Source organism: Girardinichthys multiradiatus, chromosome 22 (assembly GCF_021462225.1).
Source record: "Girardinichthys multiradiatus isolate DD_20200921_A chromosome 22, DD_fGirMul_XY1, whole genome shotgun sequence".
In the NCBI taxonomy this organism is placed as follows: Eukaryota; Metazoa; Chordata; class Actinopteri; order Cyprinodontiformes; family Goodeidae; genus Girardinichthys; species Girardinichthys multiradiatus.
Genome location: NC_061814.1, coordinates 10,781,854 through 10,853,027, shown reverse-complemented (window position 1 = coordinate 10,853,027; position 71,174 = coordinate 10,781,854). Strand labels below are relative to the sequence as shown.

Sequence of the window (71,174 nt, the reverse complement as noted above, 5' to 3'; positions counted from 1 at the left end):
CATATGAAAACATTGGCAGGGATGAAAGAAAGCATAATGTAAGCAGGCCACATTACAATATTTCCCAATTAATCTAAGAGATTTACATATTTTTTCCCACTTTTGTCACCTTATTATTTGGTTTTCTGTCATCAGTCCATGTTGATGCTTGTTACTCTGCTGGGATTTATTTTTGTGAGTTGCCTTGAAGCAAACTCTGGTTTTCCCCGACTAACTAACAGCCATTTTATACAGGATGATAAATTCAGCGTTAAATCATGGCTGCATTCTTACTGAAAGCACAGTTTGTATGAAATCAAAGAATGCTTCAAGTGCTTCCAATTTTAGACATGGGAGCCAGAGCCTTGAAAAAGTAATGGCACCCCTTGAACTTTGTTGATATTTCGTCACATTAACACCTCAAACTGCAGTGTTTTTTATTGAGATTTTTATGAGACAGGCCAACATAATGTAGAGCATGGGTGTGAAAGGGAAGCAAAATGATGACATCTTTTTACAAATGAAAATCTGAAAAGTGTGGCAAGCCTTTGTATCCAGCCTCTCTGAGTGAATACTTTGCAGAACAACCTTTCATCTCAAGCGACTGTTGGTGGCAATTCTTATGTTTTGCCACAAATTCTCAGTTACTTTAGCTCTGGAGAAAATCAAACCAAAGAATGATGCTGCCACCACCATGGATCCCCCACGGGGATGGTGTGTTCAAAGCTTGCAGTATTGTTTTTTTAAACTAAACCTGCTTTAAACTTCTGCACAGCTTTATCCCTGACCTGCCAGCTGTGCTCCTTTGTCTTCATGATGCTTTTTGTTCAATTTTGGCTGCACTGGATTATTTTCATTCAGGAGTTTAAGAGTAGAGAGGTCCGAATACAATTGCATGCCAGAACTTTCCCATTTGAATTATCAAAAATAGTAAAATAAAAAACACATATAATTTTTCTTTGACTTCACAAGTATGCACTATCTTGTGTGAATCTATCACATACAATCCCAGCGGAATTTACCGAAATTTGTGCCTGTGATCAGGGTGTGAATACTTTCACAAGGACTGCATATATGCATTTTAAGAAGCCTGTTTGTATTAAGGCGAGCAAAGTCTTTGATTATGACCTACCTGCTACTATAATTTCCAATCATGTTATATACATATTTATTTACAACGCCATACTACAGATTGTTGTCACTGTAGCACTTGTGGATGGAAGACTTCTGCAGCGGAGTTCTGGTTATTTAAAACATTAGGGCCAAAGGCAGCGAAGTATTACAACACATCCTGGTCTCCCCATTTCTATATTATCTCCACAGTCTGTGAACAGGTGATGAGGGCAGCTGATGCTGAGCATCTTGGAGAACTGCGTTTCCTTAATCAGTGATAGCCTCTCCGCCTCTTGCCCCATCACAGGTGGGAAGTTAAAATACAAACAAAAAACAAAATATATATATATATATACACATATATAATAACATAAGATACTCAGCCTCCAGAGCCATCATTCATTCATACTCCTCCTCTCCCGGATCATTAGCTTCTTCATCTTCATCCGCCTGTTCTGGAACCAGATCTTCACTTGTCTCTCTGTCAGATTTAAGAGTCCTGCCACCTCCAGGCGCCGATCCCTCGTTAGGTACATGTTGTAGAGGAACTCCTTCTCCAGCTCCAGGGTTTGGTGTTTGGTGTATGGACACCGCTTTTTCCGAGTCGATTTGGCGTGGATCCAGCTGGCGGATGGATTTTCTGTGAAGAGAAGCACCAGAGAGGGCACACATTTTTAATTAGGCTGCACACTCTGCGGTCTGATTCAGTCTAGCTGGTGTGTGTCTGTGTGTGCTGTGAGAGGTAAAGAAACGCAGGGAAAAACTCTATGGGCCGGCAACTTTTGGCTCATTAAACATTAAGGAAGAAAGACCACCAAGCAGAGCTTAAATAAATCACTTTTTGCATCAAAGTTCCTGAAGTTCAAATAGTGTTAAATTGAATCAAGCGTGTAGTTACTTTTCATAAGGACCTGTTTTTAGGATTTTTGAAAAGGTGTAGCATTACACTGAGGTAAGCATAGAGAAAGGAATCCTGAATTCCTGACCTGAGTCTGGAAAACACCAAACACTCCATTACTCTTGGAAAAACAGCCTTTTAGCTCCTTTCATAACCACCCAGCAAAAATAGGCAACGAGTGAGTTGTTTTTACATTTTATTTCAGATGGACTTAGGTCAGTATAAAAGATGCAAATAAAATAAAACATTGCAATTTTGTCTTTTTTAACATAATTTTTAAGTTAATCCTAAGCGTTTAAATTTTCAAATGTTTTGTTCAAAAATGTCAAGTTGGTTTTCCTGCGGTATATTGCCTCCTCTTTTAGTTATTTCATACTTGTCCTTTTTAAATTATACACTTAGTCATGAACACAAAACTATAGTGAACTCGTGTCACCAGAATAAGCTTTTCTAATGGCAAGTTACACAAACAACAAGGCATATGGTTCTTATAATAATTTAAATAAATAAACCTGCATAAAAGCCTCAAAGAACAAAATACAAAACTAATTCTGCATAAATTCCCTGCTGAACTGACTAAAAGTAGTGATCTCAGATTTATTCTCAGATTTAAATAAAGTAGATAAGTTAGTGTTTATTCAATTCTATGTAACTTCTGAGTCATAATCAGATTCGCTGAATTAAAAATGAATTTGTTGCCTCTTTCATAAAGAGGTCCTAATACAAGCTTTAACCAAAGGCTTTGCATTTCTGGGAGAAAAACACATTCCGTCCTTTGAAGCACAAGTTGGTCAGAAAAAAACCCTCTCCAAGTCAACCTGCTAATCCTTTGGTGACAAGTTGCAAAATAACAAAAGCCCCTTAATTATTTTAATGGACAATAAAGTTTTATATTTTACCGTTTACAAGACATTTATAGGGCTATAAAAGTTGCTGGCACTCACCTACAGACAGTCCCCCCCTCAGAAACACTCTCACGCTCTGAGCCACACCTGTGTGTTGGCGCTTCTTACAGCTAATAAACATTCCTGCCTTTCGGGTTTACTGCGTCTTTACCCGCGTCGAGCTGCTGCCGTGTTTTTCTTTCCTCGTCCTCCTTTTTCGGCTCGGAGTTCCTCCCCAGCTCCTCCGCCGTCCCCAGCCTTTCAAGGACCACCTCTGCCGGGCTGGTGAAGCTAGAGTCCTCGGCGCTTTCGTGTGACGGTGGGGAGCTCTCTGGTTTAATCGCTTCATACGTGGGGCTGGGATTTAAGAGGTCCCCCTGCGTGGGGAGACATGCGGGGAAACTGGGTGTAACCTGCGACAGAGCGGCCTCTGAGGTCGGGGTCCCCCCCTCCCAGCAGCGGACAAACCTGCTGTCGGACGACGCGGTGGACGCGAGGTTCTCGGCGTGGCTCGGAGCCTGCGGGCCGTAGTAAGGGTGGTGGTGGTGGCTCAGGAGGGGATGTGGATGAAAGAGGCCAGGGAGGGAGGCACCGGAGGCGGACTGCAGCTGGGAAGACACCGCGGAGGAGGTAGACGTGTTTGTCCAAGGCGAAAAGACATTCAGGCTCGCTTTGTTGGAGAAATGGGAAAAATCCGGGATGTGTGGGCAAAGGGTCCCCCCCTCCTCCTGCTGCTCCGGCTCCGCTCCCCGGGAAGGCTTCGCGCACCCGGCCGTCGAACCCTGCAAGCCTCCCGGGATGAAATGCGCACCATACGTCTCCTCGGCTTGGACACCCATCATGGAATAATAATTCGTTAGCGACATGTTTATTTTATTATTTCAATAAAAAGACACTTAAGTGCGCCAGTAAAACGTTAGATGGGCTGGTATAGTGGTTTGCATCCTCCCCTAAAATGGTAGTATTTTTTTCTCCTGCCCTTACCATCTTCTCGGCTGCCAATTGGTTACACTGCGGATCACATGATTAGACAGCGTTCAGCCTGGCTGAAGAATAAATCACAGCATTCTTTTGTGCTCAGAAATGTAATATAAATGACTGAATGTAGCATTCACATGTATGCAAATGCAGCAGTTGTTTCACAGCCAAATAAAAAAATAAATAGACAAATAAATAACAAGTAAAAATAATATTTAAAAAAATAACTTAAAAGCCTAAATGACCTAAAGTTAGCGTGCTGTCGCTTCTGGCATGAGATTTCCTAAAAGCAAGAATAATGGAAAACGTTATTCCTTTGGTAGTAAATTCCTTCATGTGTTAAGTTTACAGTCAATATCCTTGGGTTAAACTGGGGTTCATGCAACTAGATATAAATTGGACCCATAGGTTTTATTTATAGTTCAATGAAACAACGTGTGTTATGATCTGGCGCTGTATAACAAAAACGGACCTAAATTTAAATTGAATATATGTGGAAATTCATGCTGGACATGTTGCTTTTCGCTTGCTGGTGGACACAATTTGTTATTAATAAAAGAAAATACCCGCTGAACCCATCTATGATATGACTGTGTTTGCTTTAATAGCAGGGTTCATTTAATTCTGCTGTTGTTTTTGTTTGTTTGTTTGTTTACACAGTTTACTGTGCAGAATCAGCAATGAGTTCCTATTTTTAATAAATACAAATGTTTGTGCCCTAATGCTTTGGAACCATTTGTGCTGTTATACAAATGTGCGCATGAGTAATAAAATTATTGCAAAAATAAACACGCTAAAAGTGAGTTTTGAACTAAATTTCAATTTGAAAGAGTTTTTACTAACACTCAGACTATGATTTAATGTTGTGAATAAGAAAGAATAATTTTTTTAAGGGAAAAACAATTCAGCGGAGAATGACGCTCGTCAAACGACTTGCGGCAAGGCACTGGTCTCTGCGTGTTTTCGCACGCGTCTCAATGTTTTTAAGGAAATTATTTTAAGCTCCATCACACACTATAGACCTGTTAGTTGAAAAAATAAAATCTGGTCATTAAGTCGAAAAAGCAGAACAGTACATTTCCAGTTTACCCTCTCTTTATAATTAAAATGAAGTGTCACAATTCAACAAATAAACATTTTGTAGACATTAATCAATATTTCTAAGAAGACATTTTGTTAGTTTAACGACTAAAAAAATTATATTTTTATTAATACTTACTCAACAATAACTGAGTTATAAATTTAAAAAACATTTCACTCACACTGAATAATACGTTTTTTGAGTTTATTTCTATCTATTCTGTTTTAAATTGACTTAAGGCAATATTTGTCAATTTATAATTGTAATATTCAAATAAATAATACCGGCACCATCAATCAACAGTTCATGAACAATAGAATAATATTACAAATTTCCTAATCCAGAATCATCTTAATAGATATACATTCAAAACCTGCAACCTCATCTTTCCCAAATACATTAGATTTATAGGATATTTGCTTTTAAAGCTCCAGTCATTAATGCACACAGACAAGTTTTATGGATGCAGGAAATCTGCTCTCTATGATCACCTCTACTCCTCTTTGGCATCATCACTACCGCAACTTCATTGTTTTTATTTTCATGAAGTTATCTGGTTAAATGTTTTCTAATAAGGTGGAATATAAACCTTCCTGACAACCAGCGAAGTTGGCCATTTATTGGCATCAGCTGCCTCAAGGTTCAGGAACTGGGCTAGCTAGCAAGTTTGATGTTAGCATTAGCACTGTCACTAAATTAGTAACGGCTTAAAACATTAAGTAAACACTGAAATTAAAAAAATGTGTTCTAAGACAGTGGGATTTAGTTTGTTTTTCCTCAATATTGACAGCTAAGATGTAATGTTCACAGAGGACTTCCTGGGTTAAGAACTTCCTCTTGCTAGCAAGTTTAGCATAAGCATTTAGACTAAGCTAGGCAAGGCACAAATACTAGTGAACTATTTAAAATCTTTACTAAGAAAGTGGCAAGCGTTGAGTCAGAGTTGAGAGGCTCAAACAGATAGCAACTTTAATTTTAGCATTAGTGCTGTTGCTAAACTAGCTAAATCTGGATTTAAGCCTACATTCCTGTTATCCAAACCAAAAATCTGATGACTGTTCCTAAATATTACTTTCTAGCCTAACCTTTAGCGATATATTCATTCATAAAACATCCCATATGAACATATCAGTCCTAGCTTCCCTGTTAGACACACAACACATAAGAATAGAGTTTAATTAAAAAAGAATCTTCAGCTTAATTCTAATGAAAATGCCTATGCAAAACTAATGTTAGAATGTAATCATTATTGAACATCACATTTACAAACTAATATGCAACAGTACAGTTTAAATAATTCTAATGTGTAATATTAGTAGCCTCCAAAATTCCCTTTTATACAGAATATTGGCAACCAAATTGTTGTTAAGGGCATTAGTTTTATATTTTATTAATAGAACATATAATTTTAAAGAAACAACTGATAACCTTGTTTTAGTTTTAGTATCTGTTTTGTCCTTCTTTAACCAGGAAGGTTCCACTGGAGCTGAGATTTCTTCTTCCATGGATTAGGATGGTAGTAAACTAACAGATTTAAATCAAGTATCATCCTGAATGTAAACAGTTTGGATAAAAACAAATTTACAGAAGGTCAGTCAGTCATTCTCTATACCGCTTCTTCCATAGTGGTTCGCCGGGAAGCTGGTTCCTATCTCCAGCAGTCTATGGGTGGGAGGCAGGGTACACCCTGGACAGGTCGCCAGTCCACCACAGGGCTTTACAGAAGGTATTATAGCTTAATATAGGGCATGTGTTGAAAGAACTGAGAAAGAATCTAACTAAACCTAAACTAAGAAAAACAGCTACAGTTTTTGTCAGTACAGTTCTTAGGAATCCATGAAAGTACAAATAGTGTCTAAAGATTAATTTTATTATGCAGCCTATTCAGAAGATATGATCAATAAAAAGAACACTTTATTAAATTCTGGATGCACACTAATAGTATTTTTTAAGGGCAAATTAGCAAATTAACACAAATAGCAACATTTGAATTATTGCTATTGTGAGACCATCAAAAGAACAGGTTTGCTCTTATGCTCATTAACTGAAAGCAGGTAAAGCAGCAGACAAGTCAGGCAAAAAAAGATTACAGCGGGTGGAAATATTAATCAGTATTACAAACTTTGTCTGTCGTCTGAAAATAGAAAAAGTATGGCACAACCGTAAGCCTACCATTGATATGGTCATCCACCTAAACTGACGGGCTGGGACAAGAGAGCATTAAGAGAAGCAGCCAAGAAACTTGTGGTCTCTCTAGAAAGGTTGCAGAATGTCTTCAGTCAGAGGCTACTTCAGATCTGCTGTAAGACAGACCACTACAGGAGATCCCTCCTGTTCACAGCCATCAGCATCTACTCTTTGAAGAAACCTGTATAAAATGAGCTACAACAACAATTAATTTCCCTTTGGGATGAATAAAGTATTTTTGAACTGAATTGAATTGAGATTCACAGTTCAGACAATAGAAACTGTTGGCAGGACAGCTATTGGTCGTGAACGCCACAAATCTGGCCTTTAAGGAAGAGTGGCAAGAAGAAGCCATTGTTGAAAGACAGTCATAAGAGGTCCTATTCCCTATTCATAGTTTGCCACAAGCCATGTAGGGGACAGAGCAAACATGTGAAAGAGATTGCCCTGGTCAGATGAGATCAGAACAGAACTTTCTGGCCTACAGACAAAACGCTGTGTAAGGTGGAAAACTAGCATCATACATCAACTTTAACATATCATCCTTAAAGTGAAATATAGTAGTGTCATGTTGTAAGATTCTTACTAAGCAGGGACACAGAAGCTGGTCCAAGCTGATGGGAACATTGATGGAGATAAATGCAGGGGAATGCAGGAAGCAAATTAGTGAGAGACTTAAGATTGGCACAAAGGCTTATCTTCCTGCAGGACAGTGAGCCTAAATGTACTGCGTGAGCAACAAAGGAATTATTCAGATCAAAGCATATTCATGTGTTAGAATGGTCCAGTCAAAGTCCAGATCTAAATCCAAATGAGAATCTGTGTTAAGAATTAAAAACACTGTTTACAACAGCTCTCCATTCAAACTGACCTAAGAATGGGAAATATTTCAGTCTTTAGATGTGCAGAGCTGTTAGAGATATACCCCAGAAGACTTGGAGCAGCAGTGAAAAGTGGTTCTACCAAGTACTGACTAAGGGTAGGCTGAGTTCAAACGCATAATTGTAAATTCCAAGGCATGCATCCTTTGTCTTGCACTCCACAATTACAGACTACTTTGTTTACCACAGTGACATGTGTGAAAAAGTTCAAGGGGTATAAATTCTTTTGCCTCCATAAGTGGTGAAATAAACTAAGGTTGAATATTTTGTACGTGATTAAGTCAGTAAAATTTAGTCACAGAGACAATGCTGTTGGAGCCACAACAGGTTGTGTCACTACTACTGCTCCTATTTACTGTCAGACAAACATATTGTTATTCCTGCAAAAACAACTGCTGATGCTTTGACCACTCCTTTGCATTATTGCCACTATGACCGAAGCTTTATACCGTCAAAACTGAGAAACGTAAAACATAACCATGCCTGACAGAAACTGAAACAACAAAAATACACAAATGTGAAAAAGCAGCAGCAGTGAAGAATGTCGTACGAGAGTTTACTGTCAGCCATTGAGTTGAATTCCCTCAGTTACAAGCAGACACAGCATTTCTCCTTTCATCTTGCTCTCTTTCCTTTACGTCACACATAAACACACCCTCAGCTGCATTCCTGCTTCTCACACAGAGCGACTCAATGGACAAAGAGAGCGGCAGCAGACTGCCGAGATTGCCCCCAATAAAAGTCATCAGGGGGAGGAAATGGAGGGCTATGATGGCAGGGTGTGCTGTGATTTGTTTGTGGTTCAAGGTTTATTAGCAGCCTTGGACTCATTGTGTGTTTTCTGCTGTCTGGAACCCCTGTTGTTCAAAGTCAGGAGCCAATGACTGCAAAAAAGCCCCACAAAAAGTGAGAACATAGAATGAAAGTTGCTCTTCACTTTTGTACAACTCTGGGTCTTTAGAAGTTTGATGGTTCAGCTCTTTGTGGTAGAAAGTTACTGCTCAGGTCATAAAGAGCTTCTTGATATCTTACCTTTTACTTTACAGCTCATTTTACCGTGCCTCTGGGCATACTTACCTTGTTGCAAAAGTGATTGTGCATAACCCCAACTTCACTTTAATGCTTTATAAAACCCTTTCGGTGTGTGACCCCAGGCTGCTGCACAAAAAACTTTCATTCAAAATAAATTGTGTCTTGTGTAACCCAACAACATAACTCTTCCTATCTTATTAAATGTCTCCACAGTTTCCTGTGTAGCTTCCACGGGTCACATTATACCTTCTATCTCACAATAATTTATTATGGTTTGAGAAAAATAGTAACCTTTTTTAAAACTTTAAGTTCATTACTAAAACTGCTGTAAGTGTGAAAGGAGAGAAAATAACAAAAGACTTAGATTAAAAATTGATTAAAAGAATGCATCATGCTAATATACAATGCTGAAAAATTATGAAAATTATCTTTTTGTTTTCCAATAATTTTTCATGTAGTTAGATGGGATGCCTCCTGTGTGTTTTTCTCCAGGTTATTTTACAGCTGACCACAATAGCATGATACCACACAGAAAGATCTCCAAAAATCCAACTTTTATTTTGAGTATATTTACTTAGTTTTGAAAAATAATTGTTGTTTTTTTTTAATCACTGGTGATGTAATAACTGGTACCTCTACTGTCAGTGTTTGCCACGGCCTTCTTTTGCCAACAGGACAGCATTGAATTATTTCCTATAACATTTCATAAAGATGACGCAGAGCGAAGGATCTTGACTGTTCCTCTTTAAATACTCTTTCTAGATTGTCCAAAATGCTGGGTTTCTCTGTTATGCTCTCACCTCTTCAGCACAGCCCACAGGTGTTCTATAGGATTTAGGTTTAGGGTCTGATATTGCCATGGAGGAAATTTGATTTTGTGTTTGGCGAGCCATTTCTGTGTTGACTTGGCTAAATGTTCTAGTGGATTATCCTATTGAAAGACCCATTAATGGCCAGTTTTCAGTTCACTAACGAAGACCACCATAACATTATTCAAAATGTCTTTATTTTAAAGAAGTCATTTTACCATGCCCTCTAACAAGGTTCCCAGAATATTTCAAACACAATCAGGTCCTCCACCAACCTTGAGCATAAGCTGCTATGACATAAATATCACTGTCCAATGTTTGTTGCTGAAAAGCTGAATTTTATATGACCAAAGCCCACAGTTCTAGTTAAAGTTCCAGTAGAGTTCAGCAAACCCCACACATTCAGTTTTGTGATGGTAGGACAGACAGGGCTTATTTTCTGGTGTCAGTTCCAAACAGAGTCTAATGCTTGCTATGGAAATTTTGTGAGCCTAAGATGCCACTTTTTGCTGCTGTTCTCTGAAGAGAAACAGTCTTATAATGCTGCTACCCTCACCAAGCTGCTCTCTGAGTGTGGAGGCAAAGTAAAAATGGGTCCTGGTTTAGCCTAGTGAACGGTGGCTAAAAGAAATGGGCCTCTGTATCACGCTGTATTTATACCCTACTTATACGTATACTTTGTTTAGTTCAAACATGTTTCACTTACATGTATTTTAAATGGAATAGTTGAGGTACCAGGATTGTGCAACAAGTGATTATGTTTTAAAAAAAAACTTTTTCTTAACTACTTCTTAACACAGAAGAGCCTGTCACTGTAATGATAATTTAAATCCCTTTAACACTATAAGTTCACATGTACCCATCTTCAGACTGATTAATAGGCAACTTTGTGTAAGGTGTATTGCCCAAAAACACTTCGACATGCAGTAGGAGAAGGTGGAGTTGAGCTTACAACCTTCCAATTGGTAAGCAACTACTCTTTGCATTTTGTTCTTTCTGAGACCAACTGATGTCTTCATTTGGGCCAGAAAGTCTAGTAAAACACAAATGTTAAACAAATGCAACGTCAGACTGGTGGGAAATCGCATTTTCCAGTAAATATACGTTCCATAAATATATGGCACAGATTCATTATGGGTACATCTTGTTCTGTCCTAGTACAGAAGCCACTAAAAGATGGGTCTTGTTTTAACGTCCCAATTAGATACACAACATAAAATGTGTCTGATTTGACATGCTTTTGACAACTGATTACTTGAAAGAAGTACAGAGAAAAGATGCCTCTGAACTAAGATGACCATAAAATAGAAAACAATGTGTCTTTGAGGCCCAAAGGAGACCACATTTTTCACGCATAGTTTCACGTTTCCCTTTTCAGTGAAACATAACAGCACTGGTCACAGAAAAAACAATTGTGAAATAGAGTGATACCAAAGTTTGCATTGCTTTCTCAGAGAAACTGTTTGGCACCACTGTATTTGTCTTTTCTGTCAAACACATTGACAATACATTAAACAGTATTGCAAATAATGTAGAAGAAGCTGGTTATCAGAGATCTCAAGATGGGAACCTTACACTAAACTTAACTGAACAATTAAGAGATAATTTCTCTTTTCTTTATCCTCTCTGTTCATCTCAGCCGTCGGACTTTATTGCAGAGTCACGTTTTGGACTCCTGGAAGGTGAGACAGAGGAGGCAATGAACAGATGGTGAGGGAATTGCATTGGAGAATTGTTCTACTGTGAGAGGCAGGGTTGGACAATGTGTTGCTGCTTGCAAAGGATTCGAATCACTGCCTTGAGGGGATTTTTGAAAAAAGTACATTAGATCACCAAGAAAATCTTAGCTTGCTGCTTATTAATAAGCAGTCATGGTGATTATAAGTATTAGTTCTTGTAGGCTGAAGAGAAATTGGATTATCATGTTATTATGATGACCTAAAAGGTTTGGCAGTCAATAAGCAAACATGTGAGCAAATGATGTAAATATGAGCTGATCTGGTCTGTGACCCAAATCAGATTAAAGGCAAATATACTGACAATTTTCTTTTGCTCTTGCTTTAAAAAAGTATTTTGTATCCAGTATTGATCAACACTTCTAAGATCTCTGAAAACATTTAGAGTTTTTCTTTGCAGTTTGGCTGGTTTTATTCCCAATGATATTCAGAGGAACAGTAGTTTGTTTAACAACTTAACTCTGACCCAGAGAAAGGTCATTCAGGCATAAAGAGGTTCCTAAACTCATGGATGAACCAGTGTTGTATCTAACAAATAACTTAGCAGGAAACCAGATCTAAATAGGTTCTGGTCATTAAGCTGACAACCCACCTTTGCCCATTTCATGCCTTTGGAGACACAGTGACAGATGTATGCAATGGGGATACAAATTATAGCGAAGGGACGAATTGATCCAGAGCCTACAATGGATGTTGTACTTCTCATCCTTTCAACATTTTATACCTTTGCAGTTTTGGTCATTTAGTACCTGACCATTTTGGGAAAGAAAGAAATGTGGTTTTATGTCTTTAATAAATAAAATCTACCAACAAGAGGATCCTGTTTTTTTAAAGTATGATAAGCAGTCCTAATCTGTCATTCACACATCAATATAAAATTGTACATGAGATTGGAGCCTTTTTACAATTTGTCCCTATAATTCATTAAAATACAACAGCTACTACAGAGAAAGGTGATATATTAAGCATGTGGTTAAAAAATGCTGTTATTTTCAGCCACGATGTGGTAGAACACGTATAAGCAAAGAGCAGAAGTAGATGCTGAAACATTGAGGATGCAGAGGTCACCAACTCTCTGCAAAGTCAACAGCTACAGAACTCCAAACTTTATGTTGCTTTCAGATTAGTGCACGGACAGTGGTTAAAAGTGCAGGTTTGGCAGTTGCCAGCATAACAGCACCTTCTTGACTGCAATGTTTGAAGTGTAAAGTTTGGTGCAGAGGGATGATGTTGGGCGTTTTTTTTTCTTCCTTTGAGTTTCATTGAAAGAAACTGTTAATGCCGTGGTTAGTCAAGACATTAAAATTTTTGTTCCTGACTTTGTGGGAACAGTTTGGGGACTGGCTGATTCCCTTCTGACTTGAATGCACACGAGAGTAAAAAATAAGATCCATAAAGACTTGAGCAAATTTCACAAGGACAAACTTGACTCGCTGAGTCTTTTCCTGAGCCCAGTAGAACAGTTCTAGAGTAGGTTGAGATAGAGAGCCAGACCCCACCAGGAAGCATGACGCTAGTTGATGCTTCCTACCATGACGTCAATGCCCATATGTGGTAGGGATGAATGTTTTCATTGGCTGGCTCACCAACCCATAAAAATGTGGAGAAAATATTTTTAAAATTCTCAAAACCCATCAGGTTTGTAGATATGTCTTTATTTTACATATTCTTGTTTGATGGTTTTGTTGTGACAAATTAAGCGGGGCCTTTAAATGGTTTGCCGCCACAAATGGTAAAAAAGAAGGGTTTTGGTCATTAGGCCTTTTCGCCTTTTTGAACCTCATTAGATTTGGTCTTTCTATAATCGACATTTCTGTAAGAAATGCAGAAGATTTCTATCTACAGACCGGGGACAAATGAATAAATAATGTTCTTTCTAACATTTTTGTTATTTAGCAGAGTGAATATTCTGAATCTCCTTTGCTCTCTCCTTTGTTGCTTGCGAATCAATTTATTTGTTTATTCATTTATTTGTAGCAATACCCACACTGGGGCGTGAACTAGTAACAGTGGAAGGTTTCCGAACAACCACGTCAGTTCGTATCCGCTGCAGGACATTTGTACCCCCTTTTATCAGCGAAGATTTTACCGACAAAAGATCAGTATTGTATAAATGTCACCTGGATTTATTTTGATTTCTATGAATTTACAGATATAAAAAAAAGTTTGCAACGTATAAGTGCTCCTATCCGATTTTCCTGTGTGTATTTATTGCATAGAATTAGATCTATGAATGTAATTAATGCAATCTACCAGGAGGAGTTAATCCGTTCAACTTTCTATCCGTCAAAGGGCCTAAACACGGATCAGCACCATAATAAATTGAAAGAGAGTGTGAAACAACAGTACTCTTTTAGATAATTTTCAGTTTAATTAAATCCAATGTTGGATATAAGTATATTAAAAAATGTAAAAACAAAATATTTTAAGCAATTAATAAAAATAACACTTAACTACAGGAACACACGGATATGCCATGTTTGGGCGACATGGAAATAGGATGGGACGAAATAAGAAAACGAATGGAAAAAGCAAACAAACATGTAAACATGAATATTCATTTTTAATATCAACACCAACATACATCTAATATCCTTCCCTGATAATAATAATAATTTCAATAGTAGGCCCTATCGAGCCTAGTTTTCTGCACAAAATATTTGCGGGTAGGCAATATTATATATATATATATATATATATATATATATATATATAAACACTTAGATCCACTTTTGATATAAAGCCAGAGTAATAAATGTATGTATTTATTTGTGGACATTTGATCATAATGCTGTCAGCTCTGTATTTATCTATTTATTGAGAAAATGACAAACTGAAGGAAGCAGCCAGAAAAATCAATGCATTTATTTACTGAATTAATGGTCTCTATAAATGTGTGTTCGGACCTAGAGTGACCACAGACTCATGGATTCAACAGAAAATAGCCAGCCTACCTGTTTGGACCAACATCAGGCCGAGTAGAACCAAAATGTTTCGGGACGGAAAGCGGTTCATTTGTCCTGTCGCCAACGCGCTGACAGCCCAGTCCATCAGCCTCGGAAACCTTCCACCTTAAATGTTTAGTTCAAAAAAAAAAAAAAAAAGGCAGAAAGAGGAGCCGAGAAGAGGCCCCTCATCTTCACTGGGTCCATACAAAGAGGTACTGGGCCTTTATGAAAACCTGATAGCTGCATTTTAAGTTGAGCAAGAACAAGAGATCTAGACTGCTTTTAACGAAACGGGCGCAAATTTCAAATATCAGACAGATCCAAGTCTGTCCGATAAATTGATCACAAAGATTTCATTTCTGACAGGCTATCAATATCGGTCGAATTTAACTTATTGCTGAAACTGTCTTTATTTATTGTTTATTAGCATGGGGACAAGCATTAAGTATAAACAAAGAGCCAACCGAACACTATAACATTTATAGCCTTCGTTAATTTGCAATGCACGTCCCCAGATAGGCCTGTAACACCATAAACTGCTTAGAAGACAATAAAACATAATAGCAAGATAAAATATCATATACCTAAACTAAAACAGTATCTAACCAATTCTTAATAAACGCTTAAATATATCTTATAAGCAGTTGGAAAAATAATTTTGGATTTATTCTCTTCTATTGTTGCTCAACATTTTCTTTTTTCAGAAAGCATTGATAAATACGGTTAGAAATTAAGCAATACAATTATTTTAAGAATTTGCATGTTTTTTATTTCAGTAGATTTTATTTTAACCTTTCAAAGTTAAAAAAGTTTAACAGCTAAACATGCATTTAAATATATTAGTTATATTCCAATGCACTTAAAAAATGTGTGTTTAGGTAGAAAAAGCTTTCATGTGATTGATTTTAAAATGGGGGGTGGGGGGGGTATAGAGAAAACCTACATAGCAATTGGTTCAGTTTTTATTAAAGAGCCATATAGCTTAAACTGTTGGGGATGGTTAGCTCACTGGTCCTGCAGTCATTGAATACTAAATCTACTCTAATTTGTTTATGTCGGTTTAATAAAGGCTACCTTTAAGCTGAAGCTCCATGGATAACAAATAGCACCAAAATGTTTTGGTATTGTTTCTTTATGTCAGAGTATCATTGATGGTTATTTATTTTATCTTTTAATTAATTCCAAATTCCCATCCCTCCATCCATCCATCCATTTGATTATCTGTGCAGGGGCCTATTTGCTCAGCTAAAAAATCTTTACTAATTTTGAAAGTCATTTTGACAATTTGGTTGGTCTTCCATGTTTGAGAGAAAAGAAACAATAATGGGTTTAAAAGTGAAATGGTAATAAAAAAAAAGTAGAAATCTATTCTACTAGGGTGACAGATGAACCTCATCAGTAACAGCCACAGCTCAGAGTTAAGAAGCTAGCCTTGCTAGCAAGTTTGAAATTAACTTTAGGGCTCTTGCTATGACATGTTACAGTTCAAAAATAGTATTTGTTTTTTTATATTTACTCTAACAAAGTCACACGTAAACCTTGTCTGTTGCAATCCACAACTAATATGGACTGTTCATTGGTAATGACTGCCTCAGCAGGAGCTTAGGTTGATAGCAAGTTTGATTTTGACTAAACTGGTTCAAAGCATAAAATTTAAGAGAAACCATGCTTAACGTTATATTCTATTGTAAGAAGAAGTTGTTCACTGGCAAAAACTGCCTCCACAATCATTGATTTTACTGTTAGCACTATTGTTAAACTAATTATGATGTAAAATGTTATTGAAATCATATTAGACTTTTAAAATCGAAATGAAAAGGTAGCATTTAGACTGTTGCCTGACAACCACGGCTAAGATGGCTGTTCCTTGGCACCAACTACATCAGGGTTAAGAAGCTAGGGTTGCCGGGAGGTTTGACTGTAGCATAAGCTTTGTTGTTTAACTAGTAAAACCTGGATATAAACTAAAGTTATTCCAATACTGAATCTTTTGACACTATTTAAAATAAGACGATTCTTATCTTTTACTAAGTTGTTATAGCATTTCCCACATAATACAACTCATTTAAACATATCCGCCTTACAGTTTTTCCGTGGACACCATGCATTATGGATGATAATAATACTTAATTCTAGTCAGTGTTTAGCAAGAATGAAAATAAACTAGCAGAGGTCCTTGAACCGTTATTGAACAATACATTTCTTATTTGCTTGAATAAAATATAAATAATTTTAATGGATAAAAATAACAACTTCTAAAATCCCTTTATTACAGTGTAGCTTAAGGAAACAGCCATTATTCATGTTGATCATGTAGAAAAATGCGTGTCTTAGTCTAAGTTTACCGATACACAAACAGAACTGATATGTGCACAGCCACTACAAATCATTCATACTGGCAGCAGAAAAGTTGCAAACGTCCCTGTGGCTCATTTTCAGAATGTGCTTAATTTATTACGGGTTAATGAAACGGAAATAACATTAGCATCAGGATTACTCATCAGCTTTGATATATATCAGGAACAAAAGCCTTTCTGGATCTATCTGAAGTCTGTAAGACAGAGAGGTTTATTAGAGCCATAACTCGTCAAGACACCGGAGGAATCTCCGAACAGTAAAGCTGAAGGCCAAGTCTCTGGACAATGCAGGCAAAGACAGTCAGGAGCCAGAAAATAATAATATGCTGAATAGCTGACAAATAAAACTGCATCACTGTTTGTGTAACTATTTTCTGGGTGAGTTTACACTCTGACTTCAAATGTAAGCCCAGGTTTGAATTAATTCTGTATTTATACTTAAGAGGAGAAGAATTGCAAGAATGCCTTTTAACAGACGTGTGTGTCAGATGTAAGCTTGCACAGATATATCAATATTTTTATTTTTAAAAAAATCAGAACTATCTGATATTAAGCCGCAGTTATGTTCAATTAAGGCCTTCCTGAGTAAATGATCCTGGTAGATTAAACCAAACACCAACATCTAATGGGTCAATGGCAGCATCTAGCGGCAAAAAGTGGCATTACAACTTAATTGCTTGAAGTTTACTAACAATTTCAAGTATTTTTCCTTTGTTAATAAGCTAAATAATGTAGCTCATAATATTAAGTTTTACTTAAAGTATATTTCCTCATATTGTGCTGTTTTCAGCAGAATTCAGTATGAAGATCTTCTTTGACAAAATAGCAAAAAGTTGTGCTAATGAGCATCAGGTGTAGCTCATAAGAATCATCAGAGCTGGTGAGGCACCAATATAAGGTCAGCTGCTGCTCAGAGTGGCTGCAGCACAAATCGTACTCCTTCAGACATCATAAGGTTTCTGAACTCGTCTTGGTGCGGTAATTATAATAATACATTTTATTTATAAGTGCCTTTCAAGACTCTCAAGGTTGCTTTACATCAATAACATAAAAATAACATACTGTTGACAAAGGTTAAAGGACTACAAAGATACGAACAAATACAATACAGATAAATGTTTGTGGTGCAACGTGTGGGGAGGCCAAGTGGGGAATGCTAGCCTGAAAAGGTGAGTTTTAAGAAGAGATCTGAAAGTGAGCAGGGATGATGTTATTTGGAGATCCAGTAGCAGTTTATCCCAGAGTTTAGGAGCAGAGCAGCTAGAAGACCTGAGTCCCATAGTGGAGAGGCGGGCATGTGGCATAGAGAGAAGAGACTCAAAAGAGGAACGAAGGGCGTGAGATGGTGTGTAAACATGAAGGAGATGAGAGGTTAGGTGGCTTTGAATGTCAACAGAAGGCTTTTGAACTCTAAGTGGAAAGGGATGGGGAGCCAGTGGAGTTGCTGGACGAGAGGGATGATGTGTTGTGTAGATGGGGTTGTAGGGGTGACACGGGCTGCTGAGTTCTGAACCAACTGAAGTTTGTAGAGTGATTTGTGTGGTAAACAAAAGAGCAGTGCCTTGCATTAATCAAGCCGGGATGTGACTATGGCATTGATTAAAATGACATTGGCGGTGGGGGTAAGTGAGGGACAGAGACTGTTGATTTTACGGAGGTGGAGGTAGGCAGAGCGGATGATGTTCCTAATATGAGCTGTAAATTAGAGGCTGCTATCAAGGATAACACCTAGACTCTTTGCCTCCGGGGAAGGAAGGACAGTAGAGTTTTCAATGAATAAAGAAAATTTGCCTGATGTGCAAATTGTGGATTTTGTGCCAATAAGAGTATTTCAGTTTTATTTGGATTAAGTTTAAGGAGATTATGAGAGAACCAAGAGTTAATATTTTATAAACTGTTAAGAAGGGAGGAGGGGAGTAAAGATGCGGTAGATCTGGAGGAGAGGTAGAGTTGGGTGTCATCAGCATAGTAATGGAAATTGGCACCATATTTTCAGAAAATATTGCCTAGAGGTAAATAATGAAAAGGAGCAGCCCCAGGACAGAGCCCTTGGGCATGCCACATTTGACTGGGGATGGTTGAGATTGGAAAGACTTTAGCTGAACAAGATCAGAACAACCAGAGAGATATGATGAGAACCAAGATTAAGCAGTTAATACCGATGGAAGCTAGACAGCTAAGGAGAATCGTGTGAGATGTGCTGTAAAGAGCTGCAGTTAGGTCAAGGAGGATGTGTATGGTTAGCAAGCAGAGTCTGATGCCATCAGGAGATCATTTGTGATTTTGACCAGGGCAGTCTGTGCTGTGACTAAAATTGTTCATACAAGTTATTGCCACTGAGGTAATTGTGAACTTGATGAGCTACTACCTTTTCTAAAACGTTGGACATAAATGGGAGGTTGGAAATTGGTCTGAAATGATTAAGAGGGGACTAAGCCAGGTTTCTTAAGTATTGCTGTAATTATTGCTGTTTTAAATTGTGCAGGAACAGAACCAGAAGTGAGGGAAGAATGGATGATGTCAGTAATGAGAGGCAAGAGTGAGGGGACACAAAGTCTGACCAGCTTTGTAGGCAGGGTGTCCAATGTACAGGTGGAGGACTTTAATTTATGGATCACTGAGAATGTTTCTGTCGGGGTTCTGGGTTTAGTGTGTGTGTTGTTTGTGACTTTGTTTTCAGTTTCCAGATGGTTCCAGAGTTTCTCAAGTGTGCTGGGTGACAGGTGCGACTGATCTGCTGATTGCTTTGAGGGGTATTTAAGCAGGAGGCTGCCAGCACTTCGATGCCAGGGTGTTTGCCTTCAGTGGTAACAAACTCAGCCACTACTAAGCCATGCTTCATTCCTTGTCTCTATGCTGACTTTGTGTGTTATCTTTGTGTGTGTTCAGGCAGAAACCTGAACCTTTGATTATCTTCGTTGAACACTGTTTTCGGCTCCAGAGGTTTCTGGACGATCAAGTTTACCTACGTTTGGTGGATTTCGTTTGAATTTCGTTTCCAAGGATTAAGCTAGCAGCTCCCTGTTATTCTCCGACTCCAGAACCAAGGCAGAAGCGTACCCTGTCCACCCTCCAACGCAAGTACCTGAACAAAGAACTATTCCTGAACTCATCAGTACTCACTCTTCAGCTCAAGCAGAACCATCTGGATTACCCCGCTTCGCACACCTGGGTCCCGACTCCGTCTACCCCTGGCGATCTGACGGCATTTGTTTAGTAAGCCATTTTCCTGATTAGAGAAATTACCTTACGTTATTTTTCGCAACACATCAGTTCCCTGTTTCACCAGTTCTCTTCCCCTCTTTTCATACAGTTGGCGAATTTACCCGTTCATGTCCCTGACTCACTGTTGTAAATAAACACCTTTCACTATTCAGTTATTTCCTCTGAGTGTTCTCTGTATGTGGGTCAGATCTATTCTGAAAATGACAGAACACTCTGGCCAACAAGACACAGCAGAAACACTCCGAAGACCCCTATCTGAACACGCTAATCAGATCCATTTTCATGACTCCTCTCTTCGTTCCCTTACAGAGCAACAGCGCCAAACAAATCTACAGTTAGAACAGGTAACCTCCATGCTTCAGCAAACCTTGAATACTCAGTCCGCCGCACGTGTAGATGGCGCTGCGGCACCACCAACTTCTCAACAGCTTCCTCATGTCCATGACGTCACCTCTCCTAACCCGGAAATATTTTCTGGAGAGGTTGGTAATTGTAGGGGATTTTTGCTTCAATGTGCTTTAGTATTCAACCGTTCCCCACATTCCTTTCCCCATGATGATGTGAAAATCTTGTATGTTATTGGTTTATTGACAGGCAAGGCCTTACAGTAGGCAGAGGCCCATTTCTCAGATTGCAGAGACTTTGTCTGTACTTTTGAAGAGTTCGTTAAAGAGTTTAAGCAGACATTCTCACCTGTTATTGACAAAACTAGTACTAGTCGACAGTTGAGGGCTTTAAAGCGGCATAATAGACCCCTCACTGAGTTTTCCGTCGAGTTTTGTACTTTGGCCGCTGCTTCCGGTTGGAATAATGACGCTTTGAAGTCAACCTTTTTTCATGCTTTAGACGACTCCTTAAAGGAGGAGTTAGTCCTGATTGATGACCCCCTTACACTAGACGAAGCTATTTCTCTAGCTAGTAGAATTAACAATAAGATAAGGAAAAGAAAGAGGTCCAGGGCTGAGAGGTTTAATTATAAACCACAATTTACATCTAACTCTCCACACACAGCTAAGACTCCGCTTCAACGATCAGTAACTGACCCTGAGCCCATACTGGTGGGTCGCACACATTTAACTTTTGAAGAAAGACAAAGACTCAGATTAACTAAGCAATGTTTTTACCGCGGTTCACCTGACCATTTCGTAGCATCTTGTCCAATTTGTCCTGGGCAGCCAAAAGGCGGGGTCCACCAACTATGACAGAAATACAAAGCTCCCAGTTTCAGCTTACCAGCTACAATTATATTCAATCAACACACTTTGACTCTGTCCGCCATGTTGGATTCAAGTTGTGAACAAAACTTAATAGATACTGACTTAGTCATCAGAGCTGGCATTGAGGTGGAACCACTTACTTCACCTTGTTCCGTCCGAGCCCTAGACGGAAAGAAATTGCAGCAGATAACTCAGCGAACAAAACTGCTTGAACTACTACTGTCAGGTAACCATAGGGAAGAGATATCTTTTTTCGTGTTTCCAGTATCTCAATGTTCTATAGTTTTAGGCTTCCCTTGGTTACAGAAACATAACCCTCACTTAGATTGGTCTGAGTGTCGCATCGAGTCCTAGTCCACTAGTTGTCACTCATTTTGTCTTCAGTCAGCATTCACCCCGGGTTTCCCCAAACAGGTTAATGGACAGGACGAGGTTATAGATTTGCCTCATGTACCTACTGAATACCATGATTTAAAGAGGGTTTTTAGTAAAGGTAAGGCTTTGTCTTTACCCCTCCATAGACCTTATGACTGCACAATTGAACTTCTTCCTGGTGCCCCCCTGCTTTCTAGCAGGCTGTATAATATCTCACATCCTGAACGGAAGTCTATGGAAAATTACATTAATGACTCTTTGGCTGCAGGTATTTTTCGGCCTTCCTCCTCACCTCTTCGGGCAGGATTTTTCTTTGTGAGTAAAAAGGATGGCTCATTACGACCCTGTATTGACTATAGAGGTTTAAATCAAATCACGGTTAAAAATAAATACCCACTTCCTCTCATTACCTCCGTCTTTGAACCGGTTCATGGTGCAACCACATTTTCCAAATTAGACCTCAGAAATGCTTATCATCTTGTCAGGATCCGCCAGGGGGACGAGTGGAAGACGGCCTTCAAGACACCGTTGGGCCATTTCGAGTACCTGGTCATGCCTTTAAGACTGTGCAATGCTCCTGCTGTTTTCCAAGCTTAGTCAATGATGTTCTCAGAGATTTTTTGAATATTTTTATTTTCGTGTATCTTGATGACATTCTGATTTACTCCAAGGACATTGAGGAGCACCAAAAACATGTTCGCCAGGTACTCCAGCGTCTCTTGGAGAACCACCTGTTAAGGCCGAAAAGTGTGAATTTCACCAGCCGTCTGTCACATTTTTGGGCTACATCTTTGAGGGTGGACAGGTACATTCTGATCCAGAAAAGATAAGAGCTGTTCTGGAATGGCCTGTACTAGACTCACGAAAAGCATTACAGCGTTTTCATGGATTTGCTCATTTCTACAGACGATTCATCAAGGATTACAGTCTGACAGCTGCATCCCTTACTGCACTAACATCTTCCAAGATCTTGTTTTCCTGATCACCTGAAGCTGAAGCAGCTTTCCAGGCCTTAAAAGAGAGGTTCTCACAAGCCCCTATCTTAGTTCACCCAACTCTTCTAAACAGTTCATTTTGGAAGTCAACGCTTCTGACACCGGTGTAGGGGCTGTTTTGTCTCAGAACTCTGAGGATGGAAGACTTCATCCTTGTGCTTTTTTTTTTCTCGCAGGTTAAGCAACACAGAAAGAAACTATGATGTGGGCGACAGAGAATTACTGGCCATAAAGCTGGCCCTTGAGGAATGGCGCCACTGGCTTGAGGGTGCCAAGCATCCTGTTCAAGTCTTAACTGATCATAAAAACTTGGCCTACCTCCAATCAGCAAAAAGACTCAATCCACGACAATCTCGGTGGTCCTTATTTTTCTCTCGTTTTGATTTGTATATCTCTTTCAGGCCAGGACCCAAGAACACTAAGCCTGATTCCCTCTCCAGACAGTTTGCCGCAGACAATTTGGTAAAGGAACCAGCTCCCATTCTGCCGTCCAATTGGACAGTAGGGGCACTTAGATGGGAGATTGAGAAAATTATTAACTGGGCTCAACAGCAGGAACCCGACCCTGGCACAGGACCACCAAACCGCATTTATGTTCCATCTCATGTACGTGTAAAGCTCATTGATTGGCTTCACACAGCCAAGTTCTCGGCTCATGCTGGTGTGAGTAGAACCATTGCTTTGGTTCAGAAAAGGTTTTGGTGGCCATCCATACATAAAGACGTTAAAGATTTTGCTCAGGCCTGCACCACCTGTGCCAGAAACAAGTCCAGAAACCAGCCACTTGTAGGTCCTCTCCAACCCTTCAGCATCCCTAATCGACCATGGTCCCACATAGCTTTAGACTTCGTTACTGGACTGCCTCTCTCATCAGGTATGACTACAGTTCTCACGATCGTTGATCGTTTTTCTAAATCATGCCATCTCATTCCCTTTGAAAATTTTCCCAGGACATTCTGTCTGACCGTGATCTATGTGGGTCAGATCTATTCCAAAAATGACAGCTTCAGGACGGCACACTGAAGCTAGAAAGTGAGGGAGAACAAGGTGGAGAGAGAGGTAAACAGTATTTGCAACCAGTTGTGTTGCAAGAATGAGACAGTTGCAGGTGAATGTTTTCAATTTTAGAGGTAAAAAAGTTCATAAATCTATTGCAGAGGGTAGTGGAATACATATGTGGGGTGAAGGCGTCAGGGGGCTGGAGAATATTACTGAGTGTAGAGAACAAGGTGCGTGAATTTTAGCAGACGAGGGAGGCATAATAAACAGATTTTGCACTGAAAATGGCATCTTTGTATTTCAACAGGTGATTGCGATACATGTCCTTTTGAATAGTAAGTCCAGTTTTCCTTGAGAGCCGCTCCAGATGGCATCCCTCAGGTTTGAGCTGACGTAGTTCTGGTGTGGACCGGAGGCAGAATGAGAGAAGGTGACAGTCCAGGTTTTCAAAGGTGCCAATGTGTCCAGAAGGCTTTGGAGTCCCTTCTAATAATGAGAAACCAGTTTATCATGTGTGGTCAAGTTTTCTCTGCTGGGAAGATTGTTAATAGCAGAAGAGAGAATTGGGAGATCAATGTTCTAAAGGATTCTGAAAGTGATGGAACAGGTGGAGTTCGTTTTGAATAGTGGTAAGTTAGCATTGAAGAAAACAAGCTTATGATCAGAGATAGGAAAATCAGATACTGTACCATTAAAAGGGATTACACCAACAAAACAGACTAGATTCAGGGTGTGCCTTTTTTAGTGTGAAGGGAAGACTACATATTGTTGCAAACCACAGCTGTCCAAGCAGGATGCAAACTCCTTTGTGAAATAGTTGACAGGTGGCAATGTAGTCATAATTTTCATTAAAAAATTTAGGTTTGGGCTTAGGTGGCCGGTAAACAGCAATTAAAATGGTGGGAACAGAACCATGAATTTTAAGTGCAATGGATTCAAATGTCTGGTGAGTCAGGGAGGGGATGCTGGAGTCCAAACTGAAAAAGCCTTGCTGTAGTGAACTGCAGAGTTAGCTGGAGAATGGACAGGACAAGCCTACTGGCCATTGAGCAGGCAATCAGGTTTCTAGTCCCCATAATGATGGACATTAACAGCATCTAGCAGCCAGAGTGTAAACACAGAAAAATACTTTACTTGAAGCAGAGCCGATCCAACCTGGTGTCTGATGAAGGAGCCTGTTGGATGGGCCTGGTGGTTGATGAATACTCTGGTGGCTAGCAGGTAAAGTTGCTAGCTCTGGTGGCTAGCAGGTAGAGCTGGTGGCTGACTTGTGGAGTATCTACAGCAGCACATTGCCTCGCCAGCTCCACAGTAATAGTAGCATCAACCAAGAGGAACTGGTTTCATCTGCATGATGTTTCAGTATCTTTTCAGGTGTGTTCTCACACCACATTTTACTGTTGTTGTAATTATGAATATGAATATATTATTTAATATTTAATATTAAGATTTTAATATTTATTAAATAATATTTCGGTCTGTCATGGGTTGTCCTGTGAATACCAGCGTAATAAGGCAGTGGCATTAGGACAAAATTGAAAGGTATGAACCAAGCTCTGACATTACTGAACAGCACAACTCTGCACACACATGGAATGAATTCAAAAAATTTCTTAAAATACAAGAATTTATTAACAAAAGTAAGTCAGCTCAAAGTCAAACATGTTTCAATCAACAAACTCTTTACTATGCTAAAACAATCCAACTAAACTACCAAGCAGAATTAAAGAATGAGGAAGACTAATGGGCTATGTACAATATAAACAAGTTGATCAAAGATGGTTGAAAACCCTGACTGAAAGAGTGATGCAACATTACCATACAATGTTATTTATGTTTGAGAACCAAGGATTATCTTGAAGAATCTGGAAGTGAAGTGAAGTTAGTCTTAGAACTAACTTAGGCAATAATTGGCTTACCTTTAGACAACCATTCACAATGCAAGATCAGAAAACATTATTTAAAAAAAATAATATTTTAAAATATTTTAATAAAATAATATTTTAAGAATGATTTGCTGAATAAAACCAACCTTCTGGATGACCAATTCTCAACATGTTTAATTAGCTGCCTTTATTTATCAAAATAATATTTGAGGAAATATTATTCTGAATAAGAACCAAATCTTTCTGGAGAAATGGAGCTTAATGGTGTTTACTTAGTTATCAAGTTTAGTAAAATAATGTTTAGGGAAATATTTTACTAGATTTAAAACTAACAACCTTTTTGGGTAAATGATCTTAGCAGGCAAGCACGTGTCCTTAGCTGTTAGCAGTTAAAGCTAACAAAACAAGCTTGTAGCTTATCATCAGAATCAAACACATACCTTCAAAATACCACTAATAAAAGGGTTAAAATGCATAAGCATGGAAGGCACGTTGATCTTCTGTGTTTAAAATCACCCTTTAAATAAAGTTTTTTTTAACTTTAAAACAAACACAAACACAGAACACACAAACTGAGCACGTGTGCTGAGCAGATAATCTGCTAGCACTAAGATGGCTGAGTTTCACACAAACAAAACCAAACTTCATAAAACGAAAAAATGTTTAGATAATTTCATCCTATATTACTTATCTTTCTCTCTGCCCAAACCTAACCTCTCGGGTGAACCGTGCTGAGGAAAAGCTGTCCAGGGCGACGAAGTTTGAAGAAACATCCACAGTGAACAAAAGCTTAGCTTCAGCTAACCTCCGTAGCTGTTAATGGAGGGGTGGCTTGCTCTGTCGGCCAGCCAAACTCTTACTGCCGTAACCACAGTGATGAGGTACTTATGTCCTTCCTTAAGCCTGGAAAAACCGCTCCACTCGGCGTCATAGAGACAGGGTGTCTGCTGGGACCTCTCTGTAACACAGTTTGCTTCTGTAGACCTCAGAGAGACAGTCAAGCAACGCTTGTACCTTAATTACCCCGTTCATGAATGAATACCGGATACACAAACAGCAATTCATTCGTACTTAACTTAGTGCATATGATCGCGGGATCGTATGACACTCTTGCAAAGAGACATTAGCGCGCAGTCTCTCCTATCCTGATCCTCTCGAGAACAGTGTGGAAGAGTTCAGTTCGTTGGAAAGGGGGGGTTTATACGGACAGTGGCATCACGGGAAGCCCGCTGTCTGGCTGGAAGTAGGTTAATGCGATTTATTTTGAAAGTTCCAGAAAAGTTCATACTGGACTTTCATGTTGTCCCCATGGCTGTGTTCCCAGTACTGATATAGATATTTGCCCCTTTTAGTTCACTCTCTTCATATCAACAGGACTTTCTGGATTTGTTTTGTGCTCTTTGGCATTTGTTCTTGTTACCCTGCTAGAAAAAATTAAGGTGCCTACTGCTTTGAACAATTGCATGAAGTTGTTACAGGTCAAGGCCAAACCTCTGGAGCAGGACCTGGATTTACAGGTGGCAGTATTGCATCTGGAGTTTTTAGCTCTGGTGCATTATTTGGTTCCCTCAGTGGGGTCAGGTCTGGGTCCACCAGCTTTGGGACCTCCTAATGGCCGGTGGCACTGTTGTGATCTACATCTACTAATCTGGCAATAGGATTGTAGCAGGAAATGACTCAATGGTCAGTTGGTCAACCGTCATGCCAAGCTGACTTTATTTCCCAGCCACGACCGCGTCGACATTCTTTTCCCTATTTGTTTCGAGGCACATAAATGGTGCAGCAATAAGGGCTACGTTCTTTATTGTGTGTTTGTTGTGGTAGTCTGTGGTGGCACAGGTGGATGCCGTACGCTGATGCGATGCATGCTAATGACGTTTATTGCCGTACATTAATACTTGACACACGATGTCATGTGGTGAGTCATGGAATAGTCTTATAAGATAGCTAAAATCACACAGTGTAAGAAGGCCATAAGGCTCTGGTGCTGGCAAGTAGGCAAGAGACTTCCAGTCCAACACATTTGAACAGATTCCTGACCTTGGAACACCATAATATGACACAGGGACTGGGTTTAAAGGGCACCAGATGACCCAGTGAGGTAAAGTTAAAAATCAGACCTATGATCAGTTTATTGTGGTACTAACATACCTTTCCTGCAGCTGAAAATACTGTACTAAGACCATCAGCCTTTGGAGATGTGGATAAATTATCAAATGATAAACATTATACAGTGAAGTCCAGTTGTCCTTTATTGCTTAGAACCATGTGCATCAAGGTTTGAACTTTACTTTTGAAAAACCTTTCACTGTCTTATATTTCTAATTGTCTCAAGGAGCTGACATTTATCTGGTCAACTCTAGAACAAACAAACAGTTTTAATTAATTCTGACAACCTCATTAATCTCTGGTTGCATACACATGTGGTTTGTGTTGGCCTCTGTGGTTGTGCTGGTTTTAATTTGGAGCCTAAGTGGGAATCTGCATCTTGTTAAAATGCTAGCCTTTGGGCTTCAGCTTTACATGGCTAATACTGGCCTGGAAAGTCAGTTTTACTAGGAATAACTTGAGAAAAGAATCCAGGGGTAAGGCACCAAAAAATATCTATACTAGTAGGACTCCCAAAATGACCCAAATTGATTTTGAAAGTAAGATGGTTGTAAAGAAAATCTAATGGGCTGTTTGGCACTTGAAATGCCAGGTACTTGGTTTGCACAGGAGAATCCTTTGTACCATCTATCTGGAGTATTCCAAAAAAGGTGGTTTAAACTTAAATCTTGAATTGTCAGGATTGACTTACCCTGATAAGGACACTGAGGTTTTGGCTCCAGAACACCTAACCTCTAACTTAGACCAACCCTACATACAATCACTGGCCACTTTATTAGGTACACCTGCAACATTCAGATGGTAGGGTCAGAATATGGCTTATACAACATGAAAGCATGGATCCATCCGGCCTTGTATCAACAGTTCAGGCTGGTGGTGGTGTAATGGTGTGGGGGATATTTTCTTGGCACACTTTGGGCCTCTTAGTACCAATTGAGCATAGTGTCAACGCCACAGCCTACCTGAGTATTGTTGCTGGCCATGTCCATCCCTTTATGACCACAGAGTACCCATCTTCTGATGGTTACTTCCACCAGGATAATGTGCCATGTCATAAAGCACAAATCATCTCAAACTGGTTTCTTTTTTTTATATATATATATTTATTGGCTTTTTAGTACTTTAACAGACTTTAACAACAATAGGCGACTCCCTTACCTACTCACCCATACAAAAACAGCACATCATAAAACAAAAGCTACACAGTCAAAGTAATATGAGATAAATTCACCACAGTTTGAAACCCGTCATTCCAAAAGCACACAAAGAAACAAGGGCGCACACAATACCAGGCATTAGTTCCTTGATCATTTACAATCACATCACTGAAGGGCTTTTAGTACAGAGTTCCATATTTTCTCAAACACGTTTACTCTGTCTTTGTTGTAATATCTCAGTCTTTCCAGATGTAACCTGTGTTGTGGAATTTTCTTATCAACGTGGGTAGAAGTTGACTCATAACAAGAGAAAATCCGGACTTTGTTTGCCAGTTCTCCCAGCCACAGATCAAATGTGGGAACAAAGTCCTTCCAAAACTTTCAAAATCAACCTTTTAGCGATCACCATACCAAACAAAAGGGCAACTTTCTCGTATTTATTGGCTGAGGCCAAAACCTTAGGTGCTCCGAAAATGGGAACAAGTGCATCCGGGTCCCACTGTTTCCCAAAAGCTGTGGAAAAGAAATGAAACATTTTCTTCCAAAATGTGTGAAGCTGCACACATGACCAAAAGGAGTGAAACAAGTTGCCCTTAGCAGCCTTACAACGATTACATATTGGTGACACATCCGGATAGAAAGTGCTTAATTTTTCTTTCGAATAGTGAAGTCTATGCATTATTTTGAATTGTATAAGATTGTGTCTGGCATTGACCGAACAGTCATGTATACTTTTCAAACCTTCTTCCCACGCTTCATCAGATATCTGATATCTGCTTCCCCAACTCATCTTCCCATGCCCTCCTGGTGCTAGTTGTGTCCACCGATATATTGTTGAGAATCTTATAAAAGTATGACACCGCCCCCCGGTTAATCGGATTGAATTTGTTTATCATCTCCAGGGCTTTGTGTTTGGTAAGAGTTCCAAAATTTGATATGTTTTTACTAACACAGTCCCTGATCTGTAGAAAACGAAAGAAACTTGACAGAGGAACATCATATACAGAGCACAGCTGAGCAAAAGATGCAAAGATACTATCAATATATAGATCCCCTATCGCACGGATACCTTTCATTCCCCAAATTTGGAAAACGGCGTCGCTGAACAAAAGAATGGTTTTCACAAATGGGGGCATCAAAGTAGACTGTCGGAGTTTTTATATAATTCTGGATGTGCTTCCAAATTCTTATAGTATTGCCAATAACAAAATTATTATTATAAACTGTTTTTCTAATTTTAATAGGACTGTTAAGGAGGGCAATCAGGGACGTATTGTGACAATGCAGTCGTTCTAAGGATAACCAGGCTGGACAAGCATTGTTGAATGAGTGCGGGCCCTTCTTCCACCATGCCATAATGGATAAGTGAGCTGCCCAGCAATATAATTTGAAATCTGGCAAGGAGAATCCACCTTTTGTTTTTGGTTTACATAAGTGTTTTTTGGAGATTCTGACATTCTTATAACCCCAAATAAAGGGGACAATAATGGAGTCTAACTGTTTGAAGTATGACATACCTATAAAACATGGAACAGAATGGAATAAATGAAGAAACCGTGGCAATACCACCATTTTAATAGCGTTAATCCTACCAGCCATAGATAGAGGGAGAGTCTTCCAAAAATCAATATTCTGCTTAAGTTGTAAGATTTTATTCTGCCAATTTAATTGTAGAAGCTTCTCTGGTCTCCTCATTATTGTCACACCTAAATATGTGAAGGTGTTATGGGTTATCTTAAATGGCGCACACTGCAAAAAAGTCAGATCGTCTCCTGATGTGAGGGGCATTGCTTCACTTTTATCCCAATTAATGGAGAAACCAGAGAAGCTGCCAAAGGTTTTGATCATCTTCAAAAGGGGAGACAGTGACACCCGTGGGTCAGAGACATATAAAAGTATGTCATCGGCATAAAGCGAAATGTGATGCTTATGACTAAACATCTCGATAGGCAATATTTGGGAGTTTTGCCTAATACACGTGGCCAGGGGTTCAATAACAATTGCGAAGAGAAATGGAGAAAGCGGGCAACCCTGACGCGTCCCTCGGTGAATACCAAAGGGACAGGAGATATTTTGGTTAGTAATAACAGAAGCAGTTGGGTATGAGTAAATTATTTCAATCCCTTTTATAAATAGAGGCCCAAAACCAAATGTATTAAGAGCATACATCATATATGGCCATTCAACTTGGTCAAATGCACACTGTGCGTCTAGTGAAATAACCATGGCCTCGTCTGTATGGCTTGAGTATAGTATATTGAAAAGATGCCGTAAATTGAAAAAACATGTGTACCTGGCTAAAAGCCAGTCTGGTATGGATGGATGATTAAACTTACGTATTCTTGGAGTCTGTTAGCTAGGATTTTCCCAAGAATTTTGGTTTCTAAAGGTAATGAGAAAATTGGGCGATAGGAAGAAACAACCCCCAGGTCACGACAAGGTTTAGGGATAAGCGAGATATTGGCTTTGTATAAAGTAGGAGGAAGTTTATCTACTAGCTTAGAGTGGTTTAACATACGCAGAAGTAAAGGTGATAGTTTGGGACTGAAAGCTTTGAAAAACTCAGCGCCGAAACCATCGGGACCCGCCGCTTTATTATTGGGAAGAGCAGAGATGACATATTCAATCTCCTGCATAGTTATATTAGCTTCTAGTACTTCCGCTGAGTCTGACGGTAGTCTCGACAGGATTAGATTATCAAAGAACTTGTCCATTTTTTCAACATCTAATTTTCCCTGCGATTGATAAACTTTGGCATAGAAGTCTGCAATGCAGTCATTAATTTTATCTGGATCTGTAAGTAAAGTGTAATCTTCAAGCTTAATACAATGTATAGCTCTCGATGCATGCAACTGTTTAAGCTGTCGAACTAGTAATTTATGCGGTTTGTCGCCCAGCTCAAACCATCTTTGTTTAACTTGTACCAGCAATCTAGAAACATTTCTTGACATAATAGAATTATATTCATATCGCAGAGCTGTTATTTTCTTAAGACTATCTGGACTCTGTTGTAATTTATATGAGTTGTCTTGGCTAGTCAGCAGATTCTCTATTTCATTCAACCTCAATTTGGACTCTTTGTTTTTCGCTGCCTCGTATGACACTATACATCCCCTTATGACCGCTTTCATAGCTTCCCAAAGCATTGAGTCATCCACATCCCCTGTGTCATTAGAGCTCAAGTATAACTTGATTTCGTTTGAGATATAAGAGCAAAATTCTTTATCCTTCAGCAGAGTGTTATTCAGGCGCCAATTGCACCTGCTCTTCTCATAATCTAGTTTAAGATTCAAACACACAGGCGCATGATCTGATATGTGAATATTACAGTATTTACAGCCTGATACTGATGCCAGCAATCTAGAGTCTAACAAAAAGTAATCAATCCTAGAATAGGATTTATGAACTGCAGAAAAGTATGAATAATCTCTCCCGGTGGGGTATAGCAGTCTCCAGATGTCAACCTAATTATGAGAGTTTAATAAATTTTTAAGAGTCTCTCCACTCCTGGATACACCAGATTGAGGGCGTTGTCTATCCAAAACTGGGTCTAAGGTTAGATTTAAGTCCCCTCCAATGATTATATTAGAGCTAATCAAATCTGGCACTGCATTAAAAAGGTTCTGAAAAAAGATGGGATCATCAAAATTGGGCCCATATACGTTGATTAATGTCACTGGTGTTGAATTTAGCTGCCCGCTTACGATCACATATCTTCCCCTATGATCTGAAATTATCTGATTGTGGGTAAACGGTATATTTTTTCTTATCAATATTGCTACCCCCCTTCGTTTTTGTGCTGAAATTTGACTGATCTATATGAGAAGCCCATGAGGGGCTAAGAACCTTAGCAGCTGTTTTCTTAATGTGAGTTTCCTGAAGAAAACAAATATCGGCCTTCAAAGAACGGAGGTGCGAATATACTTTGCCTCTTTTTAGAGGACCATTTATCACTCGAACAATCCAACTTATCAAATTGACCTCGCCCTTGCAATACTTATATGGATCAGTTAACATTTGTTTGTGTGCAAGCTATTAACTAACTGTTGCATGACTGCGAAGCTACCTATAGAATATTCAAAATAGACCAATGTGCAAAAAACATCCCTCCCCAAAAAAAGTCTAATGTGTCTCCCATACCCCAACTAAAAGATAAACCTAGCAGTCCACAAGGGGGCGAACTAGTAACATAGCTACCCATCTCCCCAGCCGAAACCACCCAACTCAACACAATGAACAGCATCAAAATAGCTAATTATTTTTTCCACCCGGAAATAAACCAATAATTGGTCCTAACATTACACACATTCAAATATAGTGATAAAGGAATTGAACCACCTGCTTTATTCAACCTCAGACTGCCAGTTCGCACTTTCACAGCTCAGGAATTTGTCCGCATCCCCTGGGGTGTCAAACATAGCGGTGTTATTGTTCACAGTGGCCACAAACTTTGCAGGATACCGAAAACCATACCGAATCCCGTTGGATCTGCATTTCTCCCTGATAGCTTGGAACGCCTGACGCTTCTTCATCACGGTCGAGGTGAGGTTGGGGAAGATGAACACTGGGCGCCCATCATATTGGAGAGGGCCTTTTTCTCTCGCTAACCGCAACACCCGCTCCTTCTCCTGAAAATAGTGCAGCTTGACGATAATGGCCCTCGTCTTTCCTTCCTTAGCCTGTGCCAGGCTCCGGTGCGCCCGATCCACCTCTACTGGTCAACTGAAGTTGTCTTCTCCCAGCAGCTTCGGTAGCAATTTGATCATAAAATCCATCGGTTTACCATTCTTCGCTTTCTCTGGTATGCCGACAATATGAATATTCTGCTGATGTAAGCGCGCCTCTATGTCTTACAGCTTAGCTTGGTGCTGAAAGCATTGAGCCGCCAAGCCATCACATCTCTTCTCCAGCTCCGAAATCCGTCTGTCATATGATTCGGTTGTGGCCTCAATTGATGACACGCGGTCACAAATATCAGATACTGCTGCCCTGAGGCTGGAAATTGAACTGTTGAGCTCAACAAGTCTCAGGTCAACCGTGCCACTAAGCTTGTTAATAGCTGCCAGGACGTCCTCATTGGTTACCGATGGGTTTGAAGTGCTAGCGCTAGCCACCTCAGTGCATGCCAGCTTCGCCTGGTCATCTAAAATGTCGTCCCCGGAGCCTTTGTCTTTCTTATTACTTTTAGGTTTTGTCATCCCGCTTATAGAGTGGTCACTAATACTATGAGTCGATTAAGCAGGGGTTCTTAAAGATTATTTAGGGTGAAATAATAGTGAAGTTGAGTCGGAGCTTCCTCAGAACACGTCTACTCTACTTGAGACCTAGACCGGTTTCTTTAACATGACAATGAGTTCACTGTACTCAAATTGCCTCCACAGTTACCAGACCTCAATCCAATAGAGCACCTTTGGGATGTGGTGGTACAGGAAATTTGAATCATGGATGTGCAGCTGACAAATCTGCAGCATCTGTGTGATGCTATCATGTCAATATGGACCAAACTCTCTGAGGAATGTCTCCAGTACCTTGTTGAATCTATGCCACGAAGGATTAAGGCAGTTCTGAAGGCAAAAGGTGGTCCAATCTGATACCAGCAAGGTATACCTAATAAAGTGACAAATTAGGCTTTGGCTTCTGAGAATTTAAGACTGACTTCAGCTCCTTTCCTTGGGCTGCCATCAAAGGAACATGGTAATAGAAAAAGTTGAAAGTCTCTACAGCTCAGATCTTGAACTGTTTGCAGTAAATGTTTGTCAAGATTAGACGCTATTTTGGCAACCACATACATTCCACCATCAGCTGTTGCAGACACAGAATGTAATGTCAGCTCAGTTGTTGAAAAGCTACAGACACAACACCTCAATTTCTGGTGTTTTATTTATGCCTCACAGTTTGTCTGCTCTGCCAGAGAAAACAAAACGTTGCATTTGTTTTATGCAAATTTCAGGTGCATGTATCTAGAACAACATCTACTTTTGGCAAATCAGATCATAATCTTATTTTTCTCTGCTCAGAATATAAACCCCTTGTTCAGAGGTAACCTGTGATGAATTTAACTGTGGTAAGATGGCCAGAGCAATCAGAAGAATCTCTTTTGGGTTATTTTGAGGCTACATATTGGGATGCACTGTGCAAGATACATGGAGAGGACATCAGTGTCCTGTCTGAGTGCATGGTTGACCATATAAACTTCTGTGTGGACAACACCATCCCCTACGACAACGGTGAGATCCTTCCTAATAACAAACCTTAGATCAACAGTGACTAGAAAGAATCACTAAACAAGAAAAAAAGATTCTTCAGGGATTGATGCAGGGAATTATTGAGGGGTATACAGAAGCAACTTAAAATCAAGATTGGAGACAGCAAGGATGTATATAAGAACAAGCTGGAGGACAAGGTCCAGCAGAAGAGATGTGTGGTCAGGGATGAAGAAAAGTCTTTAAGCAGGAGGAGGTTTAGATATATGTAAGTCTGGAAAGATCCAATGAATTGAATACATTCTTCAAGACAGTAGGTTTAGTTCAGGAACAAGCTCAGCATACTCATTTCTTGCCCATAGCCAAACAGACATCTCACCTTCTTTGAACCACAGCTTTCCTGTCACACCTCAGATGTTTTAGCTTCCACCTTTCTGCTTCTACACATTTGTCTTCAGCCAAATCAGAAGATACTGGTGCTTCCTTTGTCTCCTCCTCCCACCTGTCTATCACCGGTCACAGTTGATGAAATGTAGTCAGTGCTTGAATATTTTTTCTAAGGTTTGTTACAGCTAACAGTTTATAAAATCCATTTACATAATACTAATAACTGGCATGTCAAAAGCAACCTTTCTAACTTTCTTTCTCAAGTTACAGTTCAGCTAAATACATCTCTTGTCACTCTGCTTCCGTTACAAGCTTGAGTTTGTATGTGATTTGTAGCTTCTAATTTTGCTGTTTTACTGTTTGTGTTTTCCAACTCAAACAGCTGTGAACTGATATTGGAACAGCTTTACATGCATTTAAAAGCAGAATGGTTGTTGGACAGTATTTGCTTTGTGAATAGGCCATGGGGGGGCAGTACAAGGCCAGAGATAAATGGTTAATTTCTTTGCAGCCTCTTGATGTCCAAACAACTAAAGGCATGATCTTCAAAGATACCAAATAGCTGGTGCTAATGTGCGTGTACTACGAATAAATTACTCGATGTAACTCACAACGAATTGGCCAATCAATATTTACAATATAAAAGACAAATATGTCTGCTAATTTTTGTTAAATATGTCTGCCTTGATCTTTTAATTATTTTCAGACTCCATGGGTTCTGTTGTTTTATTGAGAGTATGTTTGAAGAGTTCAGAGTTTATCATAAACAGCCACAATATTTAAGCCTGAACGTAATATTAGCCACATAAAAATAGATTGTTGTAGGAGCTGGCAATCTGTATGTTATAGCTTTGCACATTTGAAAACATAGCGTCACATAACTGTCCTGCAAAAAAGTTAAATCGAACATTTATGTACGTAAAAATTTATTACTTTCCAATGATTTCACTAAATTCGTTTTGTTTATTTTGCCAATATTTTAACGATATACAACGTGTTTGATTGTTTAAATAGTTTTTTTGGTAACACAAATTTATTTTTTACCGCATAAACAAAATCCTACCCTGTCACGTGTTCACATTTAAACAACGTAATCAAACTGATCCAGCTCTGATTGCCCTGCACTGACATAATATTACTGTCAAAAATGCTTGTTTAGTGAAACACTGTCTTTGTCACCACATGGAAAAGCTGAGTTAAAATGGTGATTTTTCACCTGTTAAGAAGTGATTTTACCATCCAGTTTGCAAATGAAAGATTTAATTTGCCTTATAATGTCTTTTTTTCTTTCCTATTAATTATATTATCAACAACAAAGCACAGTGGGTTTTTTACATTATGTGTGATTGAGCGCGCTTGATTATGTGCCCATTTTGCCATGATCAGGTTTGTGCGCGTTCAGCTGATGATCATTGACAGCGATGTTACGCTGGAATGATGTTGAATGAAGTGTTGCAAGGAGTTTTACCATAGGAGAAATATCACGGCTTCTGTTTGTTAGATAATGCTACATAGAATCCTCTATTCTCATTTATTTTTAATATTTTTATTTTAGACAACCCAAATCTGTTGGCACATGTAGAGAAGATTCTCTCTCCCTGTCGACATTTTTTGCGTCCCAGTTAGCACCTGCATTTCAATCCACACGCAAAACCCGTTTCAGGCTTTGAAAATCGCATTGCGGGTGGTAAGCAACGACATTTGCACATCCTCCTCCTATGAATTATCGTGTTTGGGTCATTATCATATGTTTTGCATAGTCATAAAGGCAGACACGTTAAAAAGTTTGCTCCTGCAGTTCCGCTCATTTTGCACACGCAATCCGATTACCATCTTGTTTGTAGATCAGCTTTGCTGACGAAAAGAGGTTTGCGTGCGATTTTGTACACGCAAATCTTTCTAAGATGAAGCCCTTTATGTTTTGTCACTGTAACTGATAATTCAGTTGCTCAGTTTAAGAGGAAAGGCATGATACATTTAGGTGTTATAATGGAAAACAAGTTGTGCTTGATTTTCTGCGTGACTGCTTCAACTGCCAGCATCGCAGCTGCAGCAATTCCTTTTGCAGGGAGTCTGACCTCCCTGCAGAAGAGGCCTCACGTCTGTTGGCAACAGAGTGGCTAACCTAAGTTTAACTTGTTGGTGACAGTCTCATACTTTTGTTCCATGATTACTTTAACCATCATACAAGGTTAACCTGAGTTTTTGTGAAGTTTGTGCTTGAAATAACACGTCCAAATCTAATTTAAAAATACAAACTGTATTATGTTAATAATTATGTTTTTTAAATGCAAATGATAATTCTGGTCTTCTTTGCTGCTATTTTGTAATCTGTGAGATCTCTGCTTTCAGCAGACATGTTGGTTTTGTGTGGGTGAACAGCTGGACCAAGCTTTGCAGTGATGCCATTTATCAGCTTTTAGCCATGATTTTAACACCACTGTGGATACCATACATTTGTATGTTTAACTAAGGCAACTTAAAGTAATGAAAGTATAAAATAAGTTAAATTTCCCTCCCAGTACTGGGGTTTGGGGATTCAGAGGTTGGGTATAAAATGTTGCGAATGGGATTGGGAGTGGGACAAGTGTATGTGCAGGAAGATGAGGGGTACTTTTGTAAATATAGAGTACAGCTGTCTCATAATGTATGCTTTATGGAAACAAATGCAGAAAGGTTTTGGCTGCACAGTGGCACTGTGGCTTTGCAAAATCCCAGCCTGTGATCTTTCTGCATGGTTTTTGCATGTTCTCCCTGTATACATTTATTTTCTTTGCTTTTTCTTAAGGTAGTACTTGCAAATAATTTGAAACAATTTCAAATTCGAATATTAGCACCGGAGTGAAAAAACATTACCTAATGCATCTCTTCATTGGATATGAATCCCTTGACTGGATTCCAAAAGTCAATCCACAAGTCAACTGGTTAGAAAACACAAGTAAATCATGGAGGTTATTTTGCATGTGTCTTTGTAGTTTGCCAGTCCTTCTTTTTCATTAGATTCTGTTGATGATAAGTCCCATCAACTCTTTCAAATGTTGCTGAAGAGTATAACTTACAGTTTGTATTCAGTAAGGACAAAGCCGTTTCATTACCTCCACACCATCCATATGATTGAGCAATAGATCTCCCACCATTAGCCGTGGAGAAATGAATTGGCAAGTTGTTAGCTGCTTACATAACCAGACCCTACCCGTCTACCTTGGCAACTATGCATTACCAATGTCCTAAATTAACTGTAAAGAATAAATACCATCTACCAATCATAGCTTCTGCTTTTGAGCCTGTTCATGAGGCAAACATTTTCTCTAAACCATTTTCTAGGATGCTCTTAATGACATCTTAAAATATTTTCTTGATGTTTTAGTGTTTTTCTACCTCACTGACATAATAATTCCTTGCTAAATCCTTGACTGAACACTGCTCAGATTTCAGCTGCTCCTAACCTTTTATCACTTTTTTTTTACATCTTCTGAAAAATCACGTTTACCTTAAAGCAGAAAGATGTGACCCAACATATTTTCACTGTAAACCCAGATTTTAATTAAACTCAAAGAGATTGAGTTTATATTATTTAAATATGTCTAATTCATTGATATTACTTATTAATTCTTAGTAAGCTAAACTTTTTCATGTCTTTTTTATTGTAATTGTATTTTTAAGTCTAGTCTAGTCTAGTTTCTACTCAAACAAACTGAGTTTGAATTACTTAAACATGTGTAATGTCTTCACATTAATAGTGATTTTTGAATAAACTGTACTTTTTAATGGCCTATCTTATTGTAAATATATGTTTGAGCTCAAACATCTTAATATCATCAAGTTTTGTCTATTAGCAATGCATTGACCTCACCCACCTGCCCAAAATCTAGTTTAAAATAGTGTAACAGAGTGTAACTGATAAGATCTGAACTTTTGGAGACAGAACTGAGACAAAGAATGCAAGTGTATTTAAAGTTTTGACAAATGAAGTTCTAGTAGGCAAGTTATTTGACCCAAGTCTGAAGCCTTTGGTGAATGACGTGAATTCAGCCACAAAATGGTAAGTTGAAACTCTTCAAGGTTTAGTTACTTAACTAATGTTAGCTTGTTGGGTATTGTGTTCATTTGGAAAACCACCCTGTGGTGGTAGGGGTTCGTCTTGTAACCAGTGGTTTGCTGGTTCAAACCTTGGGCGAGACACTTCACATGTATTGTTTAAACTAAGTGTCTTTAGTTCTATTTCATTCCATTAGGGGCTCAAGTACATTGAACATAGTCCACTTCACTCTTAACTAATGCTTCATTAATTAAACATTTCAAAACAATTCAAGGCAATGAGTTACCTTGATTTTTTTAAAGTAGATTCTACTTATCTGGATTTACAGTGTTCTGTCACTTTCCTTGGATAAATGTTTGAGAGCAGGTGTGAAGACTGACCTTAAAAAGATCAAACTTGACAGCGAGTAGCCAACTCCTACCACCAGGAAGTAACGTCAATGTATTATGGAGTTTGGCTACTTTTACATTTGCTTTATCCGAAACTACAGTGTTATGGCCACCTCTTGTTCTATTTCTCCTGCTAAAAAGACATTCTTCTGGTAACCTGAAGCAAGGTCCACCTTTTCGGAACTAACAGAAGGTACGCCGTAGCCTCGGTTCTTGCACATCCAGAACCAACCTTCACAATTTCATGTTAGAAGTATACCTCAGATATTTGAGTCAGGGCTGTGTTTTCCCAGAGATCATCTTCATACAGTTACCCTTACCCGGGGCATTTTGATCCCATTGCCTCTTAACTCCTAAAATAAAAGTTTCTGGTTACAAAATTTGCTTTGGAACATTGAAGATATAGTTTTGCGGGCACAGAAAAACCTATTTTCATTTGGACAGGTCACAAATCCTTTACATACATTCAATCGGCCACACGTCTGTCCTAGTGGTCTCTTTCATTTCAAGATTCACCTTTTTAGAATTTCTTCCACACATTCAGGAAGTTCCCACTTGTTTTGGCTTCACACTGTAGGAACTATAATCATTCTCTGTTCTTCTACCTACTTTTATAAGTTCCTATTGTGTTTTTGCTTCAACATAGGTGTTTTCTTTGGCCAACAGAAAAGAGACATAAGAGAATGTGAATTATCCCCTCCTTAGAACTTAACTGTCAATGAAGGTTATCACCTGCTCAGTTATAAAATCCACATGCAATATAAACACCATGTCTTGTGCTAATGAAGATATGTTAATATTTACAAACTAAAACAAAGCACAAAGAAGTCAACTCTGTTTTGTTGACTGCATTCTAAGTTTGAAAGAACAACGACATGATGATTGACCAATGTGAATGGATCTTATTTACACAGGTTTCAGGAAGAAGAATGGATTATTTCTTTATTGGAAAGCCAAACCCTACCATCTATTCTTCCTACAATTTAAACCCTTGTGGCTGTTATAATGGCAGTGCAGCACTCGTCTTTCATTAGGTGACATTGACTGTTGCCTGCATCGGCCTTCCTTTGACAGTCGGGGCCATCTTTGCTGTTTCCTTAATGGTAGACACAATACAAAATATTTTTTATAGCTCACTGTATTTTTGTTCTATATTTAGTGTTGTGTTCATGGTGAGCTTTAAGCATCAGATTAAAGTTATTATTTCTAGCCAACATCATGAAGGCTTTTGCTGTATTTATAAATCTAAACACTAGTAGGTCTGTCTGGCTGCACAAGCTGAATATTTCAGGGGATACAGTGCCATATTAAGTTTAGCACTGATGTTGATTTTCTTAAAAAAAAAAGTATATATTTTAAGCCAACGTGAATGTCGATAACTACTCAAACCGTGTTTAGAAACTCCTGTCAAAAAGTCTCTGTTTTATATAAAAGCCATCTTCAGTAACTGACTGGGATACAGGTACAACTCAAAGCACTGCAAAATCGTAAAAAAGTGCAATATTTCTTGTACCTCATTTCAGAAAGCAAAATCTAGAAATTATATAGATTCATTACACATAGTGTGAAATATTTCAAGCCTTTATTTCTTGCAATGTTAATGATTATGGCTTGCAAATAATGAAAACCCAAAATCCAGTCTCTCAGAAAATAGTTTCTGTTTATTACACTTGATTAATGATTACGTCAGTGTGACCTCTTATCTGGCAAAGTGGAGGCATTGTACTAGTTTATTGTTTGTTTATAATGTTGTTGGGATTCATTTTAAATCGAATTTGTGGTGTGAGTTTAATTTCAACATCATCAAATAATTCAGCAATGCAGGCCTGTTGTACTTTTTTATTTGGAATGGCAAAGTTTACATTTGTACTGCTTTTTTTTCTCTAAAGCAAACCTGAAGCATGGGTCTGCCAGGGCAAATTTAATGTGTACCTCAGCGATTGCTTAAATGTGCTCATTAGCCAAAACAATTTCATAGTTTTTCTCTTCAACTTTTAATTTGAACGTGGGAAGCATAATTATTTTGTTGAACATTTTCTCTGTTATCTGTCATGCTTGTGCTAAACAACATATATATCATAACACAGTAATGCCATGCTTAGACTTGTTTTACACAATATTAGTGGTAAAACAGGATGTCAATCATGCAGAAGTCAGGCTGAAGGCTCTCAAAGGTGCAGTCGGATGTGGCCATGGCGCAGCCGCTACAGTGGCAGCTTGAAGCAACAGGGTAGGTGACAACGGGATCAACTCCGGGCAAACAATCAGGAAACTCGAATGTCTTGTAGTGCAAATCCCCATATGTGCACACATGCTGGTACGCTTTGCTAAACAGTAGCTTCCTGTTGGGATCCTGAAAACAAGTGAATAAATAATATTTTCTTTACTTTGGGGCCTTTAGTGACACACCTGAATTGTTTTTCTCCAAAGGTGGATTGATTATGCATAAACCAATTTTAATTAGTTTTCAAAATGAGATTTTCTCTAATCCATACAAGGTTCACATTATACATACTGGTACAAATACATGACCCCACTGATATTTAGGTAAATGTCCCTAACAGAGTTTGGACCTCGACCATATGCCATCGACGAGGTCTAGCATATTAATTTTTTCCATGCTGCAAACATTTTCAAGAGGTTTGAGGTCAGAGCTTTAGGAAAGAATTCTAGAAGATGAATTTCAGTTTGCGAGGCCATCCCCCAGTGAGCCCACCACCTGCAGGGGGAACCGTGAGGGACCGGTGCAAAGAGGATTGGGTGGCGGACGAAGGTGGAGACCTCAGCGGCCCGATCCCCGGATGCTTAGGCTGGCTCTAGGGACGTGGAACGTCACCTCGCTGGGGGGGAAGGAGCCTGAGCTTGTGCGGGAGGTCGAGAGATATCGACTAGAAATAGTCGGGCTCTCCTCCGCGCACAACGTGGGCTCTGGAACCCATCTCCTTGAGAGGGGTTGGACTCTTTTCTACTCTGGAGTGGCCCACGAGGAGAGGCGGCGGGCTGGTGTGGGTTTGCTTGTTGCCCCCCAGCTCAGCCGTCTCGTGTTGGGGTTTACCCCAGTGGATGAGAGGGTCGTATCCCTGCGCCTTCGGGTTGGGGAGAGGTCTCTGATTATCATTTCAGCCTACGGGCCGACTGGTAGTGCTGAGTACCCGGCCTTCTTGGCGTCCCTGTCGGGGGTGCTGGATAGTGCCCCTCCCGGGGACTCCATTATTTTGCTGGGGGACTTCAACGCCCACGTGGGGAGCGACAGTGACACCTGGAGAGGCGTGATCGGGAGGAATGGCCTCCCCGATCTGAATCCGAGTGGTGTTTTGTTATTGGACTTCTGTGCTAGTCACGGATTGTCCATAACGAACACGATGTTCAAACATAAGGGTGTCCATCAGTGCACTTGGCACCAGGACACCCTACGCAGGAGGTCGATGATCGACTTTGTTGTCGTATCATCAGACCTTCGGCCGCATGTTTTGGACACTCAGGTGAAGAGAGGGGCTGAGCTGTCCGCTGATCACTACCTGGTGGTGAGTTGGATCCGCTGGAGGAGGAGAAAGCCGGACAGACTTGGCAGGCCCAAGTGCATAGTGAGGGTCTGCTGGGAACGCCTGGCGGAGCCCTCGGCCAGGGATGTATTCAACTCCCACCTCCGGGAGAACTTCGACCAGATCCCGGGGGATGTTGGAGACATAGAGTCCGAGTGGACCATGTTCTCCGCATCTATTGTCGATGCTGCTGCCCGTAGCTGCGGCCGTAAGGTCTGCGGTGCCTGTCGCGGCGGCAATCCCAGAACCCGGTGGTGGACACCGGCAGTAAGGGATGCTGTCAAGCTGAAGAAGGAATCCTATCAGCTGTGGTTGGCTTGTGGGACTCCTGAGGCGGCTGATGGGTGCCCTGAGGCCAAGCGTGCTGTGGCCCGGGCTGTGGCACAGGCAAAAACTCGGGCCTGGGAGGAGTTCGGTGAGGCCATGGGGAAGGACTAACGGTTGGCCTCGAAGCGATTCTGGCAAACCGTCCGGCGCCTCAGGAGGGGGAAGCAGTGCTTCACCAACACTGTTTATAGTGGGGGTGGGAGACTGCTGACCTCGACCGAGGACATTATCGGGCAGTGGAAGGAGTACTTCGAGGATCTCCTCAATCCTGCCATCACGCATTCCGTGGTGGAAACAGAGGCTGGGGACTCGGGGTTGGACTCTTTCATCACCCAAGCTGAAGTCACCGAGGTGGTTAAAAAGCTCCGCGGTGGCAAGGCTTCGGGGATGGATGAGATCTGCCCTGAGTACCTCAAGTCTCTGGATGTTGTAGGGCTGTCATGGTTGACACGCCTCTTCAATATTGTGTGGCGTCGGGGACAGTGCCTCTGGACTGGCAGACTGGGTGGTGGTCCCCCTTCATAAGAAGGGGGACCGGAAGGTGTGTTCCAACTACAAGTTCGATAGTCGAACCTCGGCTTCAGGGGGAGCAGTGTGGTTTTCGTCCCGGCCGTGGAACACTGGACCAGCTCTATACCCTCTACAGGGTGCTCGAGGGTTCATGGGAGTTTGCCCAACCGGTTCACATGTGTTTTGTGGACCTGGAGAAGGCATTCGACTGTGTCCCTCGTGTTGCCCTGTGGGGGGTGCTGCAGGAGTATGGAATCGGGGGCCCTTTATTAGGGGCCATCCGGTCCCTGTACGAGCAGAGGAGGAGTTTGGTCCGCATTGCCGGCACTAAGTCGGACCTGTTCCCGATGCATGTTGGACTCCGGCAGGGCTGCCCTTTGTCACCGGTCCTGTTCATAACTTTTATGGACAGGATTTCTAGATGCAGCCAAGGGTCGGAGGGGGTCTGGTTTGGGGACCAGTGGATTTCGTCTCTTCTTTTTGCGGATGACGTGGTCCTGCTGGCCCCCTCTATCCAAGACCTACAGCATGCGCTGTGGCGGTTCGCAGCCGAGTGTGAAGCGGCTGGGATGAGGATCAGCTCCTCCAAGTCCGAGGCCATGGTACTCGACCGGAAAAGGGTGGCTTGTCCTCTTCAGGTTGGAGGGGAGTTCCTGCCTCAAGTGGAGGAGTTTAAGTATCTCGGGGTCTTGTTCACAAGTGAGGGAAGAATGGAGCGGGAGATCAACAGACGGATCGGTGCGGCTGCCACAGTAATGGAGCACTGTGCCGGTCCGTTGTGGTGAAGAGAGAGCTGAGCCGAAAAGCAAAGCTTTCAATTTACCGGTCGGTCTACGTTCCTACCCTCACCTATGGCCATGAACTTTGGGTCGTGACCGAAAGAACGAGACCCCGGATACAAGCGGCTGAAACGAGCTACCTCCGTAGGGTGGCTGGGCACTCCCTTAGAGATAGAGTGAGGAGCTCGGCCATCCGGGAGGGGCTCGGAGTAGAGCCGCTGCTCCTCCACATCGAGAGGAGCCAGTTGAGGTGGCTCGGGCATCTATACCGGATGCCTCCTGGAGGCCTTCCTCGGGAGGTGTTCCAGGCACGTCCCACCAGGAGGAGGCCCAGGGGACGGCCGAGGACACGCTGGAGGGACTATGTCTCTCGGCTGGCCTGGGAACGCCTTGGGCTCCCCCTGGAGGAGCTGGAGGAGGTGTCTGGAGAGAGGGACGTCTGGGCGTCTCTGCTGAGTCTGCTGCCCCTGCGACCCGGTCCCGGATAAGCGGAAGATGATGAGTACGAGTACGAGTACGATGTTGTCTAAGTTTAGACCAAGCAAAACAGCCTACTCTAAAAACATTCACATATATCTCATAATTATAAGTGTGTAAGTTTATCAGAAAAGTATGTACATTTTAGAAAATGTCATAAAGCCCAGACTGAAACTGAATGACAGCTTCATCTGATTCTACAGGAATGTATGAATTTGTGTTGTGCTGGCAGATGGAAACAACATACATTTTAATCTAAAGTATCTTTAAACATTTGAGCATTCCAGGCTGTTCACTGATAACAAGAAGTTTTCTCAATATTGCCGGAGAAGATGTACAGTTTGCTTTTATGAAAGAAAACTGGGAGTTGTTCAGTATGAATAATAATTTCTAACCAGAGCTAATGTCTCTTAAAGCGTCAGCACCTCTATGACTGAGTTGCTTATAATGCAGTAATGACATTTCTGTGTTTAGAAGAAAGACAAAGTTATAACACTGACAATAAAACCATGAATTGTACTCATGATAACTTAGCACTTAAATTATATTGTACTTAGTGAATGCTGAGCCCAGCTCATTCTATTCTTTTAATGCTGTTTAGACTTCTAATAAACATCCAAAAACATATTAAAAATACGTTCCCTTTTAGAAACAATATATACCAGTTTTAGCATGGACATCTATGAAGTATTTAGAAATAGTTTAGATGTATTTTCAATAAAAAACATACTCTGCTATTTTGGATAAAAGTGTAGTTAAATATCCAGTCTTAACCTGTTTAGATTAAATTAAAACTAGATCAAATTAATGTTTTTTTTTTTAAGTTATGAGTTGGATCATCATTCCACCCTGAAAACAGACTTGTATTATTAAAAGCCCCAAAGGTAATATGCAATTCATTTTGTTAATCAGCGTATGAAAACCTCTAAAGAGAATTGGAAATATAGATTTCAGTTAATTCTCTCACCAAGAGTGGGGTCCCCTTTACATATTTGTTTTACTCAATCTGTCCAACAGTTGGAATATTTTTTCCCAAACTTAAGATGAAATTGTTTCAAGAATCTGCTACCAAAGCACGACAGCCTCTCCAAGCAGTAAATTTGCAGGGTTAAAACTCTTTCATTTCATTTCCACATTTTTCTTTGAATATCACCACCGACCTTGGTTGTGCAGTACCCACTGCAGATGGTTGTTTCCACTCGGTGACAGCCAGAACAGCCCTTCTTCTCTAGAGATATTGTCTGGTTGATGAGCTGGCAGCGTGGGAGCTGAAAGGCTGCTGCTGTTGGAAAAAAGGCAACTTATTTAGAAATGAAAGATTCCTGGCACATTTTATCTCACTGGACAAACTCTTTTCCTACAAATATTCATTTTAGAACACCCATGGATTTATCGCCAGCTTGATCCATCACTTCCATTCTGAAAATTTTAAAAAGCATCTCTTTATCTGATTTAAAAACAAAACATGTGTGTTTATTCTCAGTGAGCTAATTAATTAAAGTGTATAAAGATCATAGTTAAAATTACAGTATTGAGGATTTAAGTTAAGTTCATTTGAGTTTAGGTATGCAAACTGTTTGATCTATGGATGGATAGATGGATAGATGGATAGAAGATTAAGGTAAGAAAGAGTCTCCTTTCCTAAAAGCAATTGATCTTTTCATTCAACCTTAGTTATAAGTCAACATGAATTACAGTGGTTTTCATAAGTGTACATACCCCTGGTAAAAGGTCAGGATTTTATTATGCAAAAAATCTATTTAAAACGTTTTCCACACACATTGTGATTATTTGTTTTCAATTCCAGTAAAAAAATAAGCTCATTTATATTAAAACATTTAAAACTGCAATAAGTTGGTTGCAAAAAAGTGCACACCCTGAAACTAATACTTTTTGAAACATATTTTAAATTCAGTTTCAGCCTTCTTGACTTCACATCTAACATCAGTCATAGTGAATCTTATTAACCAGAAATGCCTTTCAGTTCTTCTAGGAGGACCTGCCTGATAGTTGCTCAATTTTATCCTGCAACTAAAGCAATACTTTGCGGAGTTTACAAAAGATCAAAAGGATGTCATTGTATAAAGGTATATTTCATGAGAAAGATATAAAAATTTCAATGTATTGTTCATACACCAGTTAAGACAGTAACCGATATTTGGAGAAAATATAAGACAATGGGGACACTTAAAAAAAACAGATGCTGATGATCCAAAATTACTGCAAAGCTGAGAATGAAACAGGTCAGAGACACAGCCAAGAAGCTGACAGCAGCTTCAAAGAGCCTCGGTGCTGGTTGTGTTCTACATGTGACAGCAATCTCCTGTATTCTATACATTGACTAGGGAATAGGGTTGAGGGACAGACCTCCTTTCTTCCAAAGAAGAAGTCCAGGCTTACATAAATCTCCAAAACCTTGAGGAAGAATGTGTTACAGTCTGATGACACCAAGCTGGAACTTTTGGTATGTTTGGCAACAAAGCAAGGCTGAACACTGCCGAAAAAACACAACACCCACCGTGCAGGTTTTTATCAATGGGGAGGAAGTATGAATACCATTTGACAGTTAGTTTGGACCCAATACACTCAGGTTTCTGTCCAGAATACTAAAGAGGAATGTATTTTTTATAAATCCCTGTAAGTCCTAACATACATGCAAATCCACAAAAAACAATAATTCCACAAAAGGAAATTGACCAGGCCATTTCCAAATGGTCAGAATCCAGAACTAAATTTGACAGAAAATCTCCATGGTGAGGAATGTGGACAAGAGATATCCCCACCATCTGAGATTTGGAGAACTTTCTCAATCTAGAATAATAAAATGTTTTGTCCACACATAAGACGCTGATGGACTCTCATCAAAGAAGACCAAATGCTGGAAATAAATGAAAATAGTGTTTTGAAAAAGTTGTAGTATAAGGATGTGCACACTTATAACAGCAGATTATTGCACCTTATTTATGTATTTATTTTATTTATCTTCCAAATTTGATTGTTTTTCAATTGAGTTTTGCACTATATTTGGAAAAAGTCTTAAACTAATTTTTTACATCTCAAAAACCTAGCATTTTACCAGAGATGCATACACTTTTGATAGCAATCTATAATATATATTCTCTGGTGAGTGTCTCTGAAATCCTACCGAAACCCTAAACGTCTTCAAATATATATATATTTTTTCCTAACTTTGATTAAAAATCCGTCTACATGATTTTTTTGTTTTATAATTACTATTAATATTATTACCTGCTGGGGTAAGGGACCAAATTAATGAGGAGGATCCCAGAAACAAACACACCATCAGTGACAACTTCATTCTTCTGTCCTGAGCCATCATCCTTAAAATACAAACAAGGGGAGGAATTGTTACTTATCCAATTAATATTCCAACAATAACTGCTTGGTTTTTCAGGACATAACTCTTACATTTTTCCACCATGCCATATTGAGCATTAAACAATGTTTTGATAAAATGCTCAAATTTGATTAAAATCTGCATATCTTTGACCCTTTACCTTCTGGAAGTCCTGGGTTCAGTAACACATGTACAAATAAATAAAAAGATTCACATTAAACAAAGTCTATAACCTTACTATGAAATTGTACAACTTGATGTTTTCTTTTTGCTGTTTCTTCACATTTTAAATTAATAATAAAAAAATACATCATGTTCTCATTTACATTAATGGAAAAATTGTCTGGTTGACAATAGCAGCACAAACTTACCTCTTAGGTGTTTGCAGGCAGTGTGAAGGGGAACCTATCCTCCCCGGTCTTTATACAGCAGCGGGGAGGTGCTCGGATCAACCCTGATTTCCTGCTTTCGGTACAAGGATGGAACATTGTTAAAACCTTTATTCATCCCAGGGATCAACCTCTCACTGAGTCATTTTCACATCCTGGAACACCAAGCTATCAGGATTAAGAGCAGGGCCTTGCTCAAGGTCACTGGGACTGGAGTAGAGCCCCTGGGCAAAGAATATTGAATTTACAGGGTTGCAGCTCAACCTGATGTGAAGCAACATATGAAGCAACATAGAACAATAAAGATAAATGACAAACTATAAATTTAACAACAGTTTGGGATGACGGTGGTGACAGTGGTAGGTATTTGTCCTGTAACCGGTGGGTTGCCGGTTGGAACCCCCGCTCTGTCTGTCTCGGTCATTGTGTCCTTAGGCAAGACACATAACCTGATAAGAAAACTCATAAGAAAATTCAATAGACACCACAATGCTAATAGTGGCTGAATGTAGGTTCCTAATGGCAAATTTGATCCAATAGTTATCATATAATAATGTTTTCTATTTGTACTGAGAAATCACATATTCTAAGTTTTGAAACAAAAATTCAACAAGAACGCCCCCTGGTGTCGGTATTAAGTATTCAGTATGGCTGCCTTGCATGCAGACTGTAGTGAAGGTTGCAGGTATAACCTATTTATTAACACTTTTGATGGTTTGAATCTCATTAAACAAGTAGAACACGTAGACCTGATGACAATGAGGGAAAAAAATTATCTAATAAATCTTTACACAGACAAATAGCATCTCAACTTCATTAATTATAGTTGGGGTAATTAGCCTTCTCACTTTTCTTATGTCCCTGCGATGGACTGGCGACCTGTCCAGGGTGTACCCCGCCTCTCGCCAATAGACTGCTGGAGATATGCACCAGCTCCCCCGCGACCCACTATGGAATAAGCGGTAGAAAATGAGTGACTATACCACTGCGTTTAGCTGCGAAATGAGCGTCACGAACCGTTGTGGGTGATGTCTCCCATATGGTCTAGCGGTTAGGATTCCTGGTTTTCACCCAGGCGGCCCGGGTTCGACTCCCGGTATGGGAATGTGCTTTTTCTCATACACTTGATCTGCAATGTCTACCCTTTGCTTGAAATTTGCTCAATTAACATTATCATCGTTTAATACAATCGTGTTTTCAGAAACTTTAAAATCAGAATACAACTCTTGGTTTCGCAGAAATATAAATAAATAATTTTATGATGTAAAACAACATAATGTAGACAGTCTGATAACGGTCCATCTCCTGGTGAGTTAATCCTCTTTAATCATTTAACGATCGCCCTGACATGCTTCCCGTTTGGCTTTGTAAACTTTAGATTTTGATCCTCTTGTTTAGAGCGTCATGGTTCCTGAAGGATGAGTGCGTTTACAGTTGGTTTAGATGACCCATCACGTTAATCAGCTTGGGATTCTTGTTTATATATAAAAAAAAAGTTTATTCATGTGAATGAAAGGAATAAATCAGCTTCACTATTTTCAGAGTTAAAAAAAGAATGAAATGAAATGGTATTATATTTTTTGTTTGTTTGTTTGTCACTGTAAATAAACAAAAAAATGTACAGTTAGAGAGAGAGAGAAAGGCAGCAATCATATTTTAGCCTAAACATACACATTTATTTGTACGCAACAAACCGAAAAATACATAAGCAGGTTGTTTATTATATTTATTACATTTACAGCAAATACAACAGTTTCATTTCTCAGAGATATTTGTGAGTGAACAATGACAGGAGCAGAGCGTTAGGTGGGGCCGGAACCAAACATCCTTTTTATACTCGTTTGCCGACGGCTATTACAAGCGGACCTAGCGCATGCGCATATGCAGCGCAGTTACAAAAACTGTAGTTCAGGCATGAAGCTGTTTTTACCCGAGATAAACTTCAAAGGACACTGAGGCTGCGCGGCGATGGCAGGAGAAGATGAGGCTAGTCGGAATAAGGTCAGAGCTCTGTGTTCCTATTTACTGTTACGTGGAGAAACTAATTTAGTAATGATTAGAAAATGATTTAGCAGTTTCTACTTTTCACGAGGTCACCATTAGTTAAGTCTATCAATTGTCCTTAAATGTTGCCTATTCTAATTTCATTCCCTTAACCTTAATATATTTTTAATTTTATTATTTTTAAAGAAAAAACACAAAGGCATTGTCAGCCAAAATAAAACGAGCGCTAACAGGCTCAGAAACATGTAAATGACAACCTTCATCAGTTCACCTTTGCTACTCTTTGAGACACACGGAACTACATCAGTAACAATAGTTTACCAGATCATGTCTCCACAGCACGACATTTTACTCTGCTCTATGATACTTTGTGTGAAATCGAGCAAATTTGGTGCAGTCCAAGGTACAATGTCCAAATGGTCCATGATCTGCTCAAAAAGAAATCGGAATTTAAAAACAATTTCTAGGGGAAGTCTTAGCCAGTTGCATTATTAACAATCCAGCTACTGCAGTACAATAGGCAGCTGCAGACTTGGTGTAAATAAAGGAATGGGTTGACATGAAACACGCTCTAAGTGGTCACAGAGCAGACATGGGCCTGTTAGCTGGTATCAAGGTATAGTTCTAGTTGGCTAAACCTTTCCGCTGTTACGTCGATTCGCGTTTCCCCATCAGATACGGTTTCCCCAGCGTCTCCTTGCCGCTCATGCGGCAAAAAAGGCGCGTGCTTGTTGCAGGCTCGGAACCGTCGCGCTGTGCTCGCACCACAGGGGAACTACGGTAACCCTGAAAGCTCAAATGTCGTGTTTCGGAGAAGTCCATATACATTTGTTTAGCTAGTGTGTTATTAGATAAACTAATATATCATCATTTTATAGATAGATAGATAGATAGATAGATAGATAGATAGATAGATAGATAGATAGATAGATAGATAGATAGATAGATAGATATAGCGACACATATTTATATACACACACACAGACGTATATATATATATAGAGAGAGAGAGAGACTACAGATATCTATACTGTTGTGATCCTATATGGTCCTATAAATGTACTATAAACCCTCCACCGTTTCCCCTGTGTTAAAAAGGGGGAACGCTATCTGACAGGGTGTGGAGATCCATCAGGATGCCTTCCCCCTTTTTAACACAGGGGAAACGGTATCTGACAGGGTGTGGAGATCCATCAGGATGCCTTCCCCCTTTTTAACACAGGGGAAACGGTATCTGACAGGGTGTGGAGATCCATCAGATGGAGTTTATAGGACCGTCAGATACCGTTTCCCCTGTTTTATGCAGGGGGAATCTGACAGGGTTTATAGTACATTTATAGGACCATATAGGATCACAACAGTATAGATATCTGTAGTCTCTCTCTCTCTATATATATATATACAGGTCCTTCTCAAAAAATTAGCATATTGTGATAAAGTTCATTATTTTCTATAATGTAATGATGAAAATTTAATATTAATATATTTTAGATTCATTGCACACTAACTGAAATATTTCAGGTCTTTTATTGTCTTAATACGGATGATTTTGGCATACAGCTCATGAAAACCCAAAATTCCTATCTCACAAAATTAACATATTTCATCCGACCAATAAAAGAAAAGTGTTTTTAATACAAAAAACGTCAACCTTCAAATAATCATGTACAGTTATGCACTCAATACTTGGTCGGGAATCCTTTTGCAGAAATGACTGCTTCAATGCGGCGTGGCATGGAGGCAATCAGCCTGTGGCACTGCTGAGGTCTTATGGAGGCCCAGGATGCTTCGATAGCAGCCTTTAGCTCATCCAGAGTGTTGGGTCTTGAGTCTCTCAATGTTCTCTTCACAATATCCCACAGATTCTCTATGGGGTTCAGGTCAGGAGAGTTGGCAGGCCAATTGAGCACAGTGATACCATGGTCAGTAAACCATTTACCAGTGGTTTTGGCACTGTGAGCAGGTGCCAGGTCGTGCTGAAAAATGAAATCTTCATCTCCATAAAGAATTTCAGCAGATGGAAGCATGAAGTGCTCCAAAATCTCCTGATAGCTAGCTGCATTGACCCTGCCCTTGATAAAACACAGTGGACCAACACCAGCAGCTGACACAGCACCCCAGACCATCACTGACTGTGGGTACTTGACACTGGACGTCTGGCATTTTGGCATTTCCTTCTCCCCAGTCTTCCTCCAGACTCTGGCACCTTGATTTCCGAATGACATGCAGAATTTGCTTTCATCCGAAAAAAGTACTTTGGACCACTGAGCAACAGTCCAGTGCTGCTTCTCTGTAGCCCAGGTCTGGGGAATGCGGCACCTGTAGCCCATTTCCTGCACACGCCTGTGCACGGTGGCTCTGGATGTTTCTACTCCAGACTCAGTCCACTGCTTCTGCAGGTCCCCCAAGGTCTGGAATCGGCCCTTCTCCACAATCTTCCTCAGGGTCCGGTCACCTCTTCTCGTTGTGCAGCGTTTTCTGCCACACTTTTTCCTTCCCACAGACTTCCCACTGAGGTGCCTTGATACAGCACTCTGGGAACAGCCTATTCGTTCAGACATTTCTTTCTGTGTCTTACCCTCTTGCTTGAGGGTGTCAATAGTGGCCTTCTGGACAGCAGTCAGGTCGGCAGTCTTACCCATGATTGGGGTTTTGAGTGATGAACCAGGCTGGGAGTTTTAAAGGCCTCAGGAATCTTTTGCAGGTGTTTAGAGTTAACTCGTTGATTCAGATGATTAGGTTCATAGCTCGTTTAGAGACCCTTTTAATGATATGCTAATTTTGTGAGATAGGAATTTTGGGTTTTCATGAGCTGTATGCCAAAATCATCCGTATTAAGACAATAAAAGACCTGAAATATTTCAGTTAGTGTGCAATGAATCTAAAATATATGAATGTTAAATTTTCATCATGACATTATGGAAAATAATGAACTTTATCACAATATGCTAATATTTTGAGAAGGACCTGTATATATACGTCTGTGTGTGTGTATGTAAATATGTGTCGTTATATTTACATCTATCTATCTATCTATCTATAAAATTATGATATATTAGTTTATCTAATAACACACTAGCTAAACAAATGTATATGGACTTCTCCGAAACACGACATTTGAGCGAGCTTTCAGGGTTACCGTAGTTCCCCTGTGGCGCGAGCACAGCGCGACGGTTCCGAGCCTGCAACAAGCACGCGCCTTTTTTGCCGCGTGAGCGGCAAGGAGACGCTGGGGAAACCGTATCTGATGGGGAAACGCGAATCGACGTAACACCGCCATGCGGTTTAAAATCCCTTGAATGAGATCAGTGCTTTAAGTGGAAAAAAATAAGTGCCGGTACTCACCTTAATGTCATGCTAATATGGAACAGAAACATGGATAATATTTTTATAAAGAGCTATCTATTAATCTAAACCTCAATATTTCTATTGCCTACCAATTACAAAGAACAAAAGAACTAAGCCAGTTCTAAATCAAGTCCACATGAGCTAAATTCAAAGTGTCATGAAGCCACTTTTATTACCTTCAAGCCTCAGGGCGTTAATGGACATAAAAAATAACATTTTAAAATAAAGATCCTTGAAAACATAAAGAAGTGATAAGTCCCTTTTAGACGTGAGATTCTGATAAGCTTATTACTGTTAAGGTTTCCTTCAGTAAAATAAATTTTTTTCTCAGTATTAGGCTTGGCCTCAACAAACCCATTCCACTTCAGTAATATTATCTTACCTTTTATCTGAATATATGTCAATATTTTCAAAAACTCAGTATACTGACCAGCCAGCAGGGTCTCTACAATTATTCTGTGTGTGAAATACTGCACTCGATCCTTTGACCAACAGTCTGGCCACTGGTCATCTTGCCTTATGTTTTTGTTGGCTCTCTTTCGGCGGCAGAATCAACAGCGACAGGCGTTTATGCAGCATCCGGTTCCCTGATGCATGCGCTAACGCTAGCTTGCTGAGTCAGCCCTTCTTTTTTTACGTGCAGAGCCAGAGGACTGTTCGAGAGTGCTCCAGCTGTCATCCAACTCTGCATACCGGCCCACTTAAAGCACTGGATGAAATGTCACAGAAAGTGCTAGAGCAATGCAGTACTCCCCCTGCCCCCACCTGTTTCTGCACATTGCCAGTCATCTGGCTGAAAGTAGTCTTCTATACTTGGAGTCTTGAAGTATTTCCGGTCATACGAAATGGACAGTGATAGTTTGAAAACTAAAGGAGTGCCACCCAGCACTCTTATTAAGGAAATGCTGTAATGCTGTTTGTCAAAGAATAGATTTTGATAGAACAAATAGAACAAACAGCCTGAAAACCTGAGATGTGCAGAAACAGTTGGTTCCTTTAACTCATTAGACATTACTGTTTGGATTGCCTTGTGTATGAATGGTGCTGCATAAATAAACTTACCGTGCCTTAGTTTTAAATTTTATGATTCAGTTATTTAAACAGCAATCCTTAATTCAATTCAATTCAAAGATACTTTATTGATCCCCGAGGGGAAATTAGAATTCCAGTACAACCCATCCAAACAGACGTCATGACACAAGACAGGGGGGGACGGGTCACCGAGGCTTTGCTGCCCACTCACAGGCGCTGCTCTTGCTAGATGAGAAAAGAGGCCACGTTAGGTAAGTAGAGGGAAAAAAATCATATTTCACACTTTATCCTTAGCAGGATACAGTTTGAGATTGCAAAAAACCTCAGCACAAAGAAGCAACAAGTTTATAAAACAACATCATGCCGGGAACGGTGAAGGTGGTGTGAGGGGGTGCATATGTTTATCTTGAGCATGTGTGTGTGTGCAAGTAAGTCCATGAAGCACTGTCCCAGAGACCATTGTCCTTGATGGTACGTTGGAATGTTCATCAACCGGCCACAAAGTTCTGAGCAGGTCCACAGATGTCCTCAGGGAAGGGAGAGGGCAGAGGGAGCAGAGCGTCATGTTTACATAACTTCTAGGAGAAGTTGAAGATAGCCAGCCATCAAGGCCGTGCAGGGGAGCCAGATTCAGAAAAACAATAATTATTTGGGTTAGGCTGACTCTTAATTTTCCGTTAGCCTTGAGAGTCTCGCTGGTGCTTCTCAAAGGCGAATCCAAACAGCCAAATTCCTGGTCTTTCGCCAGATCCGAGCGAACAACTTTCTCCAAGATTTATCCCATTTCACCCCTGAGTCCAGGAACTGCAACCTGCCTGTGATCCTAAGGATCACATCCAGTCTGCGATTCAGCTCACGTAACATCTCAGTCTGAGTGCTGATCGCCCTGAAGATCCCATCACACATGCCAGGCAGCTTCACAATTGCCAGAACAGCTGCTGACATTCTCCAAATTTCTCGATATGCCAGGTAACCGCTGACTCCAAAAAGCAGAAATCCTGATATCAAACATCCAATTATATACACATCTTCCACATCCTCGACTGACATTATCAACAAACACACAATCCTCCACTTCTGCCAGGAGTCCATTGTGTATCCAGAGAAAAACGTCCAGTCCGAGCAAGTTGGGCTCTCCTTCACCCTGGCTTCTCGTCGAGAAAATTTGATCAATTGCATTGAGAGACCAGCTGACCAAATCCATAACTCAGAATTTGGAAGATATGCAAAAAGAGGCTCCAAAAAGAAGACAAGACACAGAGCTGAAGCAGGGCAGATATGGGAGGGGTGCGGGAGACAGAGAAAAAGCGTCTTCCTCCACCGAGAGCAGAAATGTCATCATATTTACATACTATTTAAGATGAGGATTACAATGCAGACAAAATAGGCTTTATGGTTTACAGTAATGCCCGACAGATGACGCTATGTGTGAGAATATGTAGATATCAGTGTTGCTCTCCATCATGACTTAAAGAGCTTTCTTTCCCTTTCCTTGTCTGTGTTTGTTAGGGTTTTAGACTGTTGGGGATCCTGGATGTCCAGAGGACACCATGTGCCAGAGATGCCATCCTGCATGGAGCTGGAGGCTCCGTAGCTGCTGGCATGCTTTATTTTCTGGCCACCAGTAAGTCTTGTTTGTAGTTATGTTTTCAGTTTTTTAAGGATCATCTGTTTCTCGTTTTCTAAGCCGCTGTTAAAGGAATCTGAATATAAAAGAAGTAATTAATCTAAAATATAATCTTGTTCTCAATTGTAAGCATAATTTTCTATCATAGAGGGTTAATTTTAATTTAATCTTCAAAGCCTGTCACAAAAGTTGATTTGTGCTCCAACAGAGTCATTGTAACAATGAAATAGACCCTAAAATAGGTTTTAGAGAAATTAGCATTGATCACGTGATCAGTTTAAGACTAGAGAAAGAAGTAAATGCAGTGCCTTGCCTGGCTTTTTTACCTGTCCCATTACCCTAAGAACAACATCCCCACAGCAAAACATGGTGGTGGCAGCATCATGCTGTAAAAATGTTTTCCAGCACCAAAGACTGGAAAACTGGCTCGAGTCAAGAGAAAGATGGATGGTGCTAAATACATGGATATTCCTGAGCAAAACTTCTATCAGTCTGCCTGTGATTTGAGACTGGGACGTTTAAGGGGAAATATTTGAATGTGTTCGAATGGCTTAGTCAAAGTCCAGACCTCAACCCAATTGAGAATCTGTGGTTAAATGTGAAGATCACTGTTCACAAGTGAAAACCATCCAACATGAAGGAGTTTTGCTTTGAGGAATGGGTAAAATCCCAGTGGTAAGATGTAGCAAGCTCATAGAGATGTATCCACAGTGACTTGCAGCTGCAAAAGGTGGCTCTACAAAGGTCCTGACTGTAGGGGGCTGTTAGTTTGTCCTATTTGTTGTTTGCTTCATAGTAAAAAAATAAAACATCTTCAAAGCTGTAGGCATGTTCTGTAAATGAAATGCTCCAAACTCTCCAACAATCTGTTTTAATTCCAGGTTGGGAGGCAACAAAACATGAAAAATGCCAAAGGGAGGGGGTGGAATACTTTTGCAAGGCACTGTACCACCTCAGAAGAACCACAATGTACTACTACATTTTACCACATTACATTTGACATTTTCTGCAACTGTTTAATAAAAAGTTAAAAAAAAGATGCAGAAGTTGGCTTTACTGTACCTCTATAAAAACACAAGTGGATGACTTGATTGAGTCGACAGCCTGGCAGGTTCACTGTGTGGTCATCAGTGGTGAGAGAAATCCTTAAAAGCCATCCGCTCCACTTCAGACTCTTCTCAGTATGTTAGTTACACTTTAGAGATTAGGACAGCACTGTTGGAAAAATACAGGGTTGAAAGGAGGAAAACCTCTCTTTAAATAAAAGACATCTACACATGACTTAGGTTAGCAAAATGGCATCTGAATCAAGAAATTGTATTCACTTTTTATGTGGCTGTTTTTCATAACCTTGATTATACGTTAATACAACTTGGTGCCCATTTTCTCTCAAATCAAAGAAGCTGTACTTGCTTCCAATCATGACTCTATGTCTGGCACTTCTCTCCCTCTAACTCTCTCTCCTGTTGTCATCAGGTCGAGTGAAGCGCTCCTTCGACGTAGGTTTTGCTGGATTCATGCTCACCACTCTTGGGTCTTGGTACGTTCTCCATGATTCTTACGGTTTGTTTACATTTCCCCTCTGAAAGAAAAGCTGCTCTCCTCACTGTTTTGTGTTATTTCAGGTTTTACTGCAGGATAAACAACGCTAAGCTACGTGTGCAGCAGAGGGTGATACAGGAGGGCATCAGGAACAAGGTCGTTTATGAGGGAACCGTTCTAGACCCCACAAAAAAACCCAAAGCAGAAGCTCCTTCGGGTCCCTCGTGACGTCCTTCAAAGAAACCCACCTCTCTATAACAGAGAGAATCAAGGGGACACTGACTACTGTCTTTGACTGTATGAGTATTTGAAGACAACCACTAATATATTATTTTTGTTCTGTTTTGTTTTGCAGTCTCTAGTCTGTCAAACCAAAGGTTTTCTGTGTGGCATTTCACTCATTCTTGTAGCCCAATGGTTGACCACGGTCAGATGAATGTTTCTGTTTGATTTTTGTTTGTTACCCAACAGGGTGATTCCTATTAGCAGGATATACAGTAGATGTTTGTTAAATGTTTTGACACCCCTTGAATTTGTCCTGTTGCTTGGGTGTGACAGGTGTGGTTCCCCTACTAAGCCCTAATGGATGTCCTGTCTAGGTTAATATCAATAAAGTAAATATCATCTGGACAAAAGAAATGCAATTTTGCTTCACTACGCACTCATTAGGTATACCAGTTCAATTGCTTAACACAAATTGAAAATCAGGCAATCAAATGGCAGCAACTCATTGTACTTAATTATCTAGATGTGGTAAAGAGGACTTGCTGAAGTTCAAAGCAAACGTAGGGGGATTTAAGTGACTTTGAATGTGGCATGGTTGTTGATGCCAGGCAGCCTAGTCAGATCTACTGGGATTTGCAGAGAACCATCACTTGGGTTTGCAGAGCATGGTCCAAAGAAAGCGAAAACATCCAGTGATTGGCTGTTGTGTGGTCAGAAAACATCTTATAGATGTCAGAGGTCAGATGAGAATGGGGAGAAGTGTTAGAGATTATAGGAAGCGAACAGTAGCTCAAATAACTTCTTGTAACAACAAGGTATGCAGAAAACCATGTCTGAACTCACAGCATAGAAAAGCTTAAAGTAAATATGTGACAGCAGCAGATCACCACATGGAGTCCCACTTGGGTCACCAGATCTAAATCCACTAGAGCAGCTTTGCAATGTGCTAAAAAGGGAGGTTTGATCCATAAATGTCCCCGAGGAATGTTTCTGACATCATCATCTGGACAACAGTAGCTGATGCATAAAGGCCGAGAGGTGGGGCACAGCCTGGCTTGGTTCAGTTCAACTCAAGGCAACACAGTGACACACAGGACAGACAAGCCTGCAAACAGCCACTCACTTAAAGCATGATTTACAGCGATCACTAAACCAGACATGCATGTTGTGTTTGTTAGAGGAAACTGAAGAACCTGGATAAACCCCATGAATGCACAGTGATGACATGCAAAATCCAGACGAAAGTTTGAATTGTAAATTTATTGTTAAATGTACAGTATGATGATCAGACAGATACATTGTTGTGGAAAAGTATTTGCTCCCTAACAGATTTAATCTTTTTGCCTTTTTGACACAACTAAATGTGTTGCATCATCAAGCTAATTTGAACATCATGCAAAGATAACCTGGATAAATACTAAAATCACTTTTAAAATAACGATTTTTTTATATGAAAGAGGAGGGAAATCTTTGCAGGCCAACCTGGCCCCATGTGAAAAATAATTACATACCCCGCTGATCAATATAATTACTCAAATCACCCACATTTATTCAAATTAATTTCATTAGCCACATTACTGCAACTCATGTACAATCAATAACTTACTTAACAGACCCTCAATGACAAATTAAAGTAGGCTAAATTATGTCAAAAAGCAAAACATCATGCCGATCCACCGAAATTCAAGAACAGATGAGAAACAAAGTCAAAGCCATTTCCAAGACTTTGGACTCCAGCAAAGTCCAGTGAGAGCCATTACCTACAAATGGAGAAAGGCTGGAACGGTGATGGACCATCCCAGGAGTAGCCAGCCTACTGAAATTACTCCAGAAGTGAATCAACAGCTCATCCAAGAGGTCACAGAAGATCCCACAACAACACTTACAGCTTTGCATGCCTCACTTGCCTCAGTCAAGGTCAGTGTTTATTATTGAACAGAAAAAAAGATCGCAAAGGCTGGACAGCACAGAGTCGACACCCCTACCTCAAATATCTCAACAGGAAAACAAAGAAAAAGCAAACAAATTCTTCCGATATAATATTTTTAAAATTATATTAGAAAAAGTGTTAAGATGACCTAATCATTTTCCAGACTTTAAGGTGACACAACCAGCTATAGGTTTAGGGGGGCATTGCTTTTTCACAAAGGCCTAGGATGATCTGCATAGCTATATCCCTTAATAAACAAAGCATTATTTAAAAGTAGCATTTTGCATTTTCTTCTGATTATCTTTTTCAAACATTGAAATGTGTTTGATGCCCTGAAAACTGTATTGTAATACAAAAAAAAAACTGAAGAAATCTGGAAGGTGGTAAAAACTTTTTCTTAGAACTCTATATGTTTTACAACTATAACATTTCTCCTTCCTGCTGTTGCTCATATCGAGGGCCCTCCTGGCTCTCAGTTTCCCTTCTTTCAACACAGTGTATACAGTTTTAGTACATCAATTCAGTACATTCTTTTAAGCAAAAAAGCAATACATCTATTTGTTAACATTTGTTGAGTGTATATAAAAACTTTGCATTGTATGTTTTTAGGTAATAAGGCAATGTTGTTCCTATATTTGACTAATTTCAGTAATACATCATCTCTGTAAACCCTTAAAATTATCTAGTTAACTGCAGTACTTTCACCACGGCTGAACTTCCTTGTCAGAGACAAACTTTCCGTGAGGTTCAGTGATTTTGGGAGGAAGCAGCACCAGATAAACCGGAGTGACGGCGCCCTCATCTGGTGACTTCTCTGCTGCCTCACCTGCCATGTCGGTGCGAACCCAACCTGGACAGCAAGCATTCAGCAAGATCTGAGAAAAACAGTTAAAAAAACACATGTGAACTCACACTATGACTTAAGAGCCAGAGAAAGTTTATTACAGAGTATTATAAAATACAATATTTAAAAGAAGTCTTGCTTTTTGTTACCCCATCATTTGGTCTCTCCTTCAACAGGCGGCGAGCCAGGATCATGGACAGAGTCTGGAGGGAAACAAACATTTAGCTTTAAAGTTAAATGAAATTGGGTAACTGAGAATAGATGTTTTAAAGAATCTGTTCAAATACTGTCAGCTATTTTTTCCAGTTGTACTCTCTCATCTGCTATGCTCCTCAATGCTACTTTTCTTCCTCTTTTAATCCTGTTAATGAGATTGATTAATTAAGATAATTCAAATCTAATTTATCTTCTATCATATTGGTTAGACAAGGATTAATGATAAATCTTAAATCTTCTGATGTTCTCCACTTGTCAGGTTTCCAATTTTTTTTCAAACACACTGAACAAAAGGTCAAAACAGTGGTCAAAACCCAAAACACAACATGAAAAGACCTGTTGAAAGCATGAAAAACTGCCGATCAATATCAATTAGGTGTGTCAAATTTTCTTTATCCTCCCTATCTTTACTCAGTAACTGCTTTCATGCTCGATTCTTTCTGTGTTCCCAAAAGTGTCGCCACAGCTTGTGGTTACGTTTTGTGACATCCTTAAAATCAGACAACAGAAAACACAGTTTCCTTTTAGAAAACGTCTTGCAGCTATATTGTGTTTCCTCTGACTTTATTTGAAACATGTTTGGGTTTCACCAGGCAGAACTGGTGAAACAAAAAAATGGACGATTCCAGTGAGTTCCTGGTCCATCTCCACAGGACTATTTATCATTTTTCACATTTTATTTATCATAGGCGATTTTAGTTTTAAAGTCATTTTATTCAGTTTTGTATTTGTCTTACCTGCGTAAATACTTAAAAGTATTTGCAGTTTTGTATATCTTACATAGATAAATGAGAAAAAAAATTATATGATTTGTTTCCTTTTATTTTTTTAAATCATTACACAACAAAACCTTCGGTCCAAAATAGAAGGATAAGGATCCCTCCTCCTTTTATAAATTAAGCAGAAGTTTTTGAAATTCTTCTTACTGCATTAAATGGGGTGAGGTCACTTGAGTCCATTCAGGTCAATGGCCTCACATAACTTATCCTACAATTTGTTTGTGAAATAGAAGAACCAATGAAAGCCTTCAAGGCAGACAGGTCTTACTGTCAGTCCCAGTTTCGACACTCCATACGGCGTTTCAGGCCACCCATCTTGCTTGTGCTCTCCTTTCTTGGCCTTGTCAATGAATCTCTGCATCAGTGCCACCAGCTCATCCTCTGTGATGTCCTCGCTGCGGAAGCGCTGCTGCAGCTCCGCGCTGCACTTGTTTAAAGTACGGGGACCTACAAAGCTTGAGATGTTCACCACACGGCCTAAAAAGCACACAAAGGTGAGTTACCAGTTACCAACAAGTGTACTACCTTTCCCGAAATACTGCACCCGACCAAAGCAGATTTTATTATTGTGAGGTGGGGATATGTGTTTTTAATCTGTTTTATCTTTTAATTGTAGGCACCTCACAGGAGCTACGATCATACTTTCGTTGTGTTTTTAAATACATTGACGCTAAAAACCATTCTGAACATTCTGCAATCTGATTTACAGATTTGCTTTTATCAGGGAAACTGTTTTAATAAATTTTGATTACACATCATTAAAACCCTAAAATTGATCTGGCATTTCTTTATGACCGCAGCTAAAATGTTTAGGATAAGAGTAGTAAAATCTTTAGCAGGTGAACTAATATTATACATCATATATTCTTAACATATTCTAAATCTTAAATGAGTTCCCCTTTCAGAGGAACTTTCTATCTCATTTCTTCAGGTGTAGTTGTGTGTTCGCACCTCCACGTTTGATGAGCGGCAGGAAGTGAGTCAAGACATCTCTGGCAGCAAAGAAGTTTGTCTCGAGGGTCACCTCTGCCTGGACAGCGAACGGAGTCGTGTCTGCAACTGAAGACAGTTTATAAGATTTAAATGTCAGCTCCTTGTCAATCATACGGTGCCTTAAAAAAGTATTCATGCCCTCTAACTTTTTCACATAATTGGCCCTATGCCCACAAACCGTGACAGCCCAACACAAAGTAGTGTATAACTGTGACATGAAAGGACTTTGCTATAAATGTTTATTTTTTTTATATTTGAAAATGTGACGTGTATTTTTTCTTCAGCCCCCCTTAAGTCAATACGATGCAGAAACACAATTTCTGTAATTCCATCGCAGACATTTGGGGTATATCTACCAGCTTTGCACATCTATGTCTCATAACATTCAGCCAGCTTTACTGAAGCAACGAAGCAGCATGATGCTGCCACCACTATTTGTCAAGGGGACAATGGTTGTGTTCAGGCTGGTGTGCAGTGTCATATTTGTACCACACATAGCTCTTAGCATGGTAGCAAACAGGTTTCAGTCTCATTGGTCCAAAACACTTTCCTTCACATGCTTGCACTGTCCCCTACATGGCAACAAGGGCTTCTTCCTTCCACTCTTCCATAACGGCCAGATTTGTGAACAGTATGACTAACTGCACGACTCCTACCCTGCAGCTCCTCCAGAGTTACCAAAGCTCTCTAAGTAACTTCTGTAATGAATGCTGTCTCTGCTTGATGCATTGAAAAATGCTCAATCAGATATTCAAAGCTGAAGAGAGTGCAGTTAAGTCGTTTACAAATTAGGTTACTTGCACTGGATTTTATTAAGGGGTATCAAAGTAAACGTGGCTGACTATCAAAGTACACCACACTCTTTAGATGCGTTGATGATGCGCTTAGGTACCGGAACATGGTACCGTTTACGTGAGTCGGTACTCGATAGTACCGGTGGAATTCGGGCAGTACCTATAAATGTACCAAATTCGGTACCCATCCCTACAACTGGGTACTCAAAATGCAGCCAAAATGTGTATCTACTAATACAGACCTGACCCGAAGTGGGTGAATATTTATTCCATTGTTTACTTTCAAGTTCATAGGGTATGAATACTATTGCAAGGTAGTGTATTCACATACTCGTCTACCTTTGAATGCTATCCCAGCGTTATGGATGAGGATGTCCACTCCTCCATACTTCTCCTTGAAGAAAGCAGCAGCTGTGGTGATGCTGTTCAGGTTGTTGATGTCCAGCTGGTGAAAGATGGCCTTCAGTCCCTCAGAGGCCAGAGACTCCACGGCAGCCTGACCTCGACCGCTGCAAAACATTCACAAAATATTTGACTTTACCTTTGTTTATTTATGTTACTTTGTGTTTGTGTGTGATGCCGCCCCAGGTGCATGTGTGTAAGTGTTTATAAAGTTCCCAGTTTAGTTTTAAATGTTTTTGGGATGTACTCTAAGATTGTGGCCAGGAGTAATGATGACAGAGAGGAAGAGGAAATTATGTTAAAATAAAAACATAAAACACACAGGCATTAAGAAGCTCAATTCATGGTCTGTGCCCCCCACAGACAAACAATATCCCCCACACTTTAGAAAGCTTGCAACACCACTGCCCCACACAGAGACTGGAGTTTTACTAATGCTAGCCATTCTAACTGCTAATATAAGATGGTAAAAAAAGGTGTCAGGTGTCTATTTCTAGCAGTCTATGGGTGTAAGATGGGGTACACCCTGGACAGGTAGCCAGTTTAATCACAGGGAAAACACACAGGTCAGACTACTATGGACACACACACTGACAACTAGTGGCGATTTAAAGAGACCAGTTAACCTAGCTGTCATGTTTTTAGGCAGGGTGGGAGCATGTCGGGAAACCTGGAGAGAACCCACACATACACCGGAAGAAGGACCTGACTAGGGTTTGAACTCAGGGAACTTCTTGCTGCAGGGTAACGGTGCTAACAACTACACCGGTAATCAATGAACATGTTAATCAATAAACAATGAGTTTGTAATAATTTTCAATTGTGAAATCATATTTTCTTTGTAATTCTGCTATCATCAGATCATATTAAGCTTGCATAAGAGCATCTCATTAAATTGGAATATAATTTCAAGTTTCTTTATTTTGGCAAAAAAAATCATTAAAATTCAGATATGGTATAAATTCACTACCTACAAATTAAAATATTTCAAGCAATTATTTCAGTTCATTTTAATAATGATGGCTTACAAAGAAAAAAATTTTTGAGAAAATTTAAATATTACAAATGACCAAAAAAAGGGATTTTTAATACAGATATGACCTTTTATGGCCGTGTTATGACCTACACATTCATGGGGGAGACCGCTCACCTGTGACAGTTGTCCACCGGACAGTGAGACACGAGGAGGAAAAGCCACAACAGGTGATTGCTAAAGAAGCTGGCCATTTATAAAGTTCTGTATCAAAGCATATTAACAGAAAGTTGTCTGCAGGTGTTGTAAAAAACAGTGCAGTACCAACAAGGATAACTGCAGTTTAAAACAAAACGCGTTCAAGAGTTCACAAGGTGAGCACCGCAGCTGGAGTCAGAGCTTTCACTAGACGTATTCAGGACATGGGCTACAAGCTGTTGCAGTTTCTGATCGTACAGTACATCAGATACTTCTCAGCAGGCCAACATGTCTGTATTAGAACTCCTTTTGTATTGGTCCTATGTCATTTTCTAATTTTCTGAGAAACAGAATTTTGGATTTTATTTAACTGTAAGCCATAATTATCAAAATTAACAGAAAAAACTATTGAAGTACATCACTATGTGTACAAATATATCTATATATGAGTTAATCCTTTTGAATAGAATTTGTGAAATAGGTTCAATCATTAAAAAGGGAGGAAATAAAACGTATACAGAGAAATAATTAGGTTGAGGTGCGTCTTTCAACCTATAGTACACAGTTACCTAAGGTGTACCTACACATCTCTAGCGGTGAGGTAGACATCCCCCTGGAACTGCTTGCAGAGCGCTTGGACGATGGCCAGTCCGATTCCCTTGTTGCTTCCTGTTACCACGGCGACTTTGCCCGACATGTCTGTCCACAGAAGCACGTTGATGGAGAAAAAAACAGATCTGCTAGGAACACACCCAACACCATGAGAACAACAGCGTGAGAAATTAAGTTTTATTTAAACCAACAAGGTCATGCCAGCATGTAGGAGGGCTGATTTAAGATGGATACGATTTGCTGAGTCATGATGACAGTTGTAAGACTAAAAACTGGTAAAAGGAAAAACGAATAAAGATTCTAAAAATGTTTTAAAAGATATACTTTTAATGTTTATTTGCTGATCTGTTGGTGTCAGTGCAAGAAAATTAAATTGCTTATGTAGAGTTTCCTTGTTAAATTTACTTGGAAAGTCAAGCCATCAGCACTGAGCTGAAGCTTTAGCCTGCATGCAAACTTTAAACTGGTTTCACAAGGTTTTATGGAGGATTAACTTTGCAAATAAGAAGTGAATAAAGGTTGGTTATTCGTCTTTCAAAAAAGAATCAATCATTGCTTTAGTGCCTTGATCTTTTTTAGATTTATTACAAGCACAAACTTTAGAGTATTGTATTTGGGTTTAATGTGTCACAAAGTAGAGCATAACAGTGAAGTGAAATGAAAAAGATACATGGATTAAATCTGCAAGCTAGGGCATGCATTTGCATTCAGCCATCAGTACTTTGCAGAAATACCTTTCTTTGCAATCACAGCTGTACGTTTTTGGGGTATTGCTCCACCAGCTTTGTCTGTTCTTAGCAAAACAGATCAAACTCAGTCAGATTGGATGGAAGAAATATGTGAACATCAATTTTCAAGAATTGTCACTGATTCCCCATTGGATTTAGATCTGTACTTTGACTGGGCAATTACAACACATCACCATGTTTAAAAATAAAATATTCTGTTGTAGTTCTGGTTGTATGATAAAGGTCAGTGTTTAGCTGGATGGTCAACCTTCGCCCCAGTCTCAACCTCTGGTGTTAAAGAGGTTTTATTTACAATCGCCCTGTACTGAGCTTCATCCATTCTAACAAAACTGATGATGAAATTATGTCCTTGTTGAACTTGTTGAAGAAAGGCATCCCCAGAGGAGGATTCTGCCACCACCATGTTTCCCAGTGGGAATTGTGTGTTCAGGATGATGGGCAGTTACGATCGCAGACTTTTCAGTTCTTTCTTTTGAAAAAATAAATGGAAAACCCCGCATCATTTAACATTAAGTTTGTTTGTCCCAGTATAATACAACGTAGTTGATTGCAATTGTAATGGGACAAAATGGGAAAAACGTTGAAGGGGATTGAATACTCTTGCGAGGCACTGGCTATGGCAAACCTAATTTTCTGTCATCCAGCCTTTTCTCTTGTGACTTTAAATGTTAAATGGTTAGCCCGTGATTTCAAATAGCATTTTAAAAAGCTGGACGTGAACATGAACATAAACATACAGATAGAAAGAACCATTGGATTAATCTAATGAACTCTGCAGTTATAATTACGTTATAGAAAAATAACCGCTGAAAGAAAGCAGAATGGATAACGCAAAATTCTGGTCCTGGCAGCTGACTGTGAGACACGTCAAACCAGACAGCATTTCTTTCAATCTGTTACTGTTTCTGGAACTGTGTCAAATGTACCCTTAGAATCCTGTTCTTAGCTGACAGCAGTGGCCCTGCAGCATTGCCTTCTGCTGCTGTAGCTGTTCTGCTTCAAGGTGCTTCAACATGTGGTGCATTCAAAGATGGTATTCTGCACCCCATGGTTGCAATGGATTGAGTCTCTTACGGAGCTTCTGTTGCCTTTCTACAACCAGTGTTAACTGAATAAATTGTCTTTTATGACCATTCTCTAAAAAACTGAGACAGTTTTGTGTGAAAATCTCAGTAGACCAGCAGTTTCTGATATACTCAGAGCAGCCTGTCTGACACAAACCGTGCCAAGTTAAAATTTTTAAAGAAAATCCCTGTTTTTCTCCATTCTGATGCACACCTTAAACTTCAGCGAGTCATCTTCCCCACGTCTAGATGCCAAAATATATTGAGCTGCTGCCATGTGATTGGCTGATGTGCTGTTAGTGATTGGACAGGTTTAGCTGAAAAAGTGGCCAGTGAGTGCATAACGAGATGTAGAGAGAACTGTCTGAACAGACAGTGAAAGTAGAAGAAAATATTAAGAAACACAAAGTTGAAAGACTTTAATTGTCCATGTTAAATGTAAAACATGATTTTTGGTAACATTTTATTAAATGTATTGGGAGGACTTAAAAATGAGAAATCTAGCAGTTAAAAAAGCAAGTTCTACTTTAAAAGCCACAAACAGTGAGTGGCAGAACTGCTGACAACTTCTCCTCCTTCTCCTTTTGCAGTCATCATTTAGCTCCGGTTTGAAATGCAGATCATTGGAAGCACTAATTCTGATCATATTCTGTATGAAACATGGGAAGCTAGGCAGTGACTCATTGTCCAGGAGGAGAAGGCAATTTGCAGGTTGAAAATATCAGAGAAATATGCATTTATTTATTACCACCCTCTCTGATCAGAGCTGATTATTTTAACCCAGTTCTATCGGCGCGCTGCTCCATGTTCAGCTGAAACGGAAAGAGTTAAGAGTTTCTGCGGGTAAATCTGTAACAGGAGCCCACAAACATTGGGCCAACTATTCAACCGAGCGGAAACTATCTGCGTCAAATAAAACACGTCCACATAAATATTGTGAGAATTTAATAACAACACCATGTAAAGGCAAACCGTTTAACATTGTTAAAGAGTGACATCACAAAGAAATGATGTGATCAAAAAACGTTTTCTCTAACTCTGTAATAATGCATTTTGTCACGACCAGCGAGCGAAAAGAACAGATATATTTGAAAACGTTACTCTTATTTTGTTATTACGTTTCTTTCTGACCGTCTAAGAAAATAATGAAAGCTTCCTACTCGCTGCTGAGGTCGAGGTCCTGAAGATACGACGAGTTTAAACTGTTCGACCCGGTTCTGTCGAGGACTGTAGTACGGTGGGAGGGGCGTATACTATATGGCAACTCATGTGTATTTATTCAATAATTATGACAAGCTCTTTGTGTATTTATTTACTTTTAAGTCAAAGCAACAAAAATTAACGTGAGATCAACTGAAGTTGTGAAATACTGAATATGGTAAAACTGAGTGCTGTAAAAACCAACGTGTGATTAATTTCACCACTGTGAAAATTTGAATCCATGAATTTGGAGGTCATTAAAATGATAACATGATAAATTTTAATGTTATAAATATTAAGGTTATCAAATTTAACATTGCCTGTGTTGAGGTAGGAAAACTTTACTGGCCGTCAGTTAATTCTTACATTAGTCCTCACCTCTCCCCGACTCTTTTTATTTGGCAACCCAAAGGACAATCCTCAGTCAGAGATCAGTTGTACGTTTCCACAAGTTTATTAAAACCAATCTGAATTCAGAGAGGGAGACACACACTTACACTGGTACCTGGAAACGTCTGTGTGTTGTCTCACTGGGGGTGCGCCACATTACATTTTATACCGCACGCTGCTATGCAGTACACATACACAATCATTCTGTCTGTGGATGTCTCCCCAGCAACAGCATCAAAGAAACAGAGATACATTTCATCATTTAATTAAAGAATTGTTTCCCACACGTCTTCAGGAATCTTCAGTGAGAGGAGTACCATGCCTCCCCAATCCACTGCTGGCTTCTCACAATACAGACAGAAAACACCTGCAAGCTTTAACCTTGAATAATAAACACTCATTGTGTGACCACATTAGAAGCTACAGTTTAAGGATTTTTCTAACTCTCAAAAGCATAATTAAAAACTCCTAATAATAATCAATCTATAAGCAGCAAATCCCAAATATATCTTAGCTTTAGCTACTAATGATAAGGCATTTATATTTCCACAATTTCCCCCTTTTGAAGTCTCCTACGACTTCACCACTACTTGGAGATGCTAAATAAAAGATTTTAACAATCATTACAACCTGTGGAGCAGAAGGAAATGTTTGTCATTAAGCTTTTTGACCCTGCCTCCAATGCCACGCCATGTGCCCAGGGACTATTGCCTGTCGGGCCTTTGTAGTCCCAAGGATGCTTACAACCTTCTAAGTCTTGACAGGGAGTATTGACCCCTCTAACTGGAGGGTGTCGATCCGTGCTTTATTCCAAGTCTGTCAAAATAGGCCAATATAATATTCTACCATCCTTCTGCTCCCTAGACAGTAATACATATCAGACGCCCTGTAACTTACTCTTACGGGTTCATCTTCGTCCTCCTCCTCGTTAGCATCCACAGGTAACCATAATAGCTACAAAAACAGTAATGGAAATAAACAATGACATAATCAACCCTTTCCAGTG

General features: G+C 39.8%; 4 protein-coding genes and 1 non-coding gene across 11 annotated transcripts; 2 read left to right on the top strand and 3 right to left on the bottom strand.

The window, feature by feature from the left end:
• Positions 1-375: 375 nt before the first annotated feature.
• LOC124859208 (homeobox protein Hox-D9b-like) lies at positions 376-4,662 on the bottom strand. The gene is made up of 2 exons (XM_047351847.1): positions 3,047-4,662; positions 376-1,732 (listed from the first exon to the last, which is right to left on the bottom strand). Exons 1-2 carry the CDS (start codon positions 3,738-3,740, stop codon positions 1,488-1,490), a joined length of 939 nt encoding a protein of 312 aa, XP_047207803.1. The 5' UTR covers positions 3,741-4,662; the 3' UTR covers positions 376-1,487.
• A 37,026-nt stretch (positions 4,663-41,688) lies between these two features.
• On the bottom strand, positions 41,689-50,152 carry lhb (luteinizing hormone subunit beta). Of its 2 annotated transcripts, none has more exons than XM_047351568.1 (5): positions 50,095-50,152; positions 49,229-49,322; positions 48,749-48,840; positions 46,660-46,778; positions 41,689-42,217 (listed from the first exon to the last, which is right to left on the bottom strand). In XM_047351568.1, the coding sequence occupies exons 3-5, from the start codon at positions 48,837-48,839 to the stop codon at positions 41,984-41,986; spliced, it is 444 nt and encodes a 147-aa protein (XP_047207524.1). In that variant the 5' UTR covers position 48,840; positions 49,229-49,322; positions 50,095-50,152; the 3' UTR covers positions 41,689-41,983. The 2 variants fall into 2 exon arrangements, with proteins under 2 accessions (XP_047207524.1, XP_047207523.1); XM_047351567.1 differs by having other exon boundaries at positions 46,660-46,781; positions 50,095-50,142.
• Positions 50,153-50,279: 127 nt separating this feature from the next.
• Positions 50,280-50,351, top strand: trnae-uuc. The gene has a single exon. It is a non-coding gene; the product is annotated as a tRNA-Glu (tRNA).
• A 741-nt stretch (positions 50,352-51,092) lies between these two features.
• Positions 51,093-59,429, top strand: LOC124859075 (cytochrome c oxidase assembly protein COX20, mitochondrial). The gene is made up of 4 exons (XM_047351569.1): positions 51,093-51,247; positions 57,140-57,254; positions 58,734-58,797; positions 58,883-59,429. Exons 1-4 carry the CDS (start codon positions 51,215-51,217, stop codon positions 59,025-59,027), a joined length of 357 nt encoding a protein of 118 aa, XP_047207525.1. The 5' UTR covers positions 51,093-51,214; the 3' UTR covers positions 59,028-59,429.
• An 836-nt stretch (positions 59,430-60,265) lies between these two features.
• Positions 60,266-69,827, bottom strand: LOC124859072 (carbonyl reductase [NADPH] 1-like). 6 transcript variants are annotated; one of them, XM_047351561.1, is made up of 8 exons: positions 69,739-69,804; positions 67,500-67,558; positions 66,738-66,890; positions 64,920-65,089; positions 63,745-63,852; positions 63,062-63,270; positions 61,948-62,001; positions 60,266-61,829 (listed from the first exon to the last, which is right to left on the bottom strand). In XM_047351561.1, the coding sequence occupies exons 3-8, from the start codon at positions 66,848-66,850 to the stop codon at positions 61,656-61,658; spliced, it is 828 nt and encodes a 275-aa protein (XP_047207517.1). In that variant the 5' UTR covers positions 66,851-66,890; positions 67,500-67,558; positions 69,739-69,804; the 3' UTR covers positions 60,266-61,655. The 6 variants fall into 6 exon arrangements, with proteins under 6 accessions (XP_047207517.1, XP_047207522.1, XP_047207520.1 ...); XM_047351566.1 differs by having other exon boundaries at positions 66,738-66,852; positions 69,739-69,800; XM_047351564.1 differs by having other exon boundaries at positions 66,738-66,893; positions 69,739-69,757.
• Between the last annotated feature and the right edge of the window lie 1,347 nt (positions 69,828-71,174).

Excerpts from the sequence above, each read along its gene's own strand:
- LOC124859208 (XM_047351847.1), bottom strand. The coding sequence starts at position 3,740 with ATGTCGCTAACGAATTATTATTCCATGATGGGTGTCCAAGCCGAGGAG. Across the intron at positions 1,733-3,046 it reads ACGGCAGCAGCTCGACGCGG|AAAATCCATCCGCCAGCTGG; the intron begins GTAAAGACGCAG and ends TTCTCTTCACAG.
- lhb (XM_047351567.1), bottom strand. The coding sequence starts at position 48,839 with ATGATGGCTCAGGACAGAAGAATGAAGTTGTCACTGATGGTGTGTTTG. Across the intron at positions 46,782-48,748 it reads TTGGTCCCTTACCCCAGCAG|CAGCAGCCTTTCAGCTCCCA; the intron begins GTAATAATATTA and ends TTTTTCCAACAG. Across the intron at positions 42,218-46,659 it reads GTGGGTACTGCACAACCAAG|GATCCCAACAGGAAGCTACT; the intron begins GTCGGTGGTGAT and ends ACTTGTTTTCAG.
- LOC124859075 (XM_047351569.1), top strand. The coding sequence starts at position 51,215 with ATGGCAGGAGAAGATGAGGCTAGTCGGAATAAG. Across the intron at positions 57,255-58,733 it reads GCTTTATTTTCTGGCCACCA|GTCGAGTGAAGCGCTCCTTC; the intron begins GTAAGTCTTGTT and ends TGTTGTCATCAG. Across the intron at positions 58,798-58,882 it reads CTCACCACTCTTGGGTCTTG|GTTTTACTGCAGGATAAACA; the intron begins GTACGTTCTCCA and ends GTGTTATTTCAG.
- LOC124859072 (XM_047351562.1), bottom strand. The coding sequence starts at position 66,850 with ATGTCGGGCAAAGTCGCCGTGGTAACAGGAAGCAACAAGGGAATCGGA. Across the intron at positions 63,853-64,919 it reads CGCTGGGATAGCATTCAAAG|TTGCAGACACGACTCCGTTC; the intron begins GTAGACGAGTAT and ends AACTGTCTTCAG. Across the intron at positions 61,830-61,947 it reads AGGAGAGACCAAATGATGGG|ATCTTGCTGAATGCTTGCTG; the intron begins GTAACAAAAAGC and ends TGTTTTTCTCAG.